The following is a 72,089-nucleotide window of genomic DNA, read 5'->3' as shown; positions in this document are numbered from 1 at the left end:
AAAAAAAAAAAAAAAAATTCTATTGTTCGTACGCTCATCTCTGATGACATTCAAATTTCTAAATTAGAGCACATATCGATTACCTTTCTAATCCTTTTCTAGGCGCCTTCGTGAGTAGCACAGCTGGTAAGTTACCGTTCTCTCCACACCACGTAGAAATGACCTCAGTTCGCGTCCCTTTAAGGAGGTGAGGAATTTTTATGGGTCTTTTTCATAAGGTGGCTGAGTTAGTCAGGCGAGGGTAGCGTGATTTTTTTTTCTCCAGAAACTCGGGATTTTCGTCCAGCAAGCAGAAAATCGACCGCAGAATACACGCAATTTACATACAATATACACGGAGCAATACGGCCTTAGTCGCTGATGCTCTTAAAATCCTACTACAACAAAAACAATCCTCTCTTGGAATAAGAATATCACGAATATGTCTTTCTCCGGATCAAAAAAAGAAAAAGAAAAGTAAAGGTTTTTTTTTTTAATTTCAGCCTTGCCTTTCTTCTAAACAACTGCTCACTCTGTGCAAATCCAAATCTGCCCTACCATGTTATATTGTTCTTACATCTGGGGTGGGTAATCAGAACCAGGAGTATTCTACCAATTAACAAGAGGGTGGGTAATCCCCAAGAAATTAACAAGCAGTTGCGAGAGCCCTCCTGAGCACCCTCCAGCAAACCCTGCCCAAAACTAGTCAAAAGAGTAGAGTCAGGTTAATTAATGACTCATTTCTTATAATTTATAAATGACAATTGCAAAATCTATCCACTCTCCTTTTCATAGACGTTCAGTTTCTGTTGCATATCTTTTCTACAGATGGGCACTGTTCTTCTGAAGTGGCACCTGTAATTCCACTATTCTCTTCAGAGGCGGACTGGATAAAAAAATTCTTACCGGAGGGGAAACAAATAGAATGTATCGGAGGTCAGAGTATAATATTGAAAATCATACCGGCCTCCATCAGCTACCGGCCCATCCGGATTTCCCCGGTAAGTCTTATAGCCAGTCCGCCTCTGACTCTCTTTTAAACCAGTCCGAACACGTGCCGCAGACAGTCCTTTCACAGTCTGACACACAATCTGAAACTTTTATTTCCCCATTTACCACTTCCACTTTTTTTCTTTGAAACAACCTTCCTTCACATGTACGAAGGGGATTCAAAAAAGATTTGTGTTCACCCAGAAGTAAATGTGATATAAGGTCGACACAAACACCACGTATCACACTTTTTAAACGTAGTCACTAGACAAAATGATACATTTTTAGCGCCTCTCAATACACTTCCGCATGCCAGTTTTCTAGAAGTTCTGTGAGTGTCCTTCAAACCACGACTGGACAGCAGAAATCATCTCATCACCAGCAGCAAAGTGTTTTTCACGAAGAAAGATTTCAGGACAGGAAAGAGGAAGAAATTCAAGGATGCAAGGTCAGAGGAATAAGCAGGATGCGACAATATTTCAGTTCTTCCTGGTACATCGACAACAATTTAAGTGCACATTATGCCTTTTTCTTCTTCTTCTTCTTCTGGCAAGGGATCAGAAGTCTGAGAACCCATCACACACTTTACTCACAAGCAATTGTGATGGATGATGTTTTCTCCACACACTCTGCATTAATTTGGAGTTCTGCAACTAGTTCTTTGAGGCTAATACGGCGATCTTCTAGGATTAATGCCCAAATTTTTGCAACGCTCTCTTCTGTTACAGCAGTTGCTGGGTGTCCTGAGATTTCTTCATTGTGCACTGAGGTTCTTCCCATTTGAATTGTTTATACCAATGTGCAACAACACTGTAACCTGAGCAGCCTTCTCCATAAACAGCGACCATTTATTAGTGGATTATTTAATTTCTTCGTTCATTCATTCATTTTGGGCGTTTTTTCTTTGTAGAAAGAGAAACGGAATGTATTTTTTCCACTTTAGATTTAATATTACACAACTTGCAGGATCTGTCAATGCTCCCCAATTCCCTCCCTTTTAACTCTGACCATTATCCACTCCAGTGGGCCATTCCACCAGTGTCAAATCAAAGCTGGGACTCTACTCCAGCACCCCTAAATCAACTTAACTTTTCAATTAAATTCCTCAAACTACAAATCGTCATGCAACACTTGATCACTTACAATTGGGAACGCCTTCATAAAATGTCCACTGAAGATGCAACTTTTAATCTTTCTGAGCAGGTGCGGATAATCGCTATCGTGGGAGACTCTAAGAGAGTCAGAATTTCGGATAAAACCAATAACTGGTCCAATGATCTCACGAAAACGATGTTTATTCAAAAGCAGAAGTCCTACAGGAAATGGCTGAAGTCCAGATCTCTCATTGATCATGAGATCTAGAAAAGAGACAGAACAAAATTTCTCAAATCCAAACAGGCAGCATACCATCGCCATCTCCTTTCAAGAGTTAAACAATTCCGCAGAATACTTACACGGCGTAGAAAGTAATCTAACATGGACAGTAAACTCTTCAAAGACTGGATTAACCTTTCTTTCATTGAGAAAGATGAACAGCATAATTCCCCTACCCTACCTAATGGAGCACTTGGACCCCCTACCATGATGAACAACATTGTGATATCAGAACACCAACTAATAAATGTAATAAATGGTCTACCCAACAAAGCAACAGTGGGAACAGGCGGCTTCCCACTCTTTGCAATTAAAATATATTTTATATACTTTGTATACTGTTGATTTCTTGCTACACGTCTATCAGGAAATTTTCGAAACTGGATCCGCCCCATCGATTTGGAAAATATGCTTCATTAAACCCATTCCTAAATTTAAATCACCTGAAGATTTCCGCCCAATTTCTATTGGATGCAACTTACTAAAGGTAACACTTATTCATCCTGCAATAGTCATTGCTTCTCTAATCGGCCTCCTCGCCTACATACAGTTATTCAACACAGATCTACAACTTACAATTTCTTGGAAACTCTCATCAGAATAGAGAAAACTGTAGACAACAAATCGTAGATTGATGTAATTTTTTTCGATATTGGAGCTGCCTTCGATAATGTGTCCGTCCCCAACCTACTTTATTTCCTTCAACATTAGTTTGAGACCTCTGGTCCACTACTCCAGATCCTTCGTTGTTGGAATCGAGAAAGTTAATCATCTCGTGTGGTCCAAACTCAGAGACCATTAACGTCAGGAGGGGCTTCCCTCTGGGGGAGAAGTGATGTCAGCTGTCCTCTTTTTCTGCACTTTTAGAACCATTCCTCGCCTCACATCCGCACTTCAGTTCCTATGCAGATGACCTAAAGCTGTTTGTCACTTTTGATAGTCCACATAGTGCATCGGAAATCATGCAAAATCTCTTCGTGGAAATAGATGACCTTGTCAAATATCTTGAAATGGCTGGGCTGCATCTGAACCAGGATAAAAGTGCACAAATAACTTTTTACGAAGGGACATTATAAAAACAATATACAGTCGTTCACATCAATGGCAAGTTAGTAAAATAAAGTCTCATCTCACAGAGACCTTGGCCTTACCTGGGATGAGAACCTCACATCCCAGGAGCATTTCCGCCAAACTAGAAACAAAACATATTTGTATGTGGCATTTTGGGCAATCCAACATGAATTAGCAAGTTTCCACAACGTGTCTCTAATATGCCAATATATAACAAGATGTCTCACACCCATTCCTCTCTGTGCTTCAGTGATCTGGTCCTCTGCACGGGCATGCCACAGAAAAGATATTTGGCGTTGAATATTGGATTTTAAGATGGCTAAATGGCATACGAGGGATTTATCGATTATGACACTTCACTTCATTCGGCGCTGCGAAGAACACAAAATTAATTGTCAGATCGAAACCAAAATTTGTATTGTTGCTTTAGAGATTTCAAGGTATGAAACCAAACAAATTTCATCTTTCCATCACAACTTTTGGATGAATACAAATCTTTTTTGAATCCCCCCGACCCCCTCGTATATCCCAAAAATTACAAACTGCAGAAATTCAACTGCAGTGTCAATAACTTCCTTCTGTATTCTCAACCCATGCATAGTACAGCACTAAGTTCTAATTACCTTTCGTGTTTGGTTAGGTTTGATTTCTTATTATTTTTAATTTCCTGTATTTGTAATAAATATTAGTGCGTGCAGGTTATTGCGTATGGTTTTAAAATAAACAATGTACTGTATAAATTGCACAGTGACGGATTACACTACTTACATTTTTAATTTCAACGGGAAAAATCGACAATACAGTAAACTGAGCATAAAACTGAAAAACTCATTAATTTCGTATAACGTTTGAACTGCATGTTGCTTAGGTTATTTGATCAAAATACAGTACTTGAAATGAAAGCACTTCACGTATGTAAACTTTAGAATCTATTTAATACTAATAGAATCTAAAAATCATACGTTTCGCGACCATTTTCTCTTCGCTTCTTCAGTGAGTAATTGTAATCTTGCTGTTACACCTTTCAGAAAAAAAATATAATAAAAAAATAACATCAAAAATGTTTTTGATGTTAATTGGTATACAGTGGATTTTGGATCTTTTAGATTCGTATAAAACAGACTTCCTTAGGTTTGGATTTTGAAGCTTTTGTATACGGTGGATCGTTTGGATTTGCACAGAGTGGATTTTGGATCTTTTGTATACGGTGGATATTGGATCTGAATATGGTGAGTTTGTATAGGTGGACGTTTCTTTCGTGTACCTTTATTGCCCCTTTATTTTTAAGTCTGGATATCCTCAGTTCACGCTGAAGAGTTTAACAAGGTGGTGAAATACCAGAACACATTGATGACTATCTCAAATGAAAACTGCTTCTCTATATGTCTCTCTTTCTGTTTCTCTGCCTCAGTGTCCCTCCAAAACTGTATTAAATCAAAAATAATGCAATAACATTAACCAGAAAACAAAGCTAATCTGAAGGGTACTTATTCCATCTGTTTCAAATAAATAAATGGGAAGTGAACGCAGGAAACACCTCTCAAAAAGTTCGACAATTACTGAACATCGGATGTTGTCGTAAAAACTTTTCAGGATGCGGATGATAATTAAGGTGCTTTATAAAGTCCGGAGTTCGGAGGCAAAGGCCAAGCACTGAGGTGAAAGCTGATCGAGATGTCCATCGGCTTCATTTTGGCGTGCGAAGGATACGACTCCCTTGTTAACTGGGGTTGTCATAAAAACATTAGATGTGACAGGTATATAACGCTGCCGCTTATTTATGACAGCTGACGCAAACAATCTACCCTCCTTTCTACCACTATCCCCCCTTCTCTCTCTCTCTCTCTCTCTCTCTCTCTCTCTCTCTCTCTCTCTCTCTCTCTCTCTCTCGAGTTCTGTCCGTCCATCACAGTGCTTCCTCCTCCGGAAACTAAATCACGCCAACGGCCCCAGCAGATGTTGAAGAAAAGGTGACCTCCTGCGCATATATGTAAATGATAGAGCGAGTTACAAAGGACACAAAATTATGCTCCCTTCGCGCGTGGAAATTTTCCACATCGTGTTTATGTTGTTGTTAAGAGTTTGAATGAATTGCATCGCCTTTGATCTTTTCCACATCCAGTCTCAGTTCCGGAACCTTGCGGAAACGGCTAGAAACTTAAATCGTCTCAAATTAACAAAGGCATAAACTCGCCTTGAAAGTGTTACACCTTTTGACCAGAAACCAGATTATGTGTTGCTTATAAAAACTGAATTGATATATACAGTTTTTGGAGGAGGATGAGGAGGAAAGGACTGAATTTTGAAGTAGGGCAATGTGGCATCAGGTCTTTAAGGTTTGTCTTCATTCTGCTGCAGCGAGGCCGTTGTGTAAAACTTTGTTTAGAATATCATCTGTATATTTGTTTTCAATTCCATATTCATTGATTATTTTATTGAGAAATTAAGGGTGCATCCTCCAATATTATGAATAAATACGGGTTACGTTTATTATGTTTGCATTTCGGGCCGATTTTCATGTTTTGTGGGATGACGCAGAATTACGTCCAGTTTTCACTTTTAGGTATTTTAATCCCACAACTGTATCGAATAACTATCGTGAATAATGAGGCCTTTGAGAAATTCTTCCACAGTAACACAAGATTTTAACCACGAAAATTGCCTCTCTAAACAGTTAAAAGTGTAGCAGGTCGCTGGGTCAACTTGATGAAAGATCTGAAGAAATAAAATCTTCTATCAACTTTTCGGAATATGTGCTAAGGAAATTTCAGTGCCCTCTAGGGGGGTGATTACGATGGTAGTGGGAGCTATATGTTTCCCTCCTTCCAAGTCTTCCAAATTCATATTTTAAAATAACATTCTATATCTATACTGGAAGAATTGTTTTTAGTATTTACGTTTTATTTCGAAATTATTTCTGTACTATATAAAATCGGAAGGGGTTTGGATGCCCAAGACAATGAAAAGATAATCCACATATTTAATCCACATAGATAATCCACAAAGAACAAAATCAAACAGTAAAATTGTAATTCAGTTGGTCATCAACTAAAACTGATTCTAATTGTAATCGTGAGGCGGAGGCATCTGCGTGCGATGGTTTTCGGGGATGCCGCGTGTATATCAGAACTGTCTTCGAATATGGGAGGAATGGCAGCGTTCCAGTAATGACTGCCTCGTCTGCTAAAACGACCATCCAAATAAAATGCTGACTTGTCAGAACAGCATCATATTAATTAGCAGCAGAAGAGATCTGCAATCAAGATCACCTTCCTGATTGGAGATCCTAGTCCTGACTGTTCCTAGACGATTACGATTTAAGTGGTTAAGAAAGATTATAGGAAAACTGGTGATAAGTAATGCTGTTACATACAGCAAGAATATTTTACCCCCAAGTTATGAATTGAACATACCCAACTAAATTTGAACTCATCCATGAACAGCAAACTGAATGCGTGTTCTGGAGTCTAATTGACATAATTCATGTTTACAACACCAGTTGAAACGAGCTCTTCTATGCGATAACTTGAGAGGGACGCAAATCATGAGTTGTCGTGTCATACATACCTCTCTCCTTCCTACGGGATGCTTCGGCGGAATAATATTGTATATCTTATAACAGATATACACTACCCTCCAAAAAAAGTATCCGGACACATGTCGGTTTTGCATTGATGTCAATACCATTCACTTCACCAGGGTAAGACTGCAAACCCTGACATCAGCCAGGGTAGGATATGCTAACCCTGCTCCCGCAGATAGGATGATAACACAGAAGCCCAACCTCCTGGTTGGTCGGGATCTGTTGACTCTTTCTTCGGACAGAGTTAGATTACAGCGGTTTCAACCACCATCGCGCTTCAGGTGGCCACCACACGGCTCTCTTGCTGTGTGTTTTATTTCCCCCTATTCATGGGGTTTCCCTGTTCCCCTTTCGCTTGGTGACAACTAATGCTCCACTGTTAACTAGTGGGGACGCCTTCGTCTACTCTTACTTTCAACCACCTCAAGTAATGCATCTAGGCTCTTGAGCTCTTAGAGACGGATATCTGAAGCCAATCGAGTTTATAAAAAGTATGAACATCAGTGCAATCCATGAACTTCTTACTTTTATGGTCACCTTCGACCATAAAGGCTTTAACTTGGTCTCTGTCAAGAAATTTTTTTGGTGGGGTTTAATATGTTGGATACAATGATTAAGTTTAGCTTTCTAAAAAACAACTCTTAAAAAAGACTTAAAGAAAGTTTTCGTGGAGTAGCGAATTGCTCACAGCATTTCACTTTGAAAAGTCTCAGCCAGAATCCCATCTGTGATGAGAGAAATAGTTTACAAGCTTTATCAAGAGAGGCTTGGTTAATCAGTGCAGAGTAGTGCATGTTTTTTAGTTTAGTTTTCTTCTAGTAAAAAAATAACAATAAAAAGAAAAACCAATTTACCTGATTGATTGAGTAGTTGTTGGCGCATCGGCTTCTGTGGCCATATTGCACCTCCCAAGGTTTTTGCAGTACTTTGATCCAAGCCCGAGGCGAGAATCGAACCCGCGACCTTTGGGTTGCCGGGCAGGTACTTTACCCACTCGGCCCAATTTACCTGAAAACAGAGCGATATGTGGTTTGTTATTTTAATAATTAATGATATAAATAATTACATACCGTTATACCATGGCAAAATTAATTTCAGATATTTATTGAAATGTATCCACCTCAATTCACAATTAAAATAGTTTGGGGATATTTCGAGATTACTCTAAACCTCATCTTTAGGCGTAATCCAATACTGGAACTATAACAAACTGTTGTAACCAAATTGCATGCTGTAGTTACAGTTCAATTTCAATCGGATGTTGCAGTTCCATCGGATTCGAATTGTGACAAAATTGTTTGTTGTAATTCGTTCTGATTACAGCTGAAAATGGAGTTTTATATGGACGCAGTTACACTTCTACGTGTTTATTAATATTATTTTTATTTTGTATGGATTGAAAGATAGATAGGATGATACCTTGTAGACTATGAAATAATAAAATTATACAAGGCGAAAGCTCTGTTTTCAATCAGCAAATCCATAGTGAAACATGCTCGCAGTCATCATACTGTGATGATTATTTTGCAGAAGTCCGGTTTTTTTTTTTATTATTATTATTTTTTTTAAGTCTGCTCGCTGCCTCACTGGGTGGGTGTCGGTTGAGGGAGTTTTCCAGAACATCACTTTTACTTGGGTACCAGAACCAATGAGCCGTGGGATCCCCGTGGTGCCGTATCCTCTGGAGAAGCATAAAAAGTGTGTGTGTGTGCATTGGCCTACTTTCAGCTTCACCCTTTCAGAGAGAAAAAAAAAAAAAAAAAAATAGGTTGTTGTTTCCTTCATGTTTATTCCTTCACTGTTGCATTATCATCCAGTGAATGCATCATTACCCTCGATCCAGATGGACAAATACTTGACGTAATTGAACTTTGGTTCAGCGTTTGAATTTGCCTCCCACATCGCATCTGCTACATTTATATAATGCGAACGCAGTAACAGTATTTTTATTTTTAATAAAGTGAAATGAAAATAATATAATAATATATCTTGGTAATAATAAATAAATATTTTTTATTTAAACAACTGATCAATATTGCTTAATTAAGGTACTGTATTTCGAAATTAGACTTGAAAACACCTTTATGTAACATACATATTAAATATACATATTGGCACAATCAAAAACTTGGATTTCGTATTGGTTTTTGTGATTTTTTTTCATATTAATCTTTTTTTGATCCTATATGATTGAAAAGTGGTTCCATAGCTTTTGTTAAAGTTAGATCATGTCTCAATAGTCATAATATTGTACAATATTATGAAATAGTTACAAAACGAATTGGATGTAAAAAATAATTTTAGAAAAAGTGTGGCATTGAGGATGTCGCTACAGTGGATAAAAAAGACAAAATGTGGTTCAGTGTTATGAATGTGGGTTCCCTGAAGGTTATATGATGTGATCCTTTGCTGTTTCTAATTTTAATTAATGCTGTTGATGATGGTATTATAAGTCTGATATCAAAATTATTAAATGATATTACGGTAGACCAGGTTGTTAACAGTACGTTGTCACAACAATTATGTAATATAAATGATATAACAGTCTAAAAATGGTACTTGATCTTCGGTGAGAGTAAATGCAAGGTTCTACACTTGGATCTCAGTAATTCCGAGTTAAATTATCATCTTTTTGGTACTCAATATGGTTGATGATGGAAATGATTTAGAGGTGGTAATTTTAGAATAGTTGAAAGCTCTATCAATGATATATAGAATTTTTTTTTTCCAGTAGAGATAAAGAAGTAATTATTCCATTATATAAATAAATGGACAGAACACAAGGAAACCAAAAATCCATGGCCCAGACCACTAGTTTTAATTTGTTCAGTTCAACACTCAGTTTTGCAGGCTGCAAAGCTTGGAAATCAGATATTTGCATGAGAATCTGATTAAAAAGCGTTGAATAACGTTGGAACATCATTCCTCATTTTAAGATTGCGAGGGAATATAGATCAAAAGCAAGGAAAGATAAAGTAACTCAAAAGGATATATCGAAAGCTGGGTTTTCTTGCACACACACACACTGATTTTCATAAAATATCATTTACAAGAATGCTTTCCGTTACACATATATCCCCCTCCCCGTCCACAATGTCTTAACAAGCATCTCACATTTGGACTCCTCAATCTCAAATATCAAAATCAGAGAGAGAGAAATTTACGATTATTGTAATCAAGAAACCGGAATGGATTACGTGCCGTACCCTTTTCTACCTATGAATTGAACAAAATGACCCCAAAGTTTCAGATTCACAGAGGGGACGATAACGTATTCCTTCCGATAATTTATTCCACCTAATTTCCGTACAGCCAGATCGTGAGAAGACCTCCACTGAGGATAATTACAGTTGAGAGGACACTTCCTGGACGCTTAATTAAAACCCTTTCGTAATATCGGATGCCTTCCAGATAAGATCGGCGGTTGCACGTTGCAATGAAGTCGTCACTTAATCTTGTCTGGTCATCTTTCCCATCACCTCCCCAACTAACAGGTGAAATTAATGGATTTACAGCCAAACCATTTGGAAGTATCCGCTTAATTGGATTCGATCTCCGAAGCGTTTCTCCTTCTCTCCGGACTCCGCTGCCGCCAGCTTATGCGGGAAGCGGGGAAGGAAACAAATGAACCCACTCTTCGCCGACCAACCACAACAGACGCCGCAATCAGCTGTAAAAGCTGACGGGCTCGACTCGGAGCAGACGTAATATCTGCCATCGGATGGTTCATAGAGGGGCAAGAAAAATAATCAACATTAACGCTTTTCCGTACTCTCGTTAAATCGTACACTTCGGAAATGAACGCCATAACGGCCAAAATAAGGCCAACGTCCGACAACGCGCTTAATCGGCCGATCGTAAAGGTTACCCTCAAATGCAGCAATAAATTAGCGACGCGGTGTGTTCGCCAGCACTTGGGGGTCTTCCACTGAACATGGACCACCCTGACGAAATCGCTAAAACGTCTTTCTCAGACTGTTTGAGTACGAAGAGAAGACATCGGACAGTTTCACTGACATCCGTGTTAGTTCCGGTTGTAAATATTGTCCAATACGAGAAAGTGGGGTACCAAGTGGGCGGCGGATCCTCGCTACCGTGTTGGACCCTTTATTCTTCGGAAATAAATAGCTTCCTTCACCTTCTTGTCTCTTCGCCGGCTGGTTCCGCACCTTGCAACAATTAATCACCGAAACTTTCGGCACAAAGGGAACATCGAGCATCTTATTGTTCGTCCAATGCCACCAACTATTAACTGAATTCTTCAGAAGATAGTTACACATTCCTGAGATTAAGGTAACCTTAACCAATGACAAAAGTAGTCATTTTACTTTACCCGGTGGTATGACAGATTCTGTGATCAACTTATCTGATATCTGGTTGATATCATAAACTCAATTCGTAGTTGAGACTTTTCGATTGGTATATAATTGATCTTTGTAGATGCAAAATTCGAGGCCAAATATCTCTGAACAAACATTCAATTACTGTTTTGATAATTTATAATAGCCTGGGTCAGAGAGGATTCATGAATTTTTTAACGTTTTGTTTAGTGACTATAATTCAGTCACCCATCTTCATTTTGTAAGACTAATCTGTTACGTTATTTGTATATGCGCCAAAGCATCTAAGACTGCAGGCGTCAGCTTATCGTGTCCACAAGATTATGTGTATTCGGGTGTTTGCATCTCCGAGGGATGAAAAGCCCAGAATAAATATGAGGATAATCCTGCACTTTAATCTGAAACCCCACTAATGACAGCATCAAATCTGGATTCGCTTCGTATGTATCATACAAACGCATAGACAGTACCGAGGTCAGGTTATGTCACATTGCAAATGATGAATGCGTATTAGGGTTAATGTCTAAATTTGTAGTTGATACAAAGGTTGGTGGGGGTGGTTGATGACAGTAATCAGGTTGTGCTACTGCAACAAGATCTAGAAAAATAGGCAAATAGTCTGAGAAATGGCATTTGAAATTTAACATTAACAAATTCAAGTACTGTGTCTGCATATGGATAGCAGTAATACCAGAATAACAACTCGATTGGGTGCTACCACATCAAGGGATAATTATATAGTCTGACATTAAGGCTGTGAAAGTGAATAATTTGAATACGTTTAAGGTAGGATTAGACAAATTATTAGATGGAAAGAACAGATAATGTAGGATTTTTTTGTCTAATGCATCATTTACACTACTAATACCTGTTAGTTAATTAATAATATAATCATAAGTCAATATAAGCTTTAATCATTAGTTAACTTACTAAATAAAATATTTGGCGTATTAATTCTTATAAATAAATCACTCAGGTTTTAAAGTTTAGCTGAAAATAAATAAATTGCATTAATGTATGTAACTGAAGTCAGTGGTTCCTAAACTACTGAGTTCTACGGATCCTTTCGAAAATCAAAAAAGTTTACGGACCTCTTCAAAAAAAAAAAAAAAAAAAAACGTTTGCGGACCCCTATATATATAAGCATATGTTTCTGTGTGTGTATATAAATATATATATATATATATATATGAACACTGGGTTTTCTAAAAAGAAAATATTCTCGTTTTATGTTTAAAACAACTCAACTTTATTCTCATTTTTACATAAATATATAATAATAACTTCATTTATTATCAATTTGCTATACATAGAACGAATAATTTGACCAGTTCCAGAGGGTCCGTTTCGCAGCCCCCTTCGAACCGATCTACGGACACCAGTTTGGGGTCCGTAGATCGGTTCCAAGGGGGCTAATTTAATTGGAATTAAAGACAGCTATTCTGTAAAGGTTACTTTGTATTGCGAATAAAATTTATGAAATATAAATGGCACTACTTGTTTCATTTTTGCTTTCTTCAGCGCGTTTAAATAACCAGGATTTGCTTCTTCAACACCCAGACGGACTTCAAGGGCTAAAAAATAATTTACTTTCCGATCTTTCGCCTCTAAGGGGGAACGGATCTCTCTTTCTTCCCCCTTTTTCTTTTCTTTCTTTTTTTTTTATTTATTTATTTTTCTTTTTTTTGTTTTATTTATTTATTTATTTTTATTTATTTTTTTTATATATTTTTTATTTATTTTTTATTTATTTATTTTATTTTATTTTCTTCTCTTCGCCTTCTACAATCAGTCACATGGTTGTTGTTTTTTTTTTTTTTTTGTTTCGCGTTTTACAGTGATATCTTTTTTTTTTTTTAATTTTACTTATTTTTTTTCTTTCTTTTGCACCACGGGAAATCTAAATATACATATATATATATATTTCTTTTTTTTTCTTTTTTCTTTCTCCTCTGGAGTGGGCCCCTAGAGGAATCTGGCCCATCTTTTGGCAACATCAGGTGGATCAGAGTCTCGTATTGAGACAGTACGTGTTTAGCTGAGACTGGCCCACCTTCCCGTGGTGTGGACGAGTACCCAGAATCATCTGTCCAGGTGACTGATGCTTCTGGGTAGCCAAGTGGCCAGAACAGAATAACAGAACACACACAGAATACACACAAACCGACGTCACACACATATATGGCCTATTTGTAGTGATACTGATCTTCACAGAGATACGAGGCAGAGTTGAACTAACGTTCTAGGAGCCGCTCATTACAAAAACACATGTCCACATGTAAGGGGGCACATCTTTTTTGCACACATGTGTATGTAGCCTTAGGAACGGTCTTGATTGACTTTCTGCACAATATTAAAGCAGTGTGTGTCTTCAAATTATCATTGGTTTCATATTTGAAAGAATGAGGAAGAAAAAACAATAAATAATGAAGTTTGCATTTCGCATACACTTGTACTCTCTTTACACGTACTTGTCTCGATAAAAATAAACAAATAGATCCACTGTTCCTCAATATATTCCTTGCATTTGATTCGGGTCATCCCAATGTTCTCCTTTTTAAACTTTCTACCAATGGTAACGTTTCACTTTAATCAATCTGCTTGAACAGCTGTTTAGTTATTCCTCTTTATAAGCTGTCGTTGAAGGCGAGACTTTAATTTATTTTACTGTATCACGCGGCGTCCCATAAGGTTCTCCTTTAGGTCCTAATCTAAGCGAGTTGTCGTTTGTTTAGTTATCATCTATTAACATCCGGTGGCAAATGGTCGCAGATGAGCTGAAGTTTTGCAAAGTGATTAATTAATTCTCTAATAGCTCAGAATATCGATCTTTTTTCTTTCACTCTCTCTGTCTTTTCTTAAAATACAATAACGTGTTTCTAAATATATTGACGTTTTCTATAAAAAAAAAAAAATGGCTAAATTATTCGACTTGTACACCACAAAGGAAGTCACTGCAACGTGCTACGAAGGCCCCATTTTCAATGTTACAACTGTCTTCAGTGATGCCATTACTGACAAAATATTTCATATTAAAAGCACAAAATAAAACAATTTAAATTGCACGTATTGAAAGATCAATAAATTTAACATATTTAATGTGAAAGTACTTTAATAGACCTTTATATGAACTATGGCAATAAACAAAAAGTCCTAGAAAACAGAATTTTAAGTTATTGTTGGGGGGGAAAAAATAAAAGACATCATAAACCGTAACTGAAGACAAAATCCTTCCTTTGCATAGCTCACTTCAGGATCGGTGCTAGGAGGTGCATCCGGGCTTCGTTTCAAAAAACTCAAATCCCAACAACATTAATTCTGCACTCGAGTCCCGTGAACGCTAGGACCAACACTTCACAAGATGATGATACATTGTGCAGATATTTCTTAGTCACCACGGAAATTTGAAGTACTGCGATGAAACTCCAGTTTATCTTACCGAGGAGATTATAAAGTGTATGGAGCTTTTTGAATTTAAGTCCGAGGTTAGAAATATCGCTGTATAATCGACAGGTTTTCAAAAGGGAATTTTTGAAAAACTTGTAGATTTAAAAAATGCGGCAGGACATTGGTAAGATGTTTACAGAACTTTGTTGGAAAACACTGACTCACGGAAGGAGCGCATTCCTTGAAAGTATATCAATACCTCGTATAAAAAAGAAACAAGTGGGGTTAGGGACTATTTCAGTAACTTCTGACGAGTTTTTCGACTTCTCTTCATGGAACCATCTGAAAACCCATTAACGTTCATTAATTCACATTCAGTATGAATACTTTCCGATTATTGTTGGCTGTTTTGGATTCAGTTCCAGAACAGTAACTGCATCGGAGACAGCCAGCGTAGTCTGTTTATGAGGCTCCAACATTTCTCGTTATTCTTTAACCAATTAAAGGGTAATTGTTTAATTCTTTAAGGAACTCTTTGAGAACCTATAAAGCCAAAATCATCTACCAAGGCCATACACGTATGACGAGGTCCTGAATTTTTTTTAATAAAAAGAAATGACACGGTAACCGTTACCTAAAACATCTGTGAAAATAACTGTACAGCAATCTTTGCATACTGTCCCGAATTGGTAATTGGAGCACAAAATACATGAATCGTTCGCTGAATATCCTAAAATATATTTACCATAACTTTCACTGATAGTCACTTTCATTGTCAGGTTCTTGAGTGATGAAGACAGAGTCACAGGACCACAAGACCCCAGCCTTTAAAAATCATCAAGAATTTTTTGCATCGCAAATAGTGTAATCATGATATAGGTATAAATAATATAAAAAGTAAAAATTGCTTTAAAAGTTAATTTTAGAATGTTCACACTGTTGAGAGTTTGTATCAAAATTTCTTCACCAGAAATATTAAAGAAAATGGATTTTTTATTAAAGAAATTCATCTGTGGGCCTCCCTCACCTTTCTTGCATTTGGCTGCTGATTAAATATTTTATTTAAACTGGAATTGGGCGCTGTTCCACCTCAGCGATGAATGCGCCATGGCACCTACCATCCGTATCCTTAAAAGAAAATTTTCCCTCAAATTTTTTTTTTTTTTTTCCGTTGTACCATTGAGAAAATTTAGAACTCTGAAACAATGTAGTTCATTGGGTGTGCCACAAGAGTTGGTTGGCCTGGCAATTATACGCTATGATATTAACTCAAAATAGAAATTTTAAACAGTAATTAGGATTCTGACAAACAGCAAATAAAAATTAGCAATCCATATTGGAGGGATTTCTTAAAGCCTCCATACAGTGAATTTCATGCGATGATCCGTTGTGAAAGCGAGCTGAATGCACCATATCTAAGATAATAAACGGGTAAGACTGTATCGTCTTACCCGTTTATTATCTTATACCATATAACCCCAAATGTGTGGACTGCTTTTTGGATAAAGACTTTATTTATTCCCTCTCTCTTTTTTTTTTAAATTGGCCCCATCGATTGGTACAGAAACTTATAAACTCGCGAACATGATTGCCGACTACTGATTTAGGATTTGGTTTACAAATCTCATATCGCGTGTTGATACCATGTAGTCCTATTTTGGCAACGCACGGACAATGCCAGGATGAGGGATATAAGAGTTTATAGCCTGGATGAGGGATCCTGAACCATAGTAACTGCGTTTTTTCGAAACCGCACGACCTTGGGGACACTGGTGTGCCTTCCATGATGGTAAAGGTCTGGTTTTTAATCTTGAAAATGAAATTTTTATTGGTCTAATACACCTTAATAAAATCCTACCGTGGCATGAATCAATTCAGTCTCAATTTGGCGAGCCTTGTGTGCTGTACTTTGAAAACATTTGATGTGTAGGGTTGGAGAGCTTTGTGGTGGGCGACCGGCTAGGGCCGCAAACCATAAGGGAAAGGATTCATCTAACATAGTGATCGTCAACCTGGTCCCTACCGCCCACTAGTGGGCGATTCAAGCTTTCATGGTGGGCGGTGGGGTTTTTGTCCATTGTTACAAATTTTGTTCTTCCTCCATATATCGAATACATTGCTAAAAACTCCGCGAGTTTGACCTTTTATTTTAAAATATGCTTTTGCAATTCACTTTTGAATTCTATCTCTAAACCCTGAATATAGATACTGTAATAATTCACCGGACACTTCTCGAAGTATACTCGTGGACGAGGGGTTAAATTGAGTTACAGCGGCACTGGTGGGCGGTAGGAATTAAAAGGTTGACGACCCCTGAACTAACATACGTCCCGGAATTAAGTCGTTTGCCCCGTATTGCAAACTGTCCCGGATCTGAACATGTAGCCTCCATACTTATATCATGAATCACGATTTTGCATTTTTTTTAAATTTTATTCTGCATCCTTGCGACATCTTTTGTTTCAGATAAACGATTTAAAAAATTAAAAGAGTGGATGTGCAGTATCTGCCACTCATTGTACGCAATCAGTTAATGCTCAAAAAAAAAAAAAAAACTTTTCCAATGCGAAGCTTTTATCGGACGTGTATCCAATATTCAGAACTCCGCTTGACACGTTTTCAAAATATCGTTTTGGACGGATTAATCTTAAAAATTGTGTTAATTGGCAATGTATGGAAAAAAGTTTTGAGCACATTTCAACGTACGATAAAATGAAGGTAATTGATGCGGATGAAAAAGTGGGCTTTTTGACGAGGTATATTTAAAAAAATATGCCGATGATTTAAAAATAAAATAATGGAATGATGAAAGAATGCTAACAGATATGAGGTGAGTCGAATTATTTGAACATTTTGACACAAGGGACTACCATATACAGACATTTGAAAAGAGTAATTGGATTTGCAAGTTTGCCGAGAACCGATGAGACAACGGAGAGTTAAGCACAATTTTTCTAATTCTTGTCAAGAATTTTACGAATATCAAATAAGGAATCATTAAAAAAAATTCACTCTGAGGAAAAATATAATTTAATTATATTTAATTTCTATTGTTTCATTATTTCACAGAAATACCTATTAATATAAGTATTTCTGTGAAATAAACAAATATAGTATATGTGAAAAAAAAAAAAAAATATATATATATATTTTTTTTAAAGTGATATTGTATTTTTTAAATTTAGTTAAAAAAAACCAACGAATATATTTTGTATGTGAATATTTTTTTATAAATAAATTAAAATATATGTGTATATTGTTTTTTTTTTTTTGAGGGAGGGAAGGGAAGGTCCTAAAATCGTTGTCCCATATTGGAATACTAAGGATCTGGTCACTTAAATCTAACATGTATCACTGGGACAATGCAATTTAGGTTAGGTATCGTATGCTGACCTGTATTACAGCAGTCAACGTGCATCTGGTATTTATTTTATTTTGAGGTTGACTCATCTTCCAATGGTTCTTTCTGTAGATGATGATTTCACTTGTATTGCCCAAACCAAGAGCTAGTTAATAAAATATTCGATATATCCTTGTCAAACATATACGAAACCTCCTGGGATTTGGAAAAAAAAAGAAGCAAACCACATCTACCATTAATATGTAGGAATACAAATACAATATATACATAAAGCAAATGTGCTAAAGCTATACCTAGATAAACGGTGGCCAACATTGGCATGCAGTGTTTGCTTATTTAGCGGAACTTACTTCAGGTATGGCGGATTAAAATGGAACTTACTTCAGGTATGGCGGATTAAAATATGTAATAGCGGAATGAGATTGAATGTAAAAATTCAAAATATGTTTAGCATTTTATATATTTTGGCAATGTAACATTTAAATTAAGAAATATGTTGACATACATCGTAAACATAGTAGGGATATCTTATTTAATAGTTTTTTTTTTTTATATCGGTTTTATATATTTCAGGGATCTCCTGAGGGGAACCACAATTTCAATACGTAGTTACACTCGCGGTCAAACGATATGACCGTTGGTTCATAGCTTTAAATTGTTGAATCAAATCTAAAAATGTGGAAAAAATTCCAATGAATTAGCCCCACCTTTTTTTGAAACCGCGAAGGAATGCCATTGGATTATTTTTATTCGTTGTAATTGAATCTGGAGAAACAAAATTATAGCGATGAATAACCTCATCATGGGTATAATTAATGTCTCGGTAAAGATCTTTATATGCAGGCCATCCACCACTGATGATTCTTGTACCTGACAATATTCTCTAGAGTTGTTTTATCTCTATTTTCTACCGGAACTAAAAAAAAAACATCGTTTTCTTTAGTGTTCCTATTAGTCGCCCTCTATTATTTTATAATTAGCTATACGGTGCAAGGAAGCCTGAGGCTTATGTTGCACCAGCCGAAAAAAAAAAAAAAAAAAAAATTCTGAATTATTCAGAGAGAGAGAGAGAAAAAAAAAGTAGAAGGGAATCACCAAGAAAGAGAAGAACGATGATGATATCCAGCTCAGGACCCTGCGTATTCCAATCCCAAGCCCACCAGGTGTGAGTCCCTGGGGTTATTATATATTTTCTTTTGAAAAATGCTGATTCATCAATTTCAACTTTGATAGGTATTCCCTTTTCTGAAATTCCCCTAGTTAACTATCTTAATCAATTACTGATATCATGCAGATCTCCCTCAGATCTTTGCATTTGCCAATAACAATTGAAAATAACAATGGAAAATGTAAATGAATTTTTTTTATTGATATTTAAATGAAGAGCAATGCGATCTTGAGACCAATCTTAGGACCAGAAGTATAGAAATAATAAATTTTGAGATAACGCTAATGTACTATCATCAAAAAATGATTTATGTCTAATACTACGGCAAGGTTCCTTACCACCCCATCTAAACATATCAGTTTTACATTTACTTTTTGTTAGCCGCATTTCAAATTTGCAAACTTCACCAAAAGCTGTACTTTGCAAAATGTGATTTTCGCCAACCAAGAAATCAAGTGATTAATATTGCCACTGCATAAATTCATCAACTCCGTTAAACGGTTGTTGTTATTTTTGACTTCTTCCTCAGAATAAACTGCATTTGATATGCAATTTGGAGGTTTTTGTCTGGACATAATGTAGGGTCTTAAATTTTTTTATGGCGCCCAATAGGATAGCGGATTTTGAGCATGCGGCTAGCGGAAAGTATTATTAAGAGTTGGCAACACTGCTGGCATGGTGCGCGGAAAATAGCCATAATTAAAAGAGAGTGAAGGGCACTCAGAAGAGGATTCATTTAGTGCCCATTGAATAATAATGTGGACCAGGAGTTCAGAGAGCTGATATTAATTCAATAATGATATGTAGGGAGCCATATAGCATCAGATTTTATGGAAATGCTGAAGCAGACATACATCACAGAATCGACTTGTCTTGGAGAAAAATGCATTCAGTCTCAGCTCTGCTTTCAATACCGTTTCCCCTCCCCCTTTCTTTTCGAGTGAATCCCCGTAGCGATTTATTCCTTCTTCTCAAGGACTTTTTAACAGTGCTGTTACCTATCAACTTTTCCAATAAAACTTAAATCTGAGATTTATTGCAGTGTTTGGTCCTGCTGAAAGCAAACAAGAAAAAATTTAAACCTTTCAAGATTTTTTTTTTTTGTTTTTATCGCCATCACGAAATGTGGTGGTTTGTAATAATTTCAATTAGAGATTTCATCCAGAAAAATATTTTTGTGCCCGAAAACCTTTTCCATTCGTTTAAAAGCAAAACCGTACCACGTTGTACAAGAAATCATTTTCTTGTACAACGTGGTACGGTTTTGAATAAATCAATGAGCTGCTTACAACTCACATTGTAATGTATCTCTACCTTAAATAAAATATACAAGTGATAGACTTTTAATTTTTATTATAAAGAGAGAAAAAAAAAAAACCGCTTCAGATGAGTACATAAAAAGAAGTACACTTAAAAATTTTAAATATCAACTGGTGACCAGTGAAAGATTCATTTATAAGCGGGAAAATGTCCGATGACTAATGAAGATTAACTGATCTTGACAGCAACAACCGGTTACGGAAACATTATGAGTCACGAAGACCTTTATGGACACTTATTTTATATAATGAACTTTTCAAATGGTACATATTAAGAGTCAAAATTAATCAGAAATGTGATTACAGCAATTGTGATACAAAAGTGGATTTATTGTAATGACTAATTTAGCTCCACTATAACTTGGTTTGCTTCTTTATTTATATGTAGTTTCAGAGTGAATTTGTCACACTGCATTTTGACTGATTTCTGGTATGTGTAACTGAAGTTGAATAATTCTGTTGATAATTTGAGTTTCAAATTATCAACAGAAGCCTGGTTTAAAATATAAAATAATAATTAGTGTTAATCTGTTAGCAAAAACAGAAGTCAAGTAAGAAATCTGTATTTATTTTATTTCATTATATATATTTTTTCAATTCCTTTTAGATTTCTAATTATAGCGACTTTGTTTCGATAAACTGAATTCCAATTAGACATCACATCCTTTGACCCTTCCATTTAGAATAAATTTGACACAATTGAAAAACAGCAGTAGTATTTGGCAGACAGTTTAATGAATATTTGAATGAATAGAAGGTGCAATTGATACATTCATAGATAACATACAACAGATATCCTTGATTAAATATTTTAAATGCCATTCTGTAAATTAAACACTTTCTTCTATTAATTTTTCAAACGGATAAACAAGTCTCTCCTACGCCGTCTTGCTAGCTAATAACACAAAAAAAAACCAGATCTGTATAGAAAGAAATCTAATGACTAAGAGAAAGTCAAATTTGCTTGAAAACATCTAAAACGTAATTTAAAAAATTTCCTATTTTAACTTATCGATTATATTTAATTAGTCAAATATTATCGTGACTAATATTATTATATTACCCATTATAATATTTAACTTATCATCAAGGCTTTTTTCTTTTCAAAAAATCGAAAGTTCAAACAACACCTCTAATAAATCTAAATGATAGCTACCAGCCATCATATTCCTATACCACTAACTCCAAAACTGAGATTTTTTTTTTAAGATAAACAATTTGACATCAGCAAGCGCGTACTTTTGAGCATGAGAAAACTGAATGTAAAACTTTATAAAGTTACAAAGCTTGACACAGCAGCAATTTATTCTATTTACATAATATAACTAGCTGCAATACTTCGTGATCTTGTTTATAGGAACAATGAGTTTCGGCACATTTTACCTTAAACTTCATTACATGGCTGTTAATGATTTCAAGCAGATCATCGATATGTACAAAGAAATCTATTTGCAATTTTCATAACAACCAGGTAACACTAAACACTATCTACATGGGTGATTCAGATGTAAAATGTTAACACTGAGCATATTAGCAAATCACCATTTCACTAGATTCATCCAAGATCTATTGCACATGCGCACATATCTGATCTGCGAACATTTTCCAATTGTAACTGATGACACATTTAACATATTTAGAAGAGAAACAGTTCTTTCTCTTCGTTAAAGTTTACAAAACTTGGTTGTTGTTTTATGAAAGCATTCCAGTGAAAGTGTGGTGATTTAGAATTACTTTTGAATCGCTACAGATGGAATACAGGAAGGACTTTTAAGAATGCGTTTCTGTGTCTGCTCCAATTAGAGGTTTATAAACAGCATTGATATTTATCGCAGTTAGGCTGTTGGGAAGATGGAGATTTTGCTGGAGTTGCTCTTTTCCTTTTTGCATAATCTCTTCTCGTTTCTTTGCTTGTTTCCTTTCTTTGGCCCTACGATTTTGAAACCAGATCTTTACTTGTCGTTCTGAAAGACCCAACATACTTGCCAATTCTGACTTCCGTCGGATAGTTATGTATCTACTGTAGTGAAATTCTTTCTCCAATTCCAGCCGTTGATGGTCGCTGTAAACCACTCTATATTTATCTTTTGTGCGCGTTTTCCCTGTATAAAAAATAACAACAAACGTTAATTAAATTCTCCAAAGTAGTCAATAAAAATCATAAAAAATAAATTTGTTCATATCAATTTTATAAAGACTTAAACTCGAAGAAAATTAAATGTACAGGTACAGGTATGTTTTTATGAGCCAAGGAACGATTAAAAAATCTCTTACCACAGAGAATATGTAAATACTAAAGCATATATTTCAAAGCCAAACAAACGACCCTTTCATCTTGACTGCACAAGAGACGGGAAGCAGTCGCTTCCTAGCAACAACAGAATTAGGGGCGGCGACGAACACAACCGGCCAAAGTAAATACGATTCTTGTCACATTAAAGGCTGCCGGCTGCCGCTGAGCTCCAGTTATGGCCTCGCTATCTATGCCTATCTTACTTAACTTCACTGGAATTACTGGGGGAAGGGGAAGTCAACATCGTACCAGATGCCGTGTGCACCACACGGGGCCAGTGTTCGTACAGCTTTTAGTGCGGCATGCCTTATTGTTTGAGGTGTCGACACCAGGTTAAAGTTGTTCACCACGATAGGAGGTGATACGGGTCCTGTCCTCTATTCACACAGTTGGCTGCCAGTGTGAAAGAAGCCTAGCTCAAAATAAATGATAATGTTTGCATTATCATTGAAGCACGTCGCGAAAATCCTGCTGTGATAAGGACAGCAAAGCTTGGACGGAGAGTGCAGGTAACAGCGATCGTTACAAAGAGGCCGAAGCTCTATCGATAATCCCTACGCTAACCGAAACCCATCCAGACATGGCGCTACGAGGAAGGAAGATTTTGGATGTCGGCAAGGGCGTCTAAATGTCTCCGAAATAATCCAGCGGGTAAAACAGCAGTAACAAAAATTGTCTCCCTGTCTTTGTTTAAAAAAAAAAAAAAAATTCGAGAGCATAATACACACGAGCAATGATCTTTAAAATTCTTTGCCACGAGTAATAATAAAATTGACTTTGAACTTCGTGAAAAGACACACTAAAGTTTGACCAACATTTACTTCATTTACTATTACACCGGAATTTTAAATACCGCTTATTACTAAAACAGTTTATTTTTCTTCACTTCCTCTTAAGGAGGCTGTATGCGGGATATGTCCTTTAATTCACAACAGTTTATGATTATTGGTTATAAAGCAATGACTGGGTGGCTTTTGTTTACAACCAACCTTCTATAATGCTTTTCCGTTATTCGCCAATCTTGTTCAGGAAACATTCTGTTTCTGCGAATTTATAAGGAGGAGTGAGTGCAGCGAATGTAAAATTGCTTGTTTGGAGTTGCTTAAAATACTTAAAAAATATGAGTTCTAATAAACATATTAAGGTGTCGGACCACTTCCGACCAGTTCCTTGTGGGAAGCAGCCAGGAATTTGCGAGAAGATTTCAGGTGTCACCGGTTCAGCTGTAGAAGACACGCTAATTAGCTTCGCCTGACCAGCTCATCCCCAAAGGTGTCCTATCGGATTTCAGGCCTGTACTGTGGACCTACCAGGTACCTTATTCGACTTCGTTTCCCTAAAACTAGATTTGTACGCTAATCCTAACTCAGCCTCTTTCTTCAATCTTTTCACTACATCGGCTACGTATGGTTGTCGGACGCAATAGCAAATGGACGATATGACATCCGACGATTACGCCTCCTTGAATCTCCGAAGCGCCTTCAGCTCGTTTGTGATTTGTGCTACTCACTCCATGCCTTAAAGCGTGTTCCTCCTTTGAAACATATCTCATTCGCACCGCCCGCTTGCATTGGGAGTGTCCAAATCTTTTGGTAGAATAGTATACACTGCCCTACCATTAATATCCGGACACCCCTCCATGGATGGGGAAACAGGTCCCATGCATGCAACACGTCACAGAACCTGTTATAAATATGCACACTGGGCTTCGAACAGACAATTGCAAAAGTGAGCACGCAAGATGGCACGTTCAATAGAATTGACCACCTCAACAAATGCTAGACATCGATTAACATAGTGTGAGGAGCGCGAATCCTGGACTGTAGGGCAGTGAAAAAGTCCTATGGACAGACGAGTCGAGGTTCGCACTCTACCAGTCTGATGGCTGTTCCTGGGTGTGGCGAATGCCAGAGGAACAGTTCCTTCCTGATTGTATTCTCCCAACAAGGAAGTTTGGTGGAGGCAGTGTCATGGTATGGGGCTACTATCATGGTTTGGCATGGGCCCATTAGTCGTTCTCGATAAAAAAAAATTATGAATGCTGTGCAATACCAGGACAACCTGGACAATTATGCACTTCCAACATTACGGCAATACTTCGGAGAAGACACACGCCTGTATCAGTAAGAGAGCGCCGTGCCATACTGCTCGGGTCGTAACAGAGTGGTTTAAGGACGTGTGTGTGTGTGTGCAAAAATTGGATTGGCCAGCCCAGAAACTGATCTGAACCCCAACAAGCATCTTTGGAATGTATTGGATCGCCGGATACGTGCACGTTGAGATCGCCCAACAAACAAGGCCGAACTGGTGGCTGAGTTAAAGGCCGAGTGGAGGAACATATCACTTGACATTTATAAAAAGCTGGTTGAGAGTATGCCGGGAAGATTGAAGGCCGTCATAAAAGCAAAAAGGTTTCAGCACAAAATATTAAATGACACAATAAAATAACTTTTTTTTCTTAAGGTATATACATATATTCTGAATTTGATGGTTCATGGTCGAGATCGTTATTCCTATCCCACGTGGCAAATTTCAGAAAAAACAAAAAAAAAAAGATTAATGTTACTTCTATTACTATTTTTCCATTATTTATTTTTATTTATTCATCCTGATCTTATTATTATTTCCCCGTGATGTCGGGTTCCCACCCTGACGGGTACTGGTACCACGTGCACAAGGCGGTTGTTATGTCAGGCTATTATTACTATTGGTCAAGGAACTCACTATCATACAGGTGTTAAAATCGCGTCTTTCTGGAGTTCCTTATGGGAGTTCTCTGGGAGGCCTATTGCTGCTAGGATCCCTGTGTAGGGCCTTTGGTTCGTTACTTGTTCCATATGCCACATCTCTTTGACCTCCTGTCTGCATACTTCCTGAGCTTTTCTTCTTATGGAGGTTGGCAGAGTTGGGCACCGCAATGTCGATCACATAACCTTCTTGTGAATGAAGGTTATGTCCGGTCTGTTGTGTGGGATCATCCTAATTGTTATTATGGCGTGATCCCAATACAGCTTGTGGGTTAGGGTCTCTAGTACGACCTGTGGTTCGTATTTGTAATACGGTATACTTTCTTTGATCAACTGGCATTTCCTTGTTAGTTTCTGATCTATTATCCTGGCTACCTGGTCGTGGGTACGAGTGTACTCCGTTTGGGTGATCACTCTGCGGTGATGTGCTGGAGCGTTTCTGAGGCCAGCTAGCCTCGTCGACTTGTGTCATCTGTCATTCCGGGCTCATTGGCGATGTATTTTCAATAGTTTCTGGTGTTGATTACCTGGTCTTGAATGGCGAGCATAAATCCTTCAGTGTCGGGGAAGAGCGTTCCGCTAGTGAGCCCTGCTTTGGAAGCCAATTTATCTATGATCTTGACGGAGTCATTGTAGTGTCTGCCACGGGGTCTTCTTTGCCCATCTTTCTAGCTTCGTTTGTTCAGGAGGTAGAGGGTCTCTCATTTAGGTTGAGTGGGGTGTGCTGCATGTCTATGGCCTGGTAGAGTGACTCTGTGTTTATCTGGAAGTAATCTTTCAGGTTCTCAATCGGTTTCTTCTGTTGCTCGATTAGGTCTGTCAAGCCCCTTCCTCCTTCTTTCCAGGCTATGATCAGTTTCCTTCACGGCCGACTTCGAGTAGTGTCAGCATTTCTTGGTCATTATTGTCCTTGTCTTTCTCTTGATCTCGTCCAGCTCGGTATTAGTCCAATCTATGATCTCGAAGGAGTATGATATGTTAGCACTTGGACTGCATAGGTGTTCATGGCTTTAACTTTGCTTCTTCCGTTCAGCTTTGCTTGGAAGCAGATTTTTTGAGTCCGTGATGGCATTTTTCGATTAGGTAGGTCGTTTTATTCTTTTATTATAATAAAAGAAAAGAAAAGATTCATTTATTTTCATTATTATTTTTTCATCATTTATTATTTATTTATTCAGTTTATTATTTAATTTAACTATGTTAAGAGTATTAATTTATAAAGTCTACTGGACATTGTGATAGACTTTTTAACATCAAAATTAAATCCCCACAATAGTTTCTCACATATTGATTCTTCTTTTCTCTAACTGCATGCGACCAAGCAATGTTTTATGTACTCATTTCCTCGGGACATGCAAAATAAAATATCATTTTTCGAATAGTTCCTGTTTTCTTGCACACAAGGCGTGTCAGCAAATGAATTTACAGACTTTCGATCGTGTCTGGAAAAGTCTCTTCGGGGCATAAACACAAAATTTATCTTCGCTTGATAGAGACATTTGCAAAGATAAGAAAGCAACTTAATGATCTCGAGGATTAATAAAAGCAGAAGTGCCGAACACAGCCAGAAATCCTTCGGGGTGGTGATATTTTTCCTCTCCTAAAATTGTGGGAGCATTAACGATGTCGACAAGGCTAACAACATTTTTATTTCTTTTAAAAAGCCTTTCAGCAGTTTGCGTTGTCTCTTGCACCAGTCTATTCAACGGAGCAGTGAAGAAGAATTTATGAACCGACTGGTAGATGGAATTAATTATAACTATTTATCTAATCCACCTATCCATTATTTTATCCTTTAAGAGAGAGAGGAAGCAACAAAGTGAGTGATGAGAGCCCCTTAAAAAGCGCCTTATCGGTCAGATCAAGTGCGCAAGTAAGCGTCAAGTTTCAAGTGAAAGGGTTGACCGGCTTTAAATCATTTTGGGTTGTGTTTGCATAGATGCCTGGCTGAGGTTTAATCCTTCCCGGACACCAGAGGGCAGTAAATCAATAAAATGAACCAAGCACGAGCTTCCTTAAGGGAACATAATAGCTCCATAAGGCGTCTTCCGAGATAAACAAAGTAATTTATGGCAGACGCCTACGAAAGAATGGTTGTCTTTTGGAGGTCCTTTTTTTTTTAACTCATAGGAACGCCATATTGTCTAACTGTTATCTTGGAATGGTAGTGGGGAGAGAAACAGAGTAGGGTCGCATGTCATTCTAAATCTAAAGGCAAACGCATTTTTGCTGATTTGGTGATGAAGGCGATTGCGCATCGGAAGGAAACTGTACAAAAACAAATCCGCAAGAATGGATTTTTCGATGAACTAACTTCATCCTTACGTCACACTTATTCTTTTCATCTTAAGATAGTTACACAAGCCAATTTTAGCACCTGCACGATAATAAATATGTATTTGTAAAGCTATGCAACTAAACGTATGGGATTAGAAAATTTTGGAAACACCACCACCCCTCGTAGGTAGCATAGTTGGTAGGATTGCCGTCCTCCCCATACCTGGTGGAAATGACCTTAGTTCAAATTTTTATGGGTCTTTTTCACAACGTGGCTGAGTTAGTCGATCTCAGGCGAGGGTAGTATGGGTTTTGCTCTCCCAGAAACTAAGGTTTTTCGTCCAGCAAACAGAAAATCAACATCAGAACACACGCAATTTACAGACAATGTATGCGGAGCAAAAATGACCTTAGTTGTCCATGCTCCTAAAAACCAAACCAACAACAAATTAACACCTATCTCTAATCAGCACAGAGAATAAAAGGGGTCGATCAAGAAGAGAAATACGATAAAGAAAAAAATTCCATTCTTTAAGAGATGGCAGATGAGGTGTTTCAATGACGACCCGTCACATCATTGAAACAGGACTGTTCTAGTTTGCACTCCTTTCAATTCGATGAAAAACTGGTTCAATCTCAGTCTTGTTTGAGATTCTATCTATCTATCTATCTATATATATATATATATAACTTCAGTAAACTCACCCCCCACCACAGCGCTGTAATTTTGTTTTTGGATTGGCTGTAAACCTGTTCCAACAGGTAATAAATTACCACTTTAATGTCCCATACGTGAATAGTTAATGCGCAGTTTAAATTATGATAAATAACTGAATTGACAATGCGTGTCTCTTTTGTAGCACACATCATAAATAAAATGCCTTTTCCAATTAATAAAAATATTGTTAAAACAGATTGGGACCAATCTGTTTCAATATTACATCCAGCAGGCTGCATATATGCTTTATGTAGGAGCACCATCATTTAGGGATCGGTAAGTTATCAAATTCCGAAGCGCCAAGTGGTATTCAAATCCATTTTATGTATCTATACTGACCAAAACCATGAATTCATTTGTTAGCCCCATGTTAGCCCCACTTCGACCATAGGGGGTCCAGGGAGGATCTAATTATACAGGAACCAAACTGATCCATTGCTTGTATGGTCCTCACTGGTAGGAGGTGATTATCGTCAATAATAATCACCATCCTACTATACTATATGGAAAAGACATGGAGTGGAATTCCGTCAATGAGGTGTGGAATTTTTTAAAGAGAAATTCGTATATTTTGTTCAGCAAATAGCACACAGAAGAATGCATACAATTATACAGGAGTCATGGTTTTAGTTGCTCCAGCACTTAACAGAAATCTAACCCAATCAAGGCTTAACACACTTTATGTTCAAATTCCAAATACTGGGTATGTTGAGTGTGCACAATTCTTTCAAGCGTTTTAGTTATGCAAATAGATGAAACAATTGGTTAATTAGATGGACCTTCCTTCCCAGAGTTGGAAGGCTAAATTATTGAGAGGCCCCAGGAGTCTGGAGATCGCTTACTACCTGCATGTGTTGTCCAACCTACGAAAATAGTTTGTCAAGTGATAAAGCGCCAAAGTAACTTAGGCTATGTGGAGTCAGCATATTGCGTGTAATCTTTTGTTGGTTTGCTGGACAAAAAGCACGAATTTCGGGACAAAAAACCATGCAACCCTCGTCTAAGATGGACTTACTGTTACAGTCCTAGCTTCATTGATAGGATTCAAACTTAGGCCTTCTCCACTCGGTGGAGAGGAAGGTGATTATCTCCACTGTGCTAACTACGAAGTCAAATTTGGAAGGAGGATGTGTCAGGTTTGGGTATGTTTTTTCCACCCGATACGATGTAGGACTGTTGTGAACCGTGGTTTAATGAGAATCATCTCGGAGTGGACAGAACAGAGCGCCGATCTCAACGCATTAAACACATTTCATATGAAGTGGAATACACAATTAGTTTTTTGAATACACAATTAGTGGAGCTCAAGAATGCTCATGGAAAGAGGATTGGGGCACAATACCATCTGCTTTCTGCCAGAAATTATCAGAACGTTTTCTATGACCATTAAGGCAATCATTATCGCCAAGTGTCCCAACACGCTATTATTTTCTTTCAATACATGCTTTTTCTTTCCCGACATAACCACGCGGGTTTTGGTACTATAGTATAGTTCGGTAACAAGTATTACTGTTCACAGAAAAAAAAAAAAAAAAAAAGGCGAGACAGTACCTCTCTTAGCGAACCCACTGCTTTCATTTCTGTTGGTACGTATTGCAAATCTGGTTTAAATCGGATTGTAAGCGGAAGTCATTATACACATAAACCTATCATCCCCCCAATCCTCCTTTTTGGAAAGTGGGCTAAATAGAATAACCTTGAAAATTTTAATTTAAACTAATTTTGGTATCTCCTCTTAAATTGTGAAGTCTCTAGGAAACGTTCTCAACATCAAACTATAATTTTTAAATAAACAGTATCTTTTAACTTTATGCAGGTTTTTTGAAAAAGATCAATTCTCACTAATTGTAATTCAAGCGAGACCTTTAATTAAAAGAGATTTTACATTTTTTTTTATCTTTCGGTTATTTAAAATAAATATGTATTTATATAATTTAAATTCATCGTGAGAAGTTATTTTATGCTCACCTTGAATTTGATTTTAATAGTTCAGGCTTATCGTGAGAGTGAACACTTGCAATATTTGTACAACATTGTAATCCGTGTTAAACAGCTGCATCAAAATTGCCCTCGTGGATAGCACAATTAGTATAATCACAGTCTTCCACACAACAGGCCTTTATTGGCCTTTTTTCACAACGTGGCTGAGTTAGTTGATCTCAGGCGAGGATAGCATGGTGCTTAGAATACCACCATAAAAGCTGAACTCGGACAGAAGTAAACCCAACAGAAGTGGAAGTTGAACAGATATTTTACGATGATCTTTATCTAAAAATCGTTCAAACCACCAGGTATCAATGAAGAGTGAGGGTGCTGTAAATTATGTGATATGTCAACTCGGAGAAGGGTATATGGGGAGACTATTGAAGCTTAGCAAAGGTTAGGCTTCAGGAGTGGATGGTTAATGAGATGACCATTACAGTCCAGGAATATTCCCCTCTTCTGGAATAGAGAAGCGCTCACGTCTCCCCAGTCCACAAAGATGGTGCGAAAGAAATCACAGACAATTGTATAGACTAGTGAGTTTGATTTCAGTGGTGGGTAAGATCATCGAGTCTCTTCTGTACGGATAGAATACAGTACCAAATCTATAGGAATAGTATTTTAATGGAGCATTGCATAAGTTCGTGAAGGGGAAATCTTGCCTGGCCAATCTAGGTAATTATTATGACGAAGTCATAATAATTAAACGCCAGAGTCAAGCCATTTTACTTCAAAATGACTTTGATCTGTTGCACATATGGTCGGAAAAACAAAACTGAAGTTTAAATGTAAGGTTTCGCACTGAAGGAACGGAAATCTACTAAGCTATGCAGAGTGGAGTTAAAAATGGTCCACGACGAAGAAGACTTGGGGATCACGATTCACCCAGTCATAAAATTTTCCACGGGGTGTAAACAACTGGCTAGGTAGGCACATGGTGTGCTGTTTATGATGCAAGCCCTCGTGGGTAGCACGCTGGTAGGATCGCCCTCCTCCCCACACCGGATAGAAAAGACTTCAGTTCGTGTCCTGTCGATGAAGTGAAGAACTTTTATGGGACTTTTTCATAACGTGGCTGAGTTAGTCGGACTCGAGCGATGATAACATTGTTTTTTCTCCGAGAAACTCGCGTTTTTCATCCAGCAAACAGGAAATCGACCACAAGACGCACGCAATTTACAGACATATTATATACGGCACAATATGGTCTATGTGGTCCTATAACAACGACGACCATGATATATAATGAAGCTCCGCTATTGGGAAAAGGATGTCATCATTCCTTTGTATATGACGCTGGTGAGACCGCATTTAGAATATTGTGTTCAGGTCTGGAGGCCACAATTAAAGAAAGACAGAACTTCCAGAAAGAGTTCAGAGAAGAGCAACCAAGGCAGGTAAGGGATGCTAATCGATGTCATTTTTGTAGTTTGGCGGTTAAATTCAAAGCGGGATTTGACTGGCACTTTTTGGGTACGATGAATAAGTAATAGAATTTTTATTTTTGGCAGATGCATAAAGCATTTCCTTGAATCATTGACTAACACAAATTACAGTACCGATACTAAAATGATAAGGCCCAATAACGTTCAAATTTATCATAGCCACACAGTAATTAGAATGGCATAGAATCAGCTTATAAACTTTTCCATTTAGTCCGAAATTTACGTTTAATAATTCGTACATGCTTCCATTTATCATAAATATTAAGATTACATTTAAAAATTATTTCAAAAATTTTGAAGAATTGCTTTTTTTTCTTCAACCGCTAATTGTATTTTAATAAAAGTACAATTAGGTACACCTTTTATTTTATTAATACCCACAATTATTATTATCCTACAACTAAATATTTCTATAATTATAGTGAAGGCTAAATTCAATGGGAGTGTCCGACTGAAAATTCTCAATGGTAAAAACTTTTAATGTTTATGCTCCAGGGCAAGCACCAGTTCAGGAGTTTACAAAAAATCATGAATATAAATAACGGTTAATCGCATTTAGTAGTCACAGGCTTGACTCCCGGTCTACTCAAAGAGCGTGTGCTGCTGCATCTCGCCTTTGACCACTCGGCTACATCAGGCCAGGTGGCTTTCTGAGACAACGCGAAGCACTTTGCCCAACGTTCTCACTCTTGAAAGCACTTCTGGAAACACGATTTCGAAATCGCCGAAAGCTGAGCCCATATTGAGACATATGAAAGGTCTATTGGTTTAAGGATTTCATCTATACCCGTGAGTGAACCATTTATAATGCCGCTGAGATCTGTATACAACCTCTATCGTAAACTGATGCCATTTTTGCACTATAGGATCACTCACGTTCGGTTGGTTGGTTGTTGTAGTGGTGTTTTAGCTGATAGTGTCTGGTATCCACATTGCGCCATATAATATGTCCGAAAATTACGTGTGTTCTGTGCACGATTTGCTAGACGAAAATCCCGAATTTTAGGGAGATAAAACCAGCCATGTTACCCTTGCCTGAGACCGACTAACTCAGTCACGTTGTGAAAAGACATTGACGAGATTCGAACTCAATCTTTTCCACGCGGTGTGGAACGGACGGCGATTTTACTGTGCTACTCACGAAGGTCTTTCATGTTCGCTCCAACTGAGGACTTCTCGAGCGGGCCCTAAACTTGTCTGTGATAGTGAAATTATAGTGCGGAAAAAATGGCATATTTCGTCTAAAGCCAAGTGGATGACATTCGTCGCTGAAGAAGTAATTTGCATGTTATAAGGTTAAAAAATTTTTTATCGACGTGTAAAGAATAGTTTTTATATAAAAATTGCAAATTTCTAGCCCATTCCAAACACCAAAACATACGTTTAACAGACTAATAAGATAAGTGTGACAGAGTTTATGTGTAGGTAAACTATAAGAGTTTAAACTCTGCCACATAGTGTTCGGTATTTGGAATGTGCTAGAATGGATTTTGTCAATTTACAAAATCCAAATGTACAATTTTGTTTCTGTGGATTCTTACTCACGACGATCCCAAGCTCCACAATGGACAAAAAATAAATCAATACTTGTTTTGAGTGGAAACAGAAAGGTTTCTAATACAGTTCACGAAGACATGGTCGCTTGCAGCATAACAAAACAAAAATCCCAAAATCGTAAATGCCCAATCAGAAAATCTGTGATGTTTCCATGTGCTAAAAATTGGGACAAGACCATATTATAGAAAATGAAACTTGATCACTCGTATCGAAATACGATAGTGGCCTTTCGAACTCATAAACCAGAAATACAGCAAATCGATATAACTGGTAACAGAAAATGCCCCAGTTGATGACCGGAGGAAGTTTTCTTTAAACAATAAACGTCATTACAAAAATATAAATGAAAATATTTGGGGTATGTTGCTTTCCAGTTACTGAAATATATGGACTTATTATACTCGTAACTGTTCTGTTTTCAAATATTTCTTTCTAATATAGAATAGAAACAGAATACAGAAATTTGTTTCCGAGTGAGTGCAAGTATATAATTTGACAAAAAAAGAACAAACAAACAATCCTCTATTAGAAGATTTAGGCATTTTATATATTTACCAAAAAAGAGGCATCCATAAAAAAATCATTAAATGAAGTCCTCTCATGCAATTCTTTTTTTTTTTTTTTTTAAGTTCATTCATGCAGTGAACATGCTAAAAATATGACCCTGCTCACCATCAGGCAAAAGAAACGTTCCCGACGCGGACACAAGACCCGGATGAGAATGACAGATCACATCGAAATCCCTGGCAACCGTGTGTTTCTGGTTCCCACCTGGAATGAATAAGTTGGGCATAATCACTGAAAGACACTGGAACAAAACAAAAGGCATGCTGTTTGGAGAGTAAATATGTATAGAAAATATTTAAATAGCCTATTGAGGCATTAAACACATACAAAAATAATTCTTTCATCAAAAAAAGTCCACAAGAGAAAATAGCATTAAAAATGAAATTGAATTTCGATCAATCTTCATTGTAGATGGTTGCATTCCCGTTTTTAATTTTTCTTGCTCGGACAAGAAATACTTCGGTTTATTTGGGCAAAACGAAATCGGAAATAGCCAATGAAATTATTCCTAATAATCGGAAAACGTTAATGCGTTTTAACCGATTCTCTTCAAATCATATTGATGGACATTGATTCTAGGTCAATTAGCTCATCTGGAAGGAGTCCCGCAAGGAAACTTCCTACTCTTCCATCTGAGACCAGCTAACTCAGCCACGGTGAGAGAAGTTTCATTAAAATAAAGCAACGTGTGCCCAACAGTCTTTTTGGAATTGATTTTAATTAACTGCGCTTATGCAAATGATGCAACGTTATTTATACTTTCGGTTGTATCGATTATTTTCAGCCCGAAGTCATAACAATTCGTTTTATTCGACCGACCGCCAGCCAACACCGTGGATCGCGAAACCAGATATCAACCCTCGGACAAATGTCGCGCACAATTTCGGATCGTGGAACCGCTCTGCGGATGGTAAAAGGTTTGTCATCGGCCACTTGTCATCCTTTTCCTGTACGACTAAAGCAAGTTGTCGAACGTCGGCTGTAACTCATTCTTGAGGACAACGAGCAAAAGTGTACGCCGCCGCGTGCATCTTTACAACCCCCGAGGGGCGGGCATAAATTTTCTCACTGCCCGTCTAAACCGAGGTGTAGCATCGGTACTTACAGCAATAACGGCAGGGTGTGCTCGCAGCCGGGCAGCGAGAAGCGAGGAAAGGAAATCCCTATGCAATTTGTTCATAAGTCACAACCCACAATGGGTCGTTCAAGTGCCTGTTAAATAACCAATAATTTATACGCAACGAGCGTCCTTTCCACGTGGCTCTGTGTAAGGTCAACAGGATTATAGCGGTTCGTACGGAACGGCGTAGTAAATCGCTTTAAATGTACGCCGTCACCTGCACTCCGTGATTGCCGTAACATCTCTATAAGGAAAATCTGCGCACGCAACGCCGACAGGGGTTAAATCCTTTGGACATTCGATTTGAATGACTGCAGTCATCCGTGTGTTAGGTCAAAATCGATTGCAGGATAGAATTTGTAAACATAAATAAATTGACGTTCATCGCCGGGACGAGACGGATAGATCCAGAAGCCTTTACGTATTGATCGCGATTGTACCATGGTTTTTCTGAGGCCACATTCCATGTTGGGACGTGCAATGTTTGTGGCAGCGAATACCATCTTCGGATATTCTTGTGAACACTCCTGGGCAATCATAATAATAATTATTATTTTTTATACGAGTAGGTCCTTATTTTCACACGTAACCACTCCACAGTCCACGCAAGTCAGTGACTATGTAGCAGAAAATGAAATGTTGATCTCTAGAAGTCTGTAAATCCGTCAAGTCCGATCTGGATTACAAAGTCCAGCAACGTAACAGTCAATCCACTTCATTCTGTTTTCGTACAATTCCCACAACCGAACATTTTATGCGCCGACTCATGTTTTTTAATGCTGTAAAGTTTTCTTAAACCTCAGAAAATCGGTGGTTGACTATTCATAGAATAGACTAATGTGACCAGTGTTCTGATTCTGGGACTCCTTTACCGTCATAACAAGCTTAGTTCTCTTCATGTTTGAGGCTGTTGATTTTGTGTTCTTAACCTTTTGCAAATGCATTCCTTGAAGTTCTCAAAGAATCCAACTTTAAAATTCTGATTATGAATTTAAGGGAATGACCCTCTTCAAATGAGCATCCTGTACCAGTGCTCCGTATCGTACTTCAGAGAGTGCTGGCATCCCTGCCCAAGAACTACTTGCTCTGGAGGGTGTTCGCCCACTTAATTTGACTTAATTTAAATACGAATTAACCCAAAGTATATTAAATTCATCTCAACGTATTACTGTAATTCGACTCCTGTAAATTATTCAGTTATTACAATCTTTATTTCTTAAATCTAAATGATTTAAGAAATAACTGAATAATCATTCCTGCAGTGTTCGGGGGACTAATATTGCTGCTACATCTTCTAGGCACTGCCTGAAATGTGGGCAAAATAAAGATGTAGTTCTTCTCTTGTGTCTTTGCAGAAATGTTTTTTGTTTATTTTTGGGTCATATCAAGATTCTGGCCACTTTAAATAGTAAGATCTTTCTTATACGTGAATTTTTTTTTTTAACTATTATTATCCGGAAAGTGTATATCAGACCGGCATTCAGTTTATGCTGGTACAGTTAGATTATGAATGCCCTCGTGGGTAGCACAATGGGAAGATCGCCATCCTCCCATACTGGATGGAAACGGCCTTAGTTGAATCCCATCAATGACTCGAGGAATTTTTATGGACATTTTTGACAACGTGGCTGAATTGATCGAATTCAAGCGATGCTTGCGTGGTTTTTCTCCCGGAAACTTGAGTTTTCCTCCAGTAAACCGGCCGAAGAACACACATACAAAATATATTAACGTGTCACGGTTCAATTGCGTCGACGCTTAACGCTAAACCTGGTGTGCTGAATTATAAGTATTTACAGGGCGTACCACGATGGTATTCATGATAATAATTAGTATTATTTGAACGGTACCGGTCACTCCCGAGGGAATATTTACAGTTTTCCTAATCGCTGGATAAGTCGTGGTGAACCCCAAATCATTGATGTTGACAGGCCTTGCATCTCTTAATTATGGAGTCACGTGAAGATCTTGGTGTACGAAACAAAGATGATTCGCGTATACTACTGCTTCGTCGTATTTGTATAGTAGTACATACACAACACCATCCTGAGAAAATTGCTGCGCTATGATACTTATGCGTGCCAAGAAGTGCATGGAAACTCAAGAGGGCATTTTGAATAATTATTATTGTGAATTGTACCTTGTTTGATTCTTGAAATGTATGAAAGCACATTTTGTGAGTACTTAATATATCTAAGAACAATTTACACCGGCACGTAAACTCCCAAAAGAATAGGTTGAATAATTATGATTGTCTGAAGTTAATGGTGTTGTATGTAGTGTAATTTCATCCTCCATATTTAATCCAATTTCTTCATAATTTTCTTATATTTCGTTACCTCGCAATAAACTGCACAACAAACAGGAATTTTAGTATAAATACTAAAATCTTAGTAACAAATAGTTTTATGAAACAGATATTGAATTCCAATAGCTTTCAATATTAATTTCTTTTTCTACATTTCTGAAAACTAAATTAGATGGCAATTGACCCAAGGTTAAAAGCGGAAAATTACATCTCTCACTTTTGTATTTGGAAGTGTTTAAAAATATTTAGGACATGTGTGACAAGCAGTGTTCAGACTAGATTTACTTTATGGATTGTTAGTTTGCTTACCAATTATGTCGTTGCCAGACCTAAATACAACAACCCACAGGGTCTCAAGTTCTGGGGTCACAAAGACCTCCGAACTCTTAATGCATGACCATCTGGGTACCAGCGACCCCTTACCAGAGTCAAACAATACAATTGTCCTCCCCCTCCCTCCAATTGCTGGTCATTATCCAAAGTTTTATGTCCTTCTTTCATTAGCACGCACATTAACTTGGAGGGGACAGTTTATGCCTGGAGCAATGGCCATAACAGAAGGGAGAAAACCAACTGGACAGCTCGTCTTCAGACAGCCCGCTAATGAGAAACTGATGTCAACAAGTCATATCTTCTTAATGGCCAATAATGGTTAGTAGGGTTATGAAGAGAAAAAATAAAATTAATTTTAAAATGACTAAAATTACAGTATAAGCATAAAACTGACAAAGTTTGAAGAGACTGATGGGTTCAGATGTAATTTGTATAAAAAGAATTTTTAGCTTCAAAAGTAAAATTTGAAAAATTAGTAAATAAAATCACGTTTTTACTGAAACCAATACCTGGTGTTGTGAATCAACTGCCTAAACCTTGAAAATTAGGCAATAGATATCGATAGTTACATCCAATAACTTTTCTTCTGAACTTAAACTTTTGTTTCTCAGGACCACACGTCCATGTCTTTCGATTAGACTTTCAAATGACAACGAACGTGAGCTTTTTTCTCCAGGAAGGGGGTAGGGTTTGCTCAAAGGTAAAATGAGTACGGAGTAGCGTGTACTACAATCCCATAACAAGACTGAGGGAATTCTTAAGGTCATATCAATTGGTGCAGCAGTTAGTTGATCTGAGGACAAGGAACAGTTTCCTCCCTTTTCCCTGTGAAAGGCCCAGAGTGTTCAACAAGGTTACTCCTACTTCTCAACCTTAAACCCATTCATGGTACTTGAGCAATAAGTTCTAGTAACCTTTGATGTTTTCAGTGACTATTAAAAATCTTGCACTGCGTATAAGTTATTATCAAATAACTTTTACCTAGAACAGATATTACAAAACAAATTAAAGATAATTTTAATGATTTAATAATTAAAATTAATAAATTTACTAATTAAACTAGATTTTTTATTATATCTGATATTTTACTTTCTAGAAAGTTTGATAAACAACAACACCATAATTTGTAGACAAATTTTAGGTATATATTTGGTTTATCGTAACAAAATATTTGCTTTAAAGTCAAAGCAAACAAAAAAATAAAAAAATAATAAAAATTAAAAATATGCTTTGCTTACAAAGCGAATATCTGCAAGTGGTTTCCTCAGCAGAAGAATTTTTTAAGTCAAAGAATTCTTTAATCTACACTAAGATCTTTCAGAAAGAGGATCCCAATATATTTCTATGGCCACCCACTCGGTAAGGCGGAGTGTAATGAGGGGGGAAGGCGGAGCTCAATAGGCTGCTAACGGCATCAGTTTCGCAGGAGACTAATCGTTCTCCCGTCACTGTCCGTCCACATGTGGAGTGGCGAGCATGCGGGCCCTTACGCAGGTGCTACCTACAACTGCCTGCTCCAAATGGCAGTTAAGGCGGGAGTTCAAAAGCTACCGCCTATTGTGTGACGGCAATAAAAGTAATTTGAAGACGCCTGTACCTGTCGGCACTATTAAGAACGCCCACAGTGTCCTTCAACCCACCCCAGTCCTCCTGCTATTAGAAAACAGCGAGGAATCCAGTAAAACGAGCAAACATGGAGACCGGTATTGGTTTAGGGCTAACACGGAAGCAAACCCCAGAAAATTATTATTGAGATGGATATTAGAAAAGATTTATTTAAATGTCTATCCTTTCCCTTTCTCCCTGCAACTGATCGAAATTGTTTTGACCCAACTTGCAAAAATGCGCTCCTTTGTTTTAATTTTTTGCCGAAGCTGCTTTATTTTTCAAACACAAGTCTTTTTTTAGTTTGTTTTTCTTTTTGATGAAAACTGCAACCACGAAATGTATTAGAACCCATAGTACTTAGTACCGTGCATGGGTTGGAGGATGAAAAACCGGAAGGTACTTGTTGACATTAAACTTTGAATTAATGTACTGTGTTGTAATTTTCGGGAGAAGGGAGGCTGGTCCGGAAAAACAGAAGTAGAAGGGATAACTGAAAGGGAAAAAAAAAACTCTGACTGAGTTTGGAGTTGGGCACAATGGTTGATCACTGGTTGAGTTGTGTTTGGACTGAAGAGCGTGGGAGAATTACATATTACAAATGCAGAACAGCGCCCATTGAGGTATCTAAAGAAAAGGCACGCAATACCTTTTCTGTAGATATCTCAATGGGTACTATCTTTGGCAGAACGTCTTATAGGCGTTTTGTCTATACAAGAGGGATTCGATTTAAGAGATTCGTGATTCTATCTAGAAATCTGAATATTATCGAAGTTAAATAGGAACAGAATAATCCTTTTTGCTAGATGTAAGACAGAACTGAGTTTTTCGATTTTTCGTTAAAGAATTATTTGAAAATTGGCATTTAAGGAATTTGTAGCAAAAATTAAGAGCAACGTTTCTCAAAATGGAAAGTAAATTTTGCTACCAGCAAAACTATGGATTTCCAGTCAGTGGAACGACATTTATAAAGGAAATAAGTGTTGTACACAATGTTCATTTTTGTCAATTTGTATCCTTCTTTGTTATCGGTTCCTCCCCCTCCTTGGTAATAGGACTGGCAGAAGCCCCGAATTAAGCGGGGAGAGCCCCGACTTTCGGCTCTTTATTCCATCTAAATATTTCCTAGGGATAACTACTTCACACTTGTACCAGAAAATAACCCGTTTCTTTTAATGCTGTTCACACTTGCTTGGTATTTCGATGTCAGTTTTTGTCTCTATTTAAGAAGGTTCATTGCTTTGAATGTCCTCTGGGACAGTAAAGTGATTTCGCTGATTATGTCTCGTTCAACGAAGACTGGGTTTCAATAGCATCGAAATTCTTAAACGCTTCTTTAGCGAGAACTACAGTTAGTGGAGTGAGGAGGATTTCTTTACCATGAGTCGTTCCTACCTTTCGGTCCGCAGAACATGCAAGTAGGCCTAAGCACACATACTTGACAGATCCAATACACACTGAGTGATCACTGAATTATGACCACCTACCTAATACCGTGTTGGGCAAACTTTCGCGCGGATAACAGCCGCTGTTCACCTAGACATTGATTCCACTGATGACGTCCGTAGGGATCTGAGGCCATGCTTCTAGCAAGGCTTTCCACAGTTTCGGAACGGATGACGATTGTGTGTCTATACGCCTCACTTCGTTCCAAAACATCACAGAGGTGGCCAATTCGACTGAAGGTCAGGCGAATTTGGAGTCTTCACTGTGTTCCTAGAACCACTTGAGCACAGTGTGGGCCCGATGACAAGGCGGGTATCGTCCTGGAAGATCCTGTTTCTCTCTGTGAAAAAAAAGCAACATAGCAGGGTGCACGTGGTGTCCTAAGGGCTGCCGGTAGACCACGCCAGTCAAACGTTGTTCCATACGCAGCAGGGGTTCTAGTCTTTCCTACCAAATACGTCCCATTAATATTTTGCAGTGGGTACCATGCACGATGGCGTTCTTCGGTGTATTGGACCAGGACTCATCCGACCAGCACATTCGTTTCCAGTCCTCCAGTGTCCAACCAGAGTGTTGTTGACACCACAGCAGTCGCCATCAACGATGATCACTGCCGCATGTGGTTTGACCCGTTCTACCATTCTTTGTATACCTTAATTAACCACACAACAATATTGTCTTCCATCAACGACAAAGACTGATCCACAGATCCCTGCCGTCCGTGAAAGGTGCCTCATTGCGCGCAAAATATTTAAGCATTTTCTAAATAAAATCTCATTGTTTTATTATCTAGAATAATAAAACAAAATATTTAATTTTAGAGGTGTTAGTGTCGAAAAAGTTTGTGTGACATTGCCTTAACTGTTAATGCCCTACACACACTAATTACCAAATCAAGCTACGTGTAAGGCCAGGGTCAGAAGTAGCAGAATGATCAACGCGGGAAGGTAATAGCACAGCGCTTGAGTTAACTGTGGTTCTAATTCTCGTGACTGCTAAATATCGTATTTGCTCGTTATAACGTTTGGAAATACATCGAGAAAGATAAAATCATTAAAAAATTCTCGGTAGTCGTTTTATTAAAGAAAAAAATGTATCTCAACGTAAACTTTCTTATAAATAGATGCATCATTGAATTGAATAAGGTGTGTGTTCATTAGACGCTAATTTATTTTATTAAACAAAGCATTAATTTGACGCATTGTAAATTATGCTACGGGCGCCTCCGTAGCCAGGTGGGAAGGAGCAGCAGTGCGTAGCACACGCTTCTTGATTAGACCGGGGTTCGAGCCCGTCACCACCAAATACGGAGGATGCGGAAAGGTCAGGGAATGACTACCGGAGCAATATGGCCTTAGTTGCTAATGCTCCTAAAAAAAACCAAATAACAATTATGCTACAAATACGAGTATGTATTTGTACAAGTTGGTTAATGTACGCCGTGCGTTATGTTTGAGGCGCATTTTATAGCAAATAGCAATAATTCGTGATTTATAACCAAATAAATCAGTCCGAAAATTTATTACAAGGATTCCTAAGGAATTGAACTCAAAACCATCCCAGAGGCTAAGAGAATATGTTGAAAAATACTACTAAGTACATCGATCGGATATTGTGGATGCCCTTCGCCAAGGGTTGCCTTGGCATTGCACTACACATTTTAAATAAAAAATGCCGCTCTAAGGGATAATATAATTGCTATTTATTTAAAATATGCCAGTCTATGTTGCGATTTCGAGCCAGTGAGACAGCAGAAGTTACAGCGAATTTGAGTCATAATTCGTGGTCAAAGATAATACGCCTACCAGGTTTCCGAGAAGAAACATTTCTAATTAATTGCTCAAGAACCGTTGCTTGTTGCTACGTAGTATTGGCATAGCAATCAAGTGATGTTTCAGGAAATTTTCCATCGCTACTTTAGTGGGATCGATAAAGTTCGATAACGATTATCGGTTATGGTATTAAATAAGCTTTGGTTTAGTTTTTATTTTGTAAAAATTGCTCACACATTTCTTCGAAAGTAGGGATGATCGGCATGTATCGCTTCGCTTCTCTTTTGGATTTCCCGAATGAAAGTTGTGTTCAAAACAAGTCAAACCCGCTACCAAATCTTTACGCTGCCCAAGTTCGTATTTACATCTCATCAAGTCTCAGTAAATACTTGAATTTGAACATGTTAAACGGTGTTAGTTACAACCAGATTGTGTTTTCTTCTACAAGAGTTTATACGCTAAAATATTAGTATGTATTTTAAACTTTTCCGTGTTAACCAATTCTCGAATGGACAGTACAGGAGAAATCGTTTTCCTGTTTCACAACAGGAGCAATAGAAATTCGAGGGAACTTACTAACCGTTGCTACTAACTGTAACAACAGTCAATAAATAAGCATCGAACACAGATCTTTCCACATTAGCCCTGATGACAAGATTCGGTTTGGGATCTGGAAACGTTACCAATTAGGTAGTTCTACTGTGGGAGATTAACTTATATGATGTAATCCTTTTCGCACAATAAAATTCTCTTGATAACATTAATTCGGATGGTATAATTGGTGTCAATCGCGTTCAAATAATTTCTGAAGGTCGCCAACAAGTATGGTAACATTATGTTCACTGGCAATTTTATTTTCGTTAGTAATTTTTTTTTCAAAGGTATACCGACCGAAGGGAACTAGTATTGTTGCAATGAGGTCCGTAGTTCCCCAGAATCTTTGAGAAATTCCATCTTAGAGTGGTTACGAGACTTCCATGCTCACGCAACAGCGTCTTGTTCTGTTACTAAGTAAAATCATGGATCAATTAAATAACTTCTTCCTTCTACCTGGTGTTTGGAAATTTAACACTGCATACCATTCTTTCTTCGGCCTTCCTGAAACCCAATTCTTACTAATTTCTTGCAAAAACTTGTCTCTGCTATTACCACACTCATCTTTAACGACACTTGAATTTGTAGACATCATAATTATATCACAGCATATCTTGACATAAGTATTTCGCAAATATTTCTTTTCTGTATCGGAAAAACCAGACTGTTCTCTGTGTTTACTGTTCTTCCGAATAGTTACTGACTGCGTACAAATTTCAAATCTACCCTACCACGGAGTATTATTTCTACACCTGGGGTGTTCCCGGAAGCTTCTAGACTCTATTCGAGTCGGGCAGTGCGGTTAATTAAAAACTCATCGCTTAAAGTCTCCCACTCACTCTTATAGACGCTCAATTTCTGCTACATGCCTTTTCTAGACATTTCATGGACATTGTTTTCTAAATTGGCATTTATCATTCAATTAACCTTTCCGAACCAGCTCGAAGTGGCCAATAACCATAGCTGTTCGTCTCCAAACTCACAAAACCAACTTTCCCTCATTTTTCTCTTCTACTTCTGTTGCCTGGAACTGGGAATACGATTTTTTCGAAACTGAGAGAAAATAAGGGACGACTTTGCTAGGTATTTTTGGAACAACGCGATCGTTTAGTATTTTAATCTGTTATAGACTATCAGCGTTTCATCCCGTTTCGGTAATTTGATTGCCTTGCGGGGTAAACACATATTTTAAAGGAACACTCGTTAGAATAACCTTCTGTGTAATAAGAAATACCGCTAATATGATGTCTAAGAATGTCTACTTTTGCGTTCTCAAACCTGCGCATTTTCTGCACAGCGTGGAAGGATAGCGTCAAAACCGCTTTACTAACCACAAAACATATATCTTGGAGCTGCCTACCGGTCAATCTCAGTTTGTCACCTCCAATTTCGAACACCCAAAGAAAGGATTTTGAATGTTCGTTGGTTGAAGATTAAGATTTTGCACAATATAAGAATGCTAGTATCACTTCTGATTTTTAATAATCCAGAAATCATGTCCGTCCTCTCCCCTCCCCTTTTATTTGTTAGCGAATTTGCTTTGATATCTGTTATTGGGAATACGTAATTGCTTTCCTAAGATTAGATATGATATGGTCCTTGAGGCTGTCACAGACATTCTCTCGAGTATGCAAGCTTGGCTTGCTACCTGGAAGCATAAAACGCTGATGGAATTGATATTCAGGTGACACTCAAGTGAAGTGGAACTCATTTCGGCAAAGTCCGGTCAGTTTGTGCTGGCAAATACTCTGCTTCACGATGGTGGGACTGTTAATAACCCTGGGTATAACCCCTATGTGCTAGTCCTGAAGGTACTGGAGGTGACCACCGAGATGCGAACCAACGTAAGCAGGGATCGAGGTATGGTGTCCACACCACAAAAATAAATGCATCCCCCCCTGTTTTACCAGGCAAGGTGATTGATGACTTTCATCAACCGATGCAATACCACCGCTTTGCATATTGAACGCTTGGTATCTACATGCAGTCTCGAGAGAAAAATTCCTGCAAATCCCCCCCCCCCCACCATCTCTTCCATCATGTAGCATGAGTGGTGTCTTTTGAGGTTATGAATGACATCATGGCGAGATCCAATCTTTCTTAAATTTCGAGGGTACAGCTCTAAAACAGTGTTCACAGGCTGGCCGCTAGATAGTCCACCAGACTGAACCTATTGGTAACTCTCTAAGAGGCTTCCGGATCATCTAAGTGTAATCTCGCTGCCTCTACTCTGCCAGATAGTGACTGGAGGGAGTCCGAGTAGTGTATATGCAGGGGACATTGTCGAGGCCACGTTATATGAAGGAGCTGGGTATATTCTTGCCATATATATGCCATATCCAAAAATTTCATTACTTCATACAGTATGTCCTCCTTACGTTTTCTTACTACTGAATACATCATGAATTGTCATGATGTATTTAGTAGTAAGAACAAACTAATCTGCAAAAAGATCTAAACCGCCCAAACACTTCCTCCTTCAGTTCACAAAACCGTGGTCTCAGCTCTAATCTCAATGATGTCCATTTCCACTTACAGTTTAACAACCGCCATGTACTTTTTCTGACAGAATCCCAGTTATCAGTTGATTAAACCACTGCTCATTTCAGTTGTACAAATTATTTGTTGTACGATTCCTTTCGCTTCAAAGGTAGAACTTATGCATATTTCCGTTCTGATATTCCCTGTCAAAGACTTAGTAATTTGGAATTTCTTCTTCAGTCTTCTCTGGCTTAAAATCTCTACCACATTGTCAAATTCATCTGTTGCATCTATCGTTCTCCCAACTATATGAATTCGAACTCTTTGATTTCTAAGTCATAGAGTTGGAAATCAAAGTTCCAATCACTTGAAACACTGTGTTCCTCTCTTTTGAAACTTTCTCCAGTCCAACATTCCTACCAGTGAGGTGATTTTCCTTGGCAATTTTAATATTCACAACTCCAGCTGGCTTCCGTTTTCTATTCACACGGACCCAGCTGGCCGAGATGCTGAGGCTTTTGCAATTACTAAAGACCTGGCACAGATCGTTCATTTACCTATCAGAATACCAGACAATCCTAACCACGCAGCCAACACTCTTGATCTTTTTCTCATAAACAACTCTTCTAAATACAGGGTTGAGGTGAGCTGTCCTCTAAGCACCTCAGATCACATCTTGGTGATGGTCTCTTCTCCAATTGAGGCTTTCTTTCGTGACTATTCTCAAACGTGTTGTTTGGCATTGCAAGAATGCAAAAGTGGGATGATCGGTGGGATTTATTTTCTTTCTTTTCCTTAGTCCGATTAACGTTTCAAATCTTCTGTTGTCAACGTTTGCTCAGATCGTGAGTGAAATTGTTTTTGTCGGGATGAAATCTTCAACCAAAATCTCGTCCTTTATCTAAACCTTGGTTTTCCAATAAATATGCTAAGGCTGTTCAAGAGAAGAATGTTGCATATCGTAATTGGTTTGTTTCCAAATCTCCAAGTCCATTTTCTCCCTACCAGAGTTCGAAATTATAAAGCAGTATTAATGAATCCAAACTAGATTTCAAGCTGGCTAAGAGCAGAAAACTTGCTTCTTGTCCAAATGGTAGTCGAGCATTCTGGTCTCTTGCCAAAGCTATTAGCAGCAACTCTTGGCCATCTCAATTCCCACCTCTATCAAAGTGGCAATAGAACCAGATGGTTCTATTGCCACTTCAGCCAAAGATAAAGCTTACCTGCTAGCATTCTATTTTTTTTTTTTTTTTTTTTTTTTCCAACTTGTGTATTAATGATCTTGGTATACCACCACACACCATTCCCAGTACATTCCATTCAATGCCCCCTGTGGTCTTCGGTCAAAGGGATATCAGAAGGATCTTGAACAATCTTTATTCTAAGAAATTTGCTGGTCCTGATGGTATTTCTTCACTTGTTCTCAAAACCTGTGCAACGGAACTTACTCTTGTTCTGTGTCGCCATTTTTTCACTTTTTTATTCCAAAGGTCTTTTCCTTCTTCTTAGAAGTTTGCTTATCCAGTCAGTTCCTAAAAAAGGGTATCAAATCCCTCCCATCCACTTATCATGCCATTTCGCTTACTTCTTTTTCTAAAGTAATGGAGAAATCAATTACCCCGACAACTCTTAAAACTATCTAAGGAACCTTCCATCTGATCAACAATCGCCAGTATTGATTCCGTCACTGTCGATCCACTGGTAATATTCTGGTTTATGTTTCCCACCTATGTACAAATTCAATTGGAAAGTTGGTGAAATTCGAGCAATTGCTCTTGACATTTTAAAGGCTTTTGATCGTTTGCCAACTGTTTTTATATAATTAGGTGTCCAGTTTTCTCTCTAACCGCTCACTGCTGGTGATGGTAGACGGCTCTGTCTTCTAATTTTTCCACTAATGCTGGTGTTTCCCAAGGTTCAGTTTTTTTCCCACTCTTTTCCTCTTGTATATTAATGACCTTCTTCCATTGACTGGAAATCCTATCCACAGTTTTGCTGACGATAGCACATTGCATTCCACCTTCCAAACTGAGAAACCTTGGCCTGCACAAACAGCTTCAACTTCTCGAATATCCACTACCAATTCTTTAAATGCTGATCTCCAGGTAATTCTCTTGATTTCAATTCTTATCTCGCAAAAAGGATTCTTCTACCCCTATGCTTATCTTCAATGGCACTCAAATTTCTAGGCAAGATCATGTCTCTATTGGGGGTTCCTCTGCATCTAAAACACTGGGTTTTCTCTTTCGATCTAGGCATTACTTTTTTTCTTACAAACAGCTGGTCACTCTGTACAAATCGCAAATCCTCCCTGCCATAGAATATTGGTCTAACATCTGAGGTGGTGCCCTTAAACCTAACCTCTCTGAGGCTTCTAGATTCCATTCAGAAGAGGGCAGTTAGGTTAATTAATGAGTCATCTCTAACAGAGTCTCTCCACTCTCTGTCTCATAGACGTTCTGTTCCTGCTGCATGCATTTTCTACAGATACTTCCATGGGCAATGTTGTTCTGAATTGGCTTCTACAATTCCCGCTTTCTCTTCCAAAGCACTTCGAACACGTGCTCAACCAGTCAACATCCTTTTACTGTCCAACTTCAAAAATTTCAAACTCACAGAACCAACTTTCTTCTTCCTCATTTATCCTTTCAATTTCCGTTTTCTCGAACAACCTTCTTCATACGTATTTCCTGAACATTACAAACTACAGAAGTTCAATTCTAATGTCAACAAGTATCTTCTTTCATCTTCTCAACCTTCAGCCCATGCACGGTACTAATTACTTTAGGTTCTAATACCTCTCGTGTTTGGGGTTTTCATTTAAAAAAAAATATATTTCATAAAGTAAAAAAAGCCGCAACTTAGCTTTTTAAAGTTTATTAAAATGTTTTTTGAGGTTGCATGTATATTTACGAAAGTTACGAAAATTTAAATTAAAAAGAAAAAAAAGGGCAACGTCATTCTAATATTCTTCAATGTTTCCATCGAGATAAAACACAGACATTCGCTAAGTGAAGCTTAGATGGCAGTTCCTGTACTGGTCAGATCCAATGTTGCAAAACTGTGTCAGCCAATTCGCTTAAAATGTCAGTCTAACTATATTTACCTCCATTTGTAATGAGGAACTGGCCTAGGGCTTACAATACTGGTCAAAATCTTAATACCGGTATTTCGGTATTTTTAATTTATGAAACCGGGATACCGGCATTCCAAAAAAAACCCATTTTTCTCAATAAATCAATAAATTTTGATGACAGTTAAACAAAGTAAGGAAAAAACATTACTTTAATTCAAACACTGATGTTCTGTTCCATGTTGGTCTTCCATGGTTGAATTATGTTCATCATTTTCTGAAGGAGAAAGACTCTTTGAAGTATAATTTTCACTATAGTATCTTTATTGAGTCTGGGAGGTAGCAAAGAGGAATTCTTCACAAATATAAATGCAAAGAAGAAAAGGACAAATCAGATCGGACGCATTTGTAATTGCGTGGGACAGTATTAGATACCCCGACTGATGTTGCAGATGAACTCAACAGTTACTTTGCATCGATATTTACAGAAGAAAAACCCTTCACGTCAATGAGAAATTATGGGAGTGAAGTTGAAAAAAAATGTAATTAATGATGTTGAAATTTCACATGGTGATTTAGAAAACTTTCCGCCCACAGGCGAGTAAGGCTCCTGTGGTTGATGGCATATCCTTATAATCTTAAAGGAGGCGGCAAGCGAATGCATTGAACCATTAAGGCTAGTTATGAGATCATCACTGGACTCAGGAGAGATTCCGCTGGATTGGTGTAAATTGAAACATAAAGGCGGTTCTAGGGGTGTAACGAGGAATTACCGACCGGCCAGTCTAACTTCAGTAGTAGGGAAAATCATAGAGGCAATGATCAAGGGTGGAATTCAGGATCATTTAGATGGAAATGGAATTCTATAGGATATTTATTCAGCATGGTTTTGTAAAGGGAAAATCATGTTTAACAAATCTGGTTAGCCATTTTGGCAGGTCACTCGTGAGCTGGATTTAGAGAATAATTTCTACGTTGTTTTATCTAGATTTCAGCAAAGCATTTGACTCAGTCCCACATGAGCGACTACTTTATAAGTTTATAAGTTGGAGCAGGATGGAATCATAGGCTGGAATCCTTAGATGCATAGCACGATGGCTTGAGGGGACCAGGCAGGGAGTTGTGATAAATGATTATTCCTCAGATTGCGGGGTTCCCCGAGGATCAGTATTGGGACCACTGTTTTTTTTTTTTTTTTTATTATTATTATTATCTTAAATGACATCTACGAAGGGATATAGGATGTGGTGTCTAAACTTGCAGATGATGAAAGATCAGTAGAGTAGTTAATGATTGCCGCTAAGCAGAGCTTCTTCAGAGTGGCCTAGATAGACCTCCGAGATGGTCAGAAAAGTGGCAGTTATATGCTTTAATTCAGCAAAATGCAAGGTCTTACGCCTGGGGAACAGCAACCCCAAAATAACTTATACACTTGGTGGAGTTGAACTAAAGTCAGTAGTGGAGGAATGGAACTTGGGAGTTACGATGTTGCATGGTGCCCTATCGATGATTTATCGAACATTTGCTAGTAGAGATAAGGATGTCATAATCACATAAAGGTGATTTTATTATTATTTTTTTTAAATTAGTACCGAAAAACCGGCATTTTTGTATCAATACCGGTATTTGAATACCGGAAAAAATGACCGGTATCCCGGTATTGTAAGCCTCTTTTTCTAACTCTCTGCTATTTAAGAAGAGAGTTAGAAAAATTTAAAATGCAAAATGCACGCGTTTAATCAAATGAAAACGGGATTTCCTATATTTAAAATTACACGCGCGTGGCAGTTCAGACAGTATGGCGCTCACAGTAACGGATGCGTACACCACGTCGCCAAATGTGTATGTCACGCCCACCGGTGTATGAATGGGCAAATAGTATAGTGTATAGTGTATAGTGTGTTTAGGGTCTAACGGCACCAGGGGTTTCCCCCATCTCCGCGTAATATACATTGTGGTGTTATACAGAACACTGTAGAGGCCAGAGGTTTAAAAGTGTGTGGATATTGTGGCGTGTAATGTTTTGTACCGTTGTTCATCTGGTCTTTTAGCCGTTGGGTCTCAAATGAGGCCCACCGTTGCCCACACTATACCTCGTGGAGGCAGACCAGGTACACCAGTATTTTAGAAATTTACTATTTACTCTGGCAGGTCCGGCCACCTAATTTCCTGAGATTACTGGAAGGAGGAAAAACTGTAAGAATGACCCATTCCCAGGAAAAAACTCACACATCTGCCACAGAAGAAATTGTACACAGACAGCGCCATCTGGGTGGACTGGTGTACGACCGTTTACGTGAATTGAGACGGATAAGTCATGGTTCTGCCTGTGCCTTCTCATGTTTCAACCACAATTTCCTTGTTTTTGGAAAACGAATGGAATAAGGTTCCAAAATGCTCTGTGCCTGTCTCTAAATAATACAGTTTAACTAGAGGGGTACTTGATTCCATTATTTAAAACACAGGTGGAGCAGTATGGATGGAAATGAGTAGGGACAAGTACCTAAAGTTACAGATTTTGTTAGGAAAAGAAAAGTACCAGTTATTGATAAAAATTGACTTCATTTGACTCACCTTCGTGTAATCCTAATCATAACTAACAGAAAAACCTTAATATCAGAACTCTTTATATAAGATCGTTATTGTTCTTATATAAGAACGCTAACAATCCTTTTGTATATCTTTAAAAATCCAGTATTCAGAGACAGCTGGTGTGCGACACCTTGAAACAACTGTCCATATCGCTTAAATTATAAATAAAAGTATTCTATAAATATCCACGTTATTAATATAAATTATCGAAACATTGCTATTTCTTTGAAGTATTTGTTAGCCTCTTTTTTAGTCTCAGTCAGGTTTACTTTCTAAATTTCTCGAATTTCAAATACTGCAAATGAAGGCTCAATTTCCATATGACTTGATCTATGCTTTAGACTGCATATACCGACTACCACTCACTTCAACAGCCTGTCAGTTCTCCTTTGGTCGTTGACACACTCCATCCTTCAGGGTACGCTTTCAATCAACGAACGATAGACTGTAGCGGGTACAATACTCCATTTCTGCAGCAGACAGTGACCAGTTGAGTTACTGATGTGAGAAGTGTTATTTTGGCACTCGCCCAATGTTCCGAAATTATTCCATAGGGCTTAAATCAACTCTACTACTGCAATTGCAACTTCTGTACGTGCATATACAAGAACCATACTCGAACCAGTGGTATGGAATGGGACAATATTCTGTAAAAACAAACATAAGTTTGCCACTAAGGTAGGCAGGCATCAGCGTTTATGGTTCTCATGTTTCAACCAAAGTATTCAACCAAAGTATTAACCAAAGACATACCCTCAGAGCGTTACCCTACCTCCCTGAACTTTATTATTGACATAATACACTCCTTAGAGTTCTATAGGCATCCTCGTCACTCCAGAGAACCGGTTTCCACTGCTGTGGACCAATTCCGGACTTTTTAGCACAATGCAGAGCGAGAGCAACCTCTGCTCCGATAGAGTGATCTGCCGTTGTATTTCTGTGCGTTGCTGGACGGTGGTGGTTCCGTCACGCTTCCGTTTCATAACATCGCTGACGCTAGACTTTGGATGGAGTAGGCTGTTAGCAACCGACAAGCCAGCAGTATGAATCTGAGAAACATTAGTCAGCCCTGTTCTACGTTCTGATAAGCCTTCCTTATACAATACCAGCGTGAGTCACACGTTTAGCCTAGAAGGTCCAGTGGACTCTGAAAATTGCCGTGTCTGGATACGTTATGAAAGATAGTAGATATCATTTTTACATGTATTGTTTTTTTTATTTAAAACTAACAATATTCATACAGTTGCTATTAATTTTGCACGTGTCCGTGTGAAGGTATGACAAAATGACCCGTCTAACGAAACATTCACCGAGCCAAGCCGCCTCTCAGTTGCAAACGTTCTGCAACCAACCGAACTGGATGGTATAATGACTTTGAATGCCTGACTCCTGCGCGCTCATGACAATACCATTAAACATGGGCATCCACACTGGATTCTGTTGGACTTACACAGAGGAGGATTACAATCACAAACTTACATTAGTGCTACGCAATATTGGAGTGTTTTGTGTACATGTATGTTCACAATACGGAAAAGTATTGAGTAATGCTACTTTATAGCGAATTACAGTAGAGTACCGAGAATTTAAAATTATAATTATATATAGACTTCATTTGATTAAAAAAAAAAAAAAAAGGTTTCTTTCTTCTATTAAAACTTGCATCCTGGCCACGAGCTACCACTGATATTATTCAGTGCACTTCGGATATTTCAGTGCGATCCTATTTGAGATTCGATTTATGAAATAATTTTCCATTCACGATGCTCTAGTAATACCTAATCCATCCAGCCACGAGACATGCGCAGTCGGCTGTTCGCTGTGGCGTTAGCATATCGGTTGCCACAAGCAGTTAAAAGCAGGGCCTGAGAGAGGTGAGAAGGGACTCACACCAGCCAGTCATAATTGTGAAACTTTTTCAATTTCAAACCATGTTTTTTATATAAAAGACTGCATTTTGGGGCCCTTTGGCTCCGGGGCCCAGGCCAAATGGCCAGTAGCGTAGCCAGGATTTTTTGTCAGCAGGTACATTCACAAAAAAGGTGCCTAATGCTAAAAAGCGCCACAACACCAGATTTCGGCGTCAGAGGGTACAATGTACCTGCTGATCCTACTCTGGCTACGCCACTGGAAATGTACTTGCTGGTCTCCCTCTATCTGGGCATGGTTACAAGAAACATGTGTCCACTTACCTACCCCGGGATAAAATCAGATTAGAAAAAGTTCTGCATATTTATTCGATGGCTGTTGAAGTCTCTTAACGAGGAGTATTCATATTAGAGGTCTGCACAGTTCTGCCCGACTCGTGCCCGAACCTTCTGTTGCTACACGATCCATACCCGACCCTCGGCTGAAGCATGAAGACCAGGCCAGCCGAGCCCGTCCAGACCTCTGGCTGTTGAGGGTGTACCTTTCCATATAAACCGCCAATTTCGTTAGGATTTTTTTCTGCAGAGCTGTATCATATGATTAATCGAGTTATTTGTAACTTCCCTTGATGTTTGTTTTAAGCAGTCGTTACAGTTCGTATTCTTACTTTCATTTTTTTTTTTTTTTTTTTTTTGTGTGTGATTTAGGGATCTAACGTATAAATGAAGGCGAAGTGAATATTGATTCATTCCACTTTTGTGCCGAAGGTTTATCACACAATGACTGCTTGGCGCACTGCTTTCGATCAATATACATCAATTTTGTAAAATCATTCTGCATACCACGAAGATTCTGTGTCACCTTATCTGACGTTTCCACCTTATATAAAGTACTAGAAGCAACTGCCAACCAGGCCATCTCCACCCTTCAAGCTTGGGCAGAGCATAACAACCTAAAGATCTCCCCAGGGAAAACCAACTCGATCTTACTAAAAGGCACCCTTGATTTGAGAAGACCACCCCAAATCAAGGTCAAATCAAGGTCAAGGTCATTTTTACAGTAAAACTAAAAACAGAGCTTAAATATCTAGGTTTGATCTTAGACAAAAACCTTTCCTTCACTCCTCATCCAGACCAACTCAGGATTAAGATCAGGAAGTATGCTGCCCAAGTCTCAAGAGTTGCCCGGAAGGAATGGGGCTTAAAGAAGAGAACGCTGTCACTCTTCTATAAGGCAGTTTTCATCCCGGTTATCACCTATGCCTCTGGAGTCTGGTACAAGAAGGCCAATGCAGTAGTAAACCGATCGCGCCTAGGAACTATCCAGCGCTCCCTTCTCCTTCTGTCCTCGCGTGCCTGTCGCACTGTCAGCACCCATGCGCTCCAGGTCCTCACTGGACCTGGAGATTGTTCGTCATGGGTTGCTCTACCAAATAGCCAAAGGAAGAGCAGTTACTTGTGCAGGTTTCACCACTGACCTAGCAAATAATAGAAACGCTGAAAAGAAGAGACTTAATGAATATCTAACAGACACCTGGCAAGAAAGATGGCAGACATCAACTAAAGGCACTGTCACCAAAAGATTCCTCCCTGATGTCAGGTCCTCCTACCCCCTCACACCTGTCTGGTTTTCACCAGGACTCTATGCTACCTACCTCCTCACTGGACATGGCTCCTTCCAGAAAAAAACTACATGACTTCAGAATTTCAGACTCACCCCGCTGCCACTGTGGAGAGGATCAGGCGTGAGAGCACCTTGCCCACAGCTGTGAAATCTACGAGGACTTCAGGAGGATCCTAATAACGAAACTACGCTTCAACTACCAAAATCAAGAACACCTCACCCTACAGAATGAAGAAACTTACCGAGCTCTGACTCAATTTGCAATGGACTTATTTACCAGGCAGAAAGCGCTACCACCACCTTAGTATCCGAATCAATAGGTCATAATTATGACTGCCAATTGTCGCTACGCATCGTTGAGCGATGCTAACGCCTTGGACCAACTTGCACAAGACTTGACCAGCAGTGCAATCAAAGACAGGGTCCACACATACCTTGACAAATTCCTCATCATTGATTCCTGGACATACCTCTCTCTACCAGACGTGACACATCTCATCAAGAAGAGGCCTAGCATCGATCCCTGGACTTGCCCATCAATCTTGGACTCCCGGTTTTGACCACTCCCACTGTTCGTTATGATGGACTACTGGACCAGCCTTCAATCTGGATGTGACACAGACTCACCAAATGGAGTCCCAATGACGACACCTGAACTAGACCTTACTGAACATGACCCATCCACCATAGCAGCACTCACACTGCTGGATTTCCAGCAAATTGTCGGCTCCAACTGACTGGGCGTGCTAGCTATACTATACCTACCCTGAACTTGCGGGGTATATCTCTTTTTTTTTTTTTTTTTTTTCGGCTTCTTTCTTCTGTTTCCTGCCATCCATTCTTTTACTCCCCCCCCTATTTTTCTCTTACAGAATGATTTTTTTTTTATTATTATTATTTTTATTTATTTTTTTTTTTGTGGGGAGGTGGTTTTCGTCCACCCGCCACCCCACTCTTCTTTCTGGTGAGGCACTGGGCATGCCACACTGTCATCAGGGGCCATCTTCCCTATTGGTCCCTTTCTTCTGTTTCCTACCCTCCAGTCTTCTGCCTTCCTCCCTTACTTTTCTCTTGCACAACGTTTTTTTTTTTTTATTTAGTTTAGATATATATATATATATATATATGTGTGTGTGTGTGTGTATAGATTTCTATATATATATACACACACACACACGTACATGCCCCACAGGTCTAAATCTAAAAACATCAAAATTACTGCCCGACCTATTTGGCCCTAGAACAAGTTATCAGCGAACAAACCTACGCTCTGTTAAAATTACAACCGTTTCTCAAGAAACAGCGATCATCTCATTCTCAAATCTGGTCCTAGCCACTGAAATCCCAGGAAAGTAGGTGGCAGGACCCGCCAGAGTACTCTAGCTACAGTGGTACACCCGGTCAGCCTCCCCGTGGCATGGTGTGGTTACGTCGGGTCCCGCTAGGGGCTGGGCGGCTAATAGACCGGAGGAACAAAGGGCACAACACAATATACAGCACATGACCCCCACACACTTCAAATCTCTGGCCCCGATACAATGTACACCCGCGGAGACGGGAGAAATCCCAGGAGCCGTTAGACACTAACATATCTTATACCTTATATACCTTATACCTTATAAGGTGCTGTAAGTTCTGCGTATTTATAACACATGTCAGTGTATCCTCCACCGTATTGTGGAATCACAAACATTAGTTACCATTCTGAATACTGTGCTCTGTCTGAAAATAAATACAGAAACGAAACACGGAGATATATTGATGATTACGAAATAATCCATTAACTTATATTTCATTTTAGATCTTTGAAAAATAAAGAACTTAACATTGATTTATGAAATGCGGGCTATTCGAACGTTTCGTGAAATTTGAACTCAAATATTACCCGACCATAACCTAACCCGAATGTGATTTGTGCTACTCAGTGCGACCCGAACTCGATTATGATGTACTACTAGGCTCGAACTCTACACGAGGGAGCTCTGGCCCGACAGACCTCTATTCGCGTCCCCTGGGAGTGTGCGGTAGAAGTGCAGGAAGAGCATGGATACTCGACTTAAAAGAAGAACTCTCGTAAATCGATTATCATAATTTTAAAGTGTATATGGGTAAGGATACCCCGAGGTTACTTTTATACTGAGCACAATAACCAAGTGGCCAGTTAACATCTTTACTCAAGCATTCGTGGCTGCCGATGTACTGCCGAATCTGAACCACAAAATGGGAACGATTTCAAATAGGTTTGCATCTTCTACCGCTAAGAACATCTCTAGGGACATCGTTTAGTTCAACCATGGCCATGATTCTTAGTCTTAGATATTATTTATTATAAATATTACTTTATGAATATTTCAGCATTGCCTGCATTTATTATTCCACAGCCATTAAAATTTCGACTTGGACGAAGGTTCACAACGACGTGCAAATGACCACCACAAAGAGACAGTTCGCAAATATCAAGTACATCAACGCAATGTGTTCGGTGGCAAACGTAGGAATGTTCAATTCAACTAAGCACTGCAAATTTACTTGAATGCTTTGAGTTTTCTGGATGGCAGCGATGGCCTGGCAGCCGTGAGAGCATTTGTTACTCATTGCAAAACATCAACTGCAACGGTTGCTTCACTATCGTTTCTCAAGAAACGTTATTAATTTCGATAGCAAATAAATACGATTTATTCCCATTAACTATGTGCGCTAAATTTTGAAACTTACGTAAAAGAAGTTTTAAAAATATATATATATATATTTATTAATCATTATAAAAAAGCAAATCTACAGCGCTTAAGAAACACTCAAAACGAATTGACTTTTAACACTAGGTGCACATCTGTTAACTGTTTTCTCTAAATGAAATTGGTCCAAGTGAGATGTTCCTCGTTTTTTACTTTTTCTGGCCCTGTCAGTATCAAAAAACCACCCTGTCATACAGAACTGAGTGATGGATAATGACGACTCAAAATGTTTCTCCTGCAAAAGAATTGCTAGAGCTAGCTGGAAGAGGGCCGTTTTGGCCACAAATTTCAGGAGAACACCTACTGGAAGTCAGCAGAAAAATTTCCACGAGTTTCTGAGCCAAAGATGATTTGGACGACAGAAGCCAAAGGTGGCCTTACTGTAAGCCCTCTGAAACTATAGTGGAAGTATCCATGAAATCGCAGCACTGCCGAATTATTGGACTTTAATTTAAAAACACTTATGAAGTCTTCAAGTAATCAAAAATACTTAATAAATTCCTTTCTGTTATTTAAAAATTTTATTTTACATAGCCATTATTTTAAGTAATAAATTAACCCCTTATTTTTTTTCAATTATAAAGTACTTAGAAAAATGACAGTTCATAGATAATCGTTTTCTTTCTAGAAAAACATTCTGAATAATATACAGCTAAAATGAACGCCAGGGTACCTACCTGCCCACCGAGGAGGGCCAGGTAGGTACCCTGCCCACCGAGGAGGGCCAGGTAGGTACCCTGGCAAATTTTGAAACGGCCACAAGGGGAGCCAAATTCTGTCCGAAGTTGTAACAAGTCCTCCCTGATGGGAAAATCCCACACATAACAAAAAAAGTTGGGAGGACTTTTTTGCCGCAGACAGGAAAACAAACTTTACCTTCACAACGAATTGCCTTGGTATTGCATCTCAAAAAAATGACATCAACCTTTAGGCGATGCCATTTGACAAATTTTTGACAAATTCCTCCACATAAGATGAATGGCCGCCAAATGTAACAGTAGGCCACAGTTTTCTCTAAGGTCTAGTTCTATTTGTTTTATTTAATATTCCAATAACTAAAGGTTTAAAACAATACATAGCTGCAGCATTGACAAAAACGAGAACAGTTGCTTATATTTTCTAAAAATATAAATTAAACGTGATGTAATCAAATAATGACTTACACAATTAAACACTACTCCACCACATATAAGAATTGCAAAGTGTAGAGAGGTACTGGCTGTCACCTGCATACAAGCAACAAATTAAAAATCAAATTCAAATTGCATCTGATTTTGAACATAGCAAAATAGACAAGTAAGCATCTGCTCTCATGAGAAAAGTATTGTACCAGCGCTCTCTTGAAAGCATGCAGGCCAATGCAGACTCATGCTTGCTCATTCTGGAATTTTATTTAATATTTATCTATTTTTTCTTTGGACAGTTTGAATTCGATTTTGTAATATTTTGCTTCTATGAAGGCAGCGGTTATCATCTCTTCAGCATTATAACTGGACTTGGGCAACTTTGCTTGCCCAAGCCCAGAAATAAGTGATTTCTTATGGAAATACGCTTTAGAAGTAAGTTTCTTCCTTTCCTCTGGTTGATTTCTCGTTCGTCTCTCACCAGATGAATATGTTTGGAGCACTTTGTAAAATTTTTGCAGTGCACTGCAAAATATTCAAGAAAACAAATTTAGACTTAAAATAAATTTATTTCTTAAAAAGATGAGAATAAATTTGATTGTGTCTTTACTTTCTTTCTTTTTCATTGCACTAGGTGGTCAGGGACAACAAACTTTGTCAATTCCACCTTATATATTAAAGATATCACAGAGAGAGTATTATATTTACATTTTATAGATCCATTCCTATTAAAAAAAGTCACAAGTCCAAGTCACAGATTCTCCAAAGCACTGGGATAGGCTGGGCAATTCCAATACATCTGAGCAGTTCCTTCTTGAAGCCAAATCCGTGCAGGAATACCACTTGTGGCAATAGGAAGCCACATGCAGGAGCATAATACGCAATGAGCACAAAAAATCACATTCTCTAACCCACCATCCATTGTTGGCGAATTCTTGGATCTTTGCAATCCAACGTAGAAATTCGCAGGTGAAGCAATCAAACTGACCCGGCACGATAAACCAATCCAGCACAGAAACCACAGATGATTAGAACATGTTGCCCAGTCATCAGATTACTGGGCAACATGAATCAAGCCAACACAGATACTCCAGATGACTGAGCATCATGAGTCTAGTCGACACAGAAATGCCACACGGCCGGTAATCTGCGGGGCGGATTATGGGCTGAGTCTTCAGTAATTCTGTGGTTGCTCGGTGAGGTGCAGTTTCAGTGAATGTCGATACTGTAATTTAATTGTCTTCACCATGTCCGTCCCCATGTAAGAACTCCCAGTTCACGGATTTTCGCGAAATTTTATATTTCAGCCATTTAAAAATATTTGTCGATCCATTCCAAAGAGAGAACAGATGATTTGCCATCTGGTGCCTTATTTGAATTACACGTTACAATTTTAATTACTCACAATACTAACGATATTTTAAAAAATTGAGTATATTTATCTAAAAGGTACGATTGCTTTTCTAGATTTAAAGCTATTGTGTTTAACCAGCTCTTGTGTCTCAATACAAAGATGTAAGTTAGGTCTATGAATATATAAAATAATAGAACATATAAATAAGAAAATATAATGAATATTAAAAATTTTAAATCATGGCTGGAAACTTTGAGGGAGATATGGGTGGATGCAACCCGGCTGGAACAGTGATTTTAGTTTTGCCAAATGGTTTAGATGTGCATAAATTATACGCTATCAAAAGGTCGATATGGCATGTAACATTCTAGGGCAGCGTTTCCCAACTGGGGTCAGCGGACCCCTGGGAGTTCGTAGACCAGTTCCAGAGGGTCCGCAAAAGGGACCCTCTGGAACTGGTCAAATTATTTGTTCTATGTATAGCAAATTGATAAATTTATTATATATTTATGCAAAAATAAGAATAAAGTTGAGTTGTTTTAAACATAAAACTTTGAATTTTCTTTTCAGAAACCCACTGTTCATACATATATATACACAAAACACAGAAACATATGCATATACTTCTGTGTTTGTGTATAGGGGGGGTCCGCAAACGTTTTTGATTTTTGAAGGGGTCCTTAAACTCTTTGATTTTTGATGAAGGAAGTCCGTAGATCTCAGTAGTTTGGGAACCACTGTTCTAGGGTATGCAGTCCTGTCAGGTGTTTTTTTTTTTTTTAACTACTGTACATTCCTCCCCTTTGTTGAAGAACGGGAGGAATTTCATTCTTGTTGCCCCTGCTAAAACTCTCTTCTTCGATTTGTGCGTACGCAGGTCTTAACAAGCTGAGCCAGCTTGTAATGGCTCAGCTTAATGTATTAATATTGAGTATTCGTATTAATATTGAGTATTAATGTATTAATGTTAGTTTAGGAAATGATCGAGTATCTTACTCGATCATTTCCTAAACCAGGTCTTCGCACAGTGGTAGCACTAAATATAATCAACGTCCTCACATTGGGCTCGAATCTCAATGACGCAAGAAAATTTTTAGGCTTTCACAACGTGGCTGAGGTCTCAGACGAGGGTTGCATGGTTTTTCCTCCAGGAAATTCGGATTTTTCTTCCAGAAAACAGGCAAATTGACCATAGATTACACACAGTTTACAGACAATATACTGATGCCTCATACGCTTAAAAAGATTCTTAAATCGAAAAACTGTTATAGTATGGTTGGCCTAATACAAAACTCGTTTATCAAACGATTCTTTCTAGTCTAATCCTGAATGTCAACATTCAGGACTAACGTAGAAAATTCTGTGTTCGAATCCCATCAGAAGCGGCAGGGATTCTTCACCACTTCACCAGTGGCTGTAGTTAACCGATCTCAGGTAGGGGTCAGTTTAATCCCCTTCAGTTATTACAGGTCTTTCAGCCCACATGGCATTCAGCCTACGAACACACATTTCTAAATTAATATTCTTACAAGATAAACCATGTGGAACCGGATATATATTTTCAGGTGATGTTAATTTGCATATCTAAGAAATGGCATACTTTTACACACGGTACTACTGCATCAAAACATAAAGTGCTTCCATACCAAATATCATAACTGCATCAATTATGCAAACTATTGCTTTTTTTTTTTTTTTCGTTTGTACCGTATATTTTCTTCAATGTGCCATTGAATCCATGCAAAATTTTCTTCAAATTTTCTTCAGGAGCTGTGCAGATCTTCCAAGATGTTTCAAGGAGTAAGCCAAGAAAAACGATTGAGTTAGCAACCCAGCCTGTAATTATATAAATTAATAATGTTGTATACTGTGAAGTCCAGCACTCACGGGGACTGAAAGAATTTAAAATTTTTCCGGAATTTAGAGGTGTGTCTAGTGATTGATCAGTTTTAATGGAGCACATTTCAATAAATATTACGCACCTAAAATTAACTTACATCTGAAAACATTTATAATGACTATCTTTCATCTGTTTTTGTGGATGTAACCCGCATGGATAATGCAATGGAACCATCGTGGGTAACATTTGGTATAATCACCGTAATGCCCTACACCAGATGGAAAAGACTTGAGTTTGAATCCCATCAATGAGGCAAAGAATTTTTAGGTCTTTGGGTCTTTTTTACAACCTGGCTGAGTTACTCGGTTTCGTGCTAAGTCAGTAACATTTATAGACATATATAGGGAGCAATAGGCTTAAACTTTCTTTTGTGATGAGTTGCCCTGGTATTGCACTACTTTCTACAGACAATTTAGCAATTAGAACATTAGACAAATAGAACTTTGAAACCTCTGACTTTCAATTCGCATTGACAACTGAACTCACAGGAAACAAATTCTTACAATTGTTTCCTTTGCATGTTGTAACTACAGACCACGCGCTATCTAATGAGGGACTGGTTAGCCCTGAAACAGGCTGTCATGGTGGTTTAAAAGATCTTTATATAAAAATTATCCATAAAAACATAACTACTAACTATAAAAACCTTCGCGCGTGCCACTTGGACACGCGCATCAGCACAGAAGCAGTCAGTTCAGCATTTTACCATCGGCGTGCTGCAGATTACCAGCGTGCCTAGGGCTGCTGATGCCTGATATTTGCAGTCATTCGAATGCTGATTTGTTGTCAAATGCGAGATGGACATTTTGATGAATCTAAAATGTACTTTTTTCAAAACCTACTGTTCTAGGCCTAATTATGGAGTACACTGTTGCAACTGGGATTACCAAACCTGTAACGTTCTAGTTATTTGTGTTTGTAAGTGGTATACAAAGCATACGCAATTAATACACATTCTTCAAGTTCCTAAGATATCATTTTTTCCAACAAGCTGACGACTTTCAGCATATAAAATATATGCACTCCAAATTATCATGACGGCCTACAGGCCTATACAAAACAAATTTCACATTTCTCGAAATATAAAATAATTTCCATGGATTTTCTCTCGAAAATAAATAATGATAATTTAAATCTTAAAATTAGAAACTTTGAAAAGGAAATAACACATTTGTGGCTATTTCTTTCATATCTATTGGTGTTGTTATATGCATTATTTAGAATTTATCCATTTAAATACTTAACAGATCAGACAGTGAAGAATGGATCCAAATACTGAGACATTCATTTGCAAATTCACATTTCTGTGGCTGTTTATTTGTAAGATCTTCACCTTTACATTTAATTTCTGAAACGTTTTTCGAAAAAATTAAATGGTCTGACGCTGGTGGAAATCCATCCAAAAATACTGATCCTTTAGAAATATTAGTAGAATTATTCTTTGTTTAATATCAGATAACTAACAGTTAATTTGAAGTTAATTTTGATAACCTATTTTTTTATTTTAAGTAATTTAAAATTATTCGGCGTAAAATTTTCATTCTTAAATAATATATCCAAACTTAAAGTAAATAATTAACAATTTAATGAAAACAAAACAAAAAATGTATATAAATAATGGTGTTTTATTTCAAACATATGTTCAGATAACTTTAAAATAATGTAACTGCATTCTGTTTCTATTATAAACATGTCTTTAACATTCGTTTAATCCTAATTCACATTTTAAGCATTTCTCTTTTGAAATTATTTCGATATTTCTTAAGGAAAGTTTTTTTTCATTTTTTTTTTAATGAGCATTTAAACTTCTCGTTTGTGACTGATACTATGCGTTAATTTTTAAAAGGTTTCTGAGCAAGTCTGGCAGTTATAGAAAAGCAATTATCTTTGAACAAATACCAGACGTAGATAGTAATATCGAGGAATCGTGAAACATGCAACTACCTTAGTTACCTGAATTAATATCATCAGCAAAGTACTCCCATAAGTATCCCAATTGCACAATAATTCTCCAAATGGGAAAAGAAATTTTGATATTTCCAAAACTAAATCCTCTCACTGAGTTAACGCTCTACAAATCTCGAATCTGCATTACCATGGAGTGTTGTTCACATCTCAGAAGGTTCCCTATACATCTAAAATCTCAGTCTACCCAAATGAGGTCAGATTCAGTGAGCTCTTTTTTTTCGCAAAGTTTATTCCCAATTCAACTCACCCCTGCAGAGTAGGCTTCAATTTTTTGTATTCCGGATCACCATTAAGAAATAACATATCATTAAGTAAATTATTATATACTTCAGCGTATGTAGGATAAGCAAATTGGCAACAAATGTATAGACATATTCTACCAGATCTGCCTCTGAAAAGATTTCATTTTTATAAATCAAAAAATGTAGACGAGTTAGTTACCCTACCATACAAACATTGCAAGCGATTATAAATATCAAGACTGGGTACACATACACTTTATCATAATGCTCAGACTTTTGTTTTAGTTTTCGTCAGAAAGCTAATGTTCATCAAAAATATTCAGCTAAACTGGAGTGATCACAATTTTGCCCAATTATTTAACGCTAATGATTATATAAACGATTCTATAACCAAATATAACAATGAGCTGCCAATAAAAATGCTTTTTTGGTACTTGACTTACCGAGTCATCCAAGGAGGAAACGATACCAATTTGTTTTTAAAAGTTCCAGTTTATTTAACAAGAACCATAACAACTTGGTGTGTGTTGGAAATTAAAACTTATTTCCAAAATATACAAAAACAACTTTACTCGGTTTACCTAAATACACCTTATTTTTGTAAATGTAAATTCTATATAATTTATGATTACAGTTGTATGATAGATTTATTGGAGGTTCATGATTACGGTTGTATGATTTATGATTGGAGTATTATGTTCCTTACTAAACGTCATGAAATGTGGTACTCTGTAACTACTGTGAAGAGTTCTTTCTCATAATATTCTATAGAATTATTCGCAGTTTATTTTTGCCAACGAATAAAGAAAAAGCTAGGAACAAAAGGGGTTGTTAGCGAGTTTGAAAATACTTAAAACTGATTTAATATATAGTATACATTTTTTAGATCCCAAGAATTTAAGCTCCCAATAGTGAATATCTGCCATAGAGGCGAATAGCGGTTACCATTGCTGAACTTCTAAGCCATTGTGAAAAGGTTCGAGTTCCTTCTCGACTGGAGGAACTCGAACTTATGTGTTTTCAGTGTTGGAGTTGGAAACAAAATAGCGATACCTCATGGCAGTGTGTTTCTCGAAAACCAACAAATACTCACTAAATCTACATTTAACTGTAAGCAGTAAATCACACTTACCAGGATTTAGTTGACTTTGATAAGACGATTTCTTCATCCACTCGAACGGGCTTCGGGCAGGTTGAGGTCGAGTACCCCCAGAATTAGGAACAATCACTCCAGGTGATTCAGAGCCACTAAGTCCATCGCTGGAAACAGCCAGGGCAGATTCTGGACTAGGATGACCATCGTTCAGATGATGTGGATTTGAATAGTCTTGAATTATATGGCTAGAAACAGAGGGGCCGGCGAAGTCGATGGTCGGTGATCCATTTGGGGGACGATAGTGGTGGAGCGCAGGCCCATAGGAAAACGACTGAGCAGTGACCGTGGATTGAGGCATTGAAACATGTCCGTTAGGACTACTAGACAGTGGAGAACCCTGAGGTTGAGTCCAGTCCTCGTAGGATGCTGACATAGGTCCCGGCCTCGGACACCCGGTTGATGCGGGTCCACTTGGTATCGGTCCCGAAACAGGATACACAGGCCAAGACATATTTTGCTGGATTGTTCCATCTGCTCCGACTACCGACACTGTACAACCCAATTCAGTTGCTGCCGACACTTGATTACTTCCGTATGCCTGGGTTTGGGTGCCCGTACTACCGTTAGTGGGATAGCTATAATGTTGTCCGAAATTGAATGGGGTAGACTGAGCGGAATGGTTGTGTCGGGCGGTGGTCGGGAACATGGCGTATTGTGGGTCGTAATAGAGCACCATGTCATCGGTTACACACGGCAGTATAAAACCATACTATGTCACTAACAACACCACAACAGGCGATTTAAGGAATCTTTCTCTGTGGGTTTAAATTAGAGAGAAATTAAGGGATAACACAGTCCTCGCTTCGATACACGTTGTAACAAAATGATCGTCTTTCCTTCCTCGTAAACTTTTGTGGCTACTACAGCCCGTCCTGACGTCACTAACGACACCCCACTTCCGAAGGTTGCTGATAGGAGCTATAAGAGCTCCTCCGTCTTGTGATAAATGATCCTACGACAAGCCGTTCACTAATCGGACAACTGTTTTATTCTCACCTGACGTAAGGCGCCACATGATATCAGAACACGAGGCAACCTGCGCTCTGCTACTACTGCGACTCCCGGCCCTTCCCCTCAGCGCCCGAAGCAACCAATATCTATCTTCGCTGACTGATTTATAACCGTAAGGGAGGGGTAGCTGTCAAGGAAGACCGATGAGAACGCTCAGTAACACAGCCCACATTCGTTTCACCACGAATTTAACAATATCCTTACATTTGGAAAAACTAACAGTTAAAATAAAAGGATAAAAGGAATCTGCAGTTGAACCGTAATGCCGTCGTAAGAAATTCGTACCATCACCAATAATTAAAAAAAAAAAAAAAAGAAAAGCGTCATTCAATCCAATTCTTTTCATTCTCAGGAAAACAAGCTGATTTCGTTCCAATCTTCTCTATTGTGTGACTTTCTCTGATCCTAAGTGATCGTCCAGGAGTATAAAAAGAAAATTTGTTTATTTTATTTATTAAAAATAACCAGAAAAAGCCAAATTCCTTTCTGCTGCAATTCAAAGTTGTATTTATAGAAATTTAAAGCACAGTTTTCTGTAATATATGAGATTTATGAATGGAATTTTCGAAAATAAAAATAAAAAGTTTACTCCCTCTTTCGTTTTGAATGTCTCTAACATGCAGAGAAATATCTGAACCAAATAATTATATAAGTATCTGAATATATAAGACTAAGCGCACCAATTGTTATATGCTTAATCTTCTACTAAAGACCAAGATACATTATGGAATCTATACATTTATGGTGATGTGAAATCATATAATTCAGTACCAATACGATCTCGTATTGAAACCATAATGAAAACAAACAGCAATTTGGAATCTTTTCATCATGTTTCAGTGATTAAACTTAGATTGGGTTCTATTTATAAACCACGCGTGAAACTATCTTTCGTATACTGCTTTGGCCACTTTTCAGCATGAGCAGTTTCGGCTACACACCTTTTGAATACGAAACTCTTTTCAGGTTTGTAAAATCTCTATATTTATTTATTTTTTTCTTTTCTTTTTTTCATTTTCTGTAATCAAAGGCAGTAAAATCTTGCCATAACACTGAACTGGCCTGTTGAGTGTTATGCAACTCTTCGGGATCCCGAATAGATTCGATCAATAGTTTTGGTTATCAAGATAGAGTGCTGTTTTTGTAGGACGAACAGTCGAAAGGGGTAAATAAAGATTATCTGATTGGGTTCTGTGAACAAAATTTAGAGTACTGAATGAATAGTGGTATTCAGTTTTCTTGGACTTAGTCAGGTAAGAAAAATAGAAAACTGACAAGCTATAAATTGTCCAATTTACCCTTTACTGAGCTGCGACATGAACATACTGGTATCATCAATTAAAATAATTATCGGCCTACTTCGTTACGAGTTGTACCCTGTTTCTTGCATTCTCTTTACCGTGTGAGCTCCTCTGACCGTGTGATCGTCCCGATGTACAACCAGAAAATTTATTTAAATTTATTCTATTGATCATACATAGTATACACATAACACCTAAAACACTGTAAATGCGATACAGATTCTGTGCTAGGCTTCTGAAATTTAATATTCGTACAAAAGTAAAAGGAAAGAAGAGAAGAAATTATAGTTACTGTACCAACAAGAACCAGCTCCATGGTTTTCTTATTATCAAAATAAAGATTTTATGACTCATTGATAACTACTTTTTGACCTTCATAAGTTCAAGGACATTTCTTCTAATACCGTTCGACTGACCGAGTCAACGTTTGAAACCAAGTTCAGTACCATTTTACAGTTTGTTTATAAAGAATGAATTCTATTCTTTTATAATGTTGTAGTTCTTTCTCCAGAAATATGATCAACATGGAAAATGATCAAGTATTTTATTAATTCAGCAGTCCAAAAAATTTACGTCAAATATAATTAAAACATGACCGAATGTTGAATTCAATCATTTTGATAATAACTTTTAAAAGTTGTTAAATATTTAATTCTTTTTATTTCACATTTTCGGATTTATAATCACGTATTAAATACTCTTTAATAATCTAAACAGTTGCAAAGAAATTTTAAAAAATAAATACATTTTAAAGTACACCAATACTTTTCTTATATAAATAAATAAATTTTAACGTACATAAACGTTTATTTCCCCTGTAATTCGATCAGTTTATGAAAAGTAATGTTTTTAATGTGTGTTTTGTAACGTTTTGGTTTATGAAGAAAGCTTTGACTCACCTGACCCGACCTGAGATGGGAAAAGTGATGAAGAAATGGAAGCCTGTGACAATTCCAGAGGCTTCCTTGCTGTTTTGTAACAATTTTGTATTTTGACCAAGACTGCAGAAGCAAAATCACTTTTTAAATCTTTAATTTAAATCTCTCTAAGTCTTTGACAAAGCGCAATGCTTTCGCTTGACTGCAGTATTAATTAAATATGGTAATTAATTTCGATTATTTATTCCACACGTTTTGTATGCAATTTTTATGAGTGAGCAAGTACTTGTGATCAAGCCGTTAGACTTCAATTATCTGCCGACAGAACTTTTCGGCACCTCATGTCATTAGTTCTGACGACTGCACGGCTATTTGACCTTTGGCCCAAGGCTACTCATCAGTCTGTAATTCTCCCTCCCCTATTGCACTTAATGGCCTTTCGACCTCGCTGCCATCAAAGTGACCCGAAGATACGTTTCCCACCCAAAGTGTCTCTTTAGAGCCTCTATTTGTATATTGTTTACAACGGCGGCTTCTTCTTATCCTTTTTCTTACTACTGTTTACAAAGATATTTGACGGGGACGATTGGTCCATAGTTACAACTTCATGTGGGGATGCAGACAGTAAAGCTATTTGGCCGATATTGCTCCTTGGCTTACTAGCACAATGGCTTTTGCTCACTACCAAGGATGAAGTTTGCATCTGAGCAACAAAAAATTGACAACAACAATATTGAGACTGATAAACAGCCACTAAAAAATAATAGTGTGGTCACTGAATAACCAGTTGTAATTAGAAGGGAATATAAAGTAGCCACTCTTAGTGTCATAGTCTTCAAGCAGGGGTTATTTCGATCAATTTTTACAGCTTCACTTTACAAACTGGGAGAAGTGAGAATATTCACACAAACATTTTAAAAATCTTTATTAGTAGTAAATTTAATTGCAAATGTCGAAAATAAAAGCAATAATGGTTTGCAGTATAATATTCCTTTTTTTTTCTGCTTCTGTGGCTTTGTTACTCGTTGGAAAGGTCGGGGTTCGAATCCAGTTGCCAAATGGAGGAACTTCAAAGCCATTTTTAGTCGGGAGCGTACTGGAAAAAATCCCGTACAGTAAAAGCTTAATTTTATAAAATTTCTTTAGCAGAATATATTAGTTATCTATGATATCGTGGAAATTCAACTAGCATACGATAATGGAACCAGTAATTTTGAGTAGAATCCAACAGTAGTATCAACGCGTATCAAGAAACTTTGCAGGAACCAATGTCCAATATGATTCAGAGGGCTTTCCATGGCTTCGTAGCTTTTGCTCATAATATTTCAAAATATAAATCATGCGCAGCCCAATGCTCCAGTTGCTGCTCTCTATATCTGATGGATATAGTTGATCGTGGATAAATATAATAAATCACATATACGATGTAGGAGCGCAGAGCGTTGAGATAGAGTTAAATTTAAAAATTTAGTTGTTATTATTATTATAAAAAAAATCGTAGCTAATAACATGCCGAATTAATTTTTAATGTCCCCATTAAAAAATCTGAATTAGTTCTTTTTCTTTTAGCCCATGAAGACGACGTTCAGAAGGCATGCATAACAAGAAACGTAAATACAGGGTGTCCATAAAAAACAATAACTTAGACTCTATACGAGATTAATAAATAAATCTATAAAACGCAGTGGATAGTTAATTTATTCTAGTTTCATCTGCAGCAAGCAACAGAATCCTTGACAGTTATCCATTAGTCAGATTATGTTTTTAGCATGTGATTTACTTTTTGGTTTTTTTTGTTGGAAACTACTTCTAGCTGGTAGATTATTGAAGGAATGAATCCAAGTGGCAATAAAACTGATTTAATAATAGTTTTCAAGCATCATTTATAACTAATACATTTGGAAAACAGGTGCATATATAAAAATATATTCATAAACCGAAATAGCCATGAAAGATGAAAAGAATAAACAATAATTCAAATTCTATTGTTTATTGGTCTTATTGGACTTTTAATTGTATCTCATTAATGTGTTTTGTAGTTACCATAAATATTTGTATATTAAATAGCTAAAATCCTTGGATTTTGATTTAATAGCACGTGTTAATTAATATTTCGTTCGAGATTACACTTTATTTTTTTGTTTTCCTGTATCCCAACAGCGTGACTGAATGGGGACTGAGAATATTTAAATTTTTACCCCCCTTTGCACATATCTGAAGAAATTTTCCAAATTCTATCAGATCTTTTATCTCCTACAGACGCCGCCAGGTCGAAGTGTCTGCCGTCAAGGTTCTTTTCATCCTTCTCATTAGCGACAACCCTAGACCAAAAGAGTAAAATGTTCCCTTGAGACATTGTGACTTGGCGTCAACAGTGCGTTTGAGCTTTCAGTTTGGATTCGTGACCTCATTTCTTGCCGTGTGTCTGTTATTTTGGACACACTTTCAGACAACGGACACCGGCTTTTAAGGTATACTAGCCTCACGTGACAAGAGGAGAAATGACCCCGGTCATTAGTGATAATGACCGTGTCATGATAATCCAGCCGATAAAGGAAGGATTTTCGGATACCACCGCCATCTTTTTGCAGCTTAGCACATTCATTAACTACACAGAAACCAAGTCTGCTTTAGTTCCAGACAGTTATACCCACAAAGCGCTACGATATGGCTGTGGTGTTATCCGAAAATCCCTCATCGAAAGAAGACGCTGAAAATTACAGACTAAGGTTTCTGGTGTACTGGGAAAAGTGTTTTCTGATCCATAACTCTTCTGACCCTCAGTGAACGTTTAGAGTTAAACAGAATATTTATTTATTTAGTTGCAATATGAGACCGAATTCGGAAGATCTATGTTAAGTACATCCTCCAAACACGAAAGGTTTTAGAATATATAGTACTTAGTATTACGTGTGGGTTGAATATTGAGAAGACAAAGTACTTGTTGATATTGAACTTGAATTTCTGTAGATTGTAATTTTTGAGAAACACACGTGGAGGAACGTTGTTCCAGACAACGGAAGTTGAAGGGATAAATGAGGAAGAACGATAGTTGGTTCTGTGAGGTTGAAGCGGGGGAGGATTATAGAAGACAATTCAGAACATTGCCCGTGGAAGTATCTATAGAAAAGGTATGCAGCAGAAACAGGACTTCGATGAAACAAAGCGGAGAGACTTTGTGAGAGATGAATCATTAATTAACCTAACTGCCCTCTTTTGAATAGAGTCTAGAAGCTTGAGAGAGGTTTTGGGTTTGCCACCCCAGATGCGAGAACAATATTCCATGGTAGGGCGGATGTGATCCTATCTAGAGATCTGAGTGTCATTGAACATAAGTATGGAAGCAGTAGAATCCTTTTTGCGAGATTAGACAGGACTGGGTTTTAGAAGGATTGAAATCAACTAAGATATCTTTGCTCACTGGAGACGGGCCAAAGATAACTTA

The 72,089-nt window shown here is 37.8% G+C and overlaps 1 protein-coding gene across 1 annotated transcript; it reads right to left on the bottom strand.

The window, feature by feature from the left end:
- Positions 1-22,342: 22,342 nt before the first annotated feature.
- Positions 22,343-66,130, bottom strand: cad (caudal type homeobox). The gene is made up of 2 exons (XM_090369984.1): positions 65,431-66,130; positions 22,343-22,674 (listed from the first exon to the last, which is right to left on the bottom strand). The coding sequence occupies exons 1-2, from the start codon at positions 66,128-66,130 to the stop codon at positions 22,343-22,345; spliced, it is 1,032 nt and encodes a 343-aa protein (XP_090226110.1).
- Positions 66,131-72,089: the final 5,959 nt, after the last annotated feature.

The sequence above is a fragment of the Mastigoproctus giganteus genome, chromosome 3 (genome assembly GCF_048544385.1).
Source record: "Mastigoproctus giganteus isolate SK-2022 chromosome 3, ASM4854438v1, whole genome shotgun sequence".
Taxonomy (NCBI): Eukaryota; Metazoa; Arthropoda; class Arachnida; order Uropygi; family Thelyphonidae; genus Mastigoproctus; species Mastigoproctus giganteus.
This window is presented reverse-complemented; position numbering and strand designations above follow the sequence as displayed.

Bases quoted from the DNA above. Each gene is read 5' to 3' on its own strand.
- cad (XM_090369984.1), bottom strand. From the start codon at position 66,130: ATGGTGCTCTATTACGACCCACAATACGCCATGTTCCCGACCACCGCC. The intron at 22,675-65,430 runs GTAAGTGTGATT...TTTTTTATACAG, and splicing joins TCAAAGTCAACTAAATCCTG to GGAAAACGCGCACAAAAGAT.